The sequence below is a fragment of the Cottoperca gobio genome, chromosome 11 (genome assembly GCF_900634415.1).
Source record: "Cottoperca gobio chromosome 11, fCotGob3.1, whole genome shotgun sequence".
Lineage (NCBI taxonomy): Eukaryota > Metazoa > Chordata > Actinopteri > Perciformes > Bovichtidae > Cottoperca > Cottoperca gobio.
This window is the reverse complement of record NC_041365.1, coordinates 13,423,814-13,484,761: the sequence shown is the minus strand read 5'-3', so window position 1 is coordinate 13,484,761 and position 60,948 is coordinate 13,423,814. Positions and strand designations below refer to the sequence as shown.

The 60,948-nt window shown below is 38.9% G+C and overlaps 4 protein-coding genes across 4 annotated transcripts; 1 reads left to right on the top strand and 3 right to left on the bottom strand.

Annotated features, from left to right (window-relative positions):
- Window positions 1–1,678: 1,678 nt before the first annotated feature.
- On the top strand, window positions 1,679–24,513 carry LOC115015834 (gamma-enolase-like). The gene is given in 14 exon segments (XM_029443432.1): window positions 1,679–1,753; window positions 11,292–11,377; window positions 11,908–12,003; window positions 12,744–12,802; window positions 14,694–14,763; window positions 15,960–16,093; window positions 16,417–16,508; window positions 16,737–16,867; window positions 17,486–17,559; window positions 17,561–17,684; window positions 17,772–17,973; window positions 20,238–20,346; window positions 21,008–21,066; window positions 23,529–24,513. Coding segments are annotated over 13 exon segments (1,305 nt in total). The 5' UTR covers window positions 1,679–1,753; window position 11,292; the 3' UTR covers window positions 23,599–24,513.
- Window positions 24,514–25,399: 886 nt separating this feature from the next.
- tpi1a (triosephosphate isomerase 1a) lies at window positions 25,400–32,937 on the bottom strand. Its single transcript, XM_029443131.1, is given in 8 exon segments — window positions 25,400–25,872; window positions 26,727–26,814; window positions 29,633–29,718; window positions 31,116–31,233; window positions 31,453–31,552; window positions 31,780–31,903; window positions 32,690–32,729; window positions 32,732–32,937. Coding segments are annotated over 8 exon segments (747 nt in total). The 5' UTR covers window positions 32,804–32,937; the 3' UTR covers window positions 25,400–25,753.
- Window positions 32,938–34,839: 1,902 nt separating this feature from the next.
- gnb3b (guanine nucleotide binding protein (G protein), beta polypeptide 3b) lies at window positions 34,840–44,886 on the bottom strand. The gene is made up of 9 exons (XM_029443184.1): window positions 44,786–44,886; window positions 42,047–42,164; window positions 40,969–41,114; window positions 40,109–40,172; window positions 39,028–39,184; window positions 38,840–38,906; window positions 37,813–38,014; window positions 36,441–36,657; window positions 34,840–35,788 (listed from the first exon to the last, which is right to left on the bottom strand). Exons 2-9 carry the CDS (start codon window positions 42,113–42,115, stop codon window positions 35,682–35,684), a joined length of 1,029 nt encoding a protein of 342 aa, XP_029299044.1. The 5' UTR covers window positions 42,116–42,164; window positions 44,786–44,886; the 3' UTR covers window positions 34,840–35,681.
- Window positions 44,887–51,191: 6,305 nt separating this feature from the next.
- On the bottom strand, window positions 51,192–59,820 carry LOC115015307 (CD209 antigen-like protein E). The gene is made up of 6 exons (XM_029442476.1): window positions 59,611–59,820; window positions 57,332–57,460; window positions 56,072–56,290; window positions 55,731–55,906; window positions 55,398–55,513; window positions 51,192–52,305 (listed from the first exon to the last, which is right to left on the bottom strand). Exons 1-6 carry the CDS (start codon window positions 59,717–59,719, stop codon window positions 52,125–52,127), a joined length of 930 nt encoding a protein of 309 aa, XP_029298336.1. The 5' UTR covers window positions 59,720–59,820; the 3' UTR covers window positions 51,192–52,124.
- Between the last annotated feature and the right edge of the window lie 1,128 nt (window positions 59,821–60,948).

Sequence of the window (60,948 nt, the reverse complement as noted above, 5' to 3'; positions counted from 1 at the left end):
ACACACACACACACACACACACACACACACACACACACACACACACACATACACACACACACACACACACACAGGCCTACATGAATACATAAACCTGCACACAGGTGCACCTGCTTGTGCACAGACACCTATACAAATACAATGAAGTACAGAAACTGGTAGATGTGATAATACTCACCAGAAACATTTGTATCATACACAACGGTAACACACAAAGACATGAACACACACACACACACACACACACACACACACACACACACACACACACACACACACACACACACACATATTAACACACACTCGCACACGCCGAACACACACTGGCTTCACCATGTTGCCCTGTCACTGTGCATCAGTGTCACCCTCCAGTCGGCATTAACAGCTTTCCCAGTCTGTTTTTGGAGCAGGAAGGACGCAGTCCAACAGGATTTTGCAGTGAACAAAGGAAGTTTAACAAATAGCGACCACTGCAGAGAAGTCATTTGAAACACTGTAACTGTGCAGGAATCTTTTAGGCACAATGGCAAAAGTTTTAGTACACCTGATGTGCCGTTTAGTTTTTATGTTGTATTACTGTAGCATTTGAATATCCAAGCATCAAAATACGCTAGTTTGACCATAACACTGCAACAATTCTCTCTCAAAAAACATTCATTGTCACTCATAACACACTGACCTAAAGAAAAACTCTTAACAACAGGGAATATTACATAAATAATTAACTTTTAACTTTGTAGTTTGAATGATTTTTTCCATAAATCAGTATTTCATTATACAATAAGAATAACAGCCTTTTCACTTTTTTGATTGTAAAGTATGTGCAACAAAAACGTAGTAGTGTTAATTATTGAGCTTTAGATGCACATTATGCCTGGTCTGGACTGTCAATTACGTTTCAATGGAAATATATTTTCTTCTGGATTACGTTTATTTTTGACATATCACTAGTGAAATATCAGTAATGAGAATGTTTAATTGTATAGAAATGTCATTTTTTAGGAGACAGAGTTCTTCTTAACTCACTCGAATTTTCATTGTTCCTTTTGGAGTTTTTGGGGTTTTGTCAGCACATTAAGCATCGACGGACTAACCATGTAGCACGGCGTTTCAAAATTAATCGATTTGGCGTTATAGCACCTTTCCTGCTTTCAAAGAAATTTCTGCTGCTGCATTGTTTGTGTGCTTAAATGCTCACACACACACACACACACATACACACACACATACACACACACACACACACACACACACACACACACACACACACACACACACAAACACACACACACACACACACACACTAACAAAGCATCATCGTGTCTGAGTGTGGTGGAGAAGGAAGTGATTATGTAACTGTATAGCAACTGAACCCCACTGCAGCACCAGAGAGAGAGAGAGAGAGAGAGAGGGAGAGAGGTAGAGGTAGAGAGAGAGAGAGAGAGAGAGAGAGAGAGAGAGAGAAAGAGTCCTCCCTTTATCTATTTTTACCTTCTCTGTAGGGCGACGAGCCTCTGCACCCCGTCCTTATCCCTTCATCCCACCCCTCCGTCCATCTCCTCCTTTTTAATTAACCCTTTTTTACTCCTCCTCTTCCTCTCTACATCTCCCTCTGAGTCATCTCCCTCCCCTCCCCCCTCTGTCATCCCCCCCCCCCCCCTCCCGCTCCTGTTTTCCTCTCCCTCTCTCTTGCTCTGCCTCTCCAGTATTCTCTCGGTTGCCGTGAAAGGCAGAACACACACACAGGCGGCAGGTAAAGGAAGGAAATCCTCTCTTCCTCTTTTCATCCACTCATGAGGTTTTGTGTTTTTCCATCCATTGTTTTTCCATTTCTTTGATCTCATATTGACTGGCTACTGCTTAGTGCAGAGAGGATGCATAATGATGCTGCTTGTGTGTGTGAGAGAGAAATGCTTCAGTAGGTGTTACTGTATGTGTGTGTCGGTGGATGTGCTTCATGTTTTTTTTCTTATTGCATAGGAAATGGCTGTCATGTGTGTATATGTGTGTGAAAAGAGACATATCGTATATGTGTGTACGTGTCAGTTTTAGGTGTTACTGTGTGTGGGAATGGGATTTTGCTTCATGGCTGTCAAATATGTGTATGTATGTGTGTTTGTAAAGAGGAAGGAAGAGATTTGTGTGTGTTTTGGCAGCAGGAACATTATATGTGTGTACGAGTAGATCCTGCAGTCAAGTGTGTGTGTGTGTGTGTGTGTGTGTGTGTGTGTGTGTGTGTGTGTGTGTGTGTGTGTGTGTGTGTGTGTGTGGTGTGTGGTGTGTGTGTGTGTGTGTGTGTGTATGGGTGTGTGGGTGTGTGTGTGTTTTACATGGTTGCTGTATTTTACTGTAATATGGCAGGCACTGTGTTTGTGATTTTGTTTTATGCATTCTCTGTAAAAAGGAGTGTGTATTATTATGTATGTGTGTGTGTATTTCTTCTCTTTGGATAATGGCTGTCAAGTGTGCGTTTGTTCAGGTGTGTGTTTTGGCCGCAGGGATATTATGTGTGTGTCCTTGTGTGTGTTTGATGGGATCCTTCAGTCAATTATAGTCATCCTTGGTATATCAAGCGTGTTAGTATATTAGATGGTTGATGTGTTTATGGCAGGCACAGGAGTGTGTGTGTATGTGTGTGTTCTGGTTCAGGGAATTGTATATGATATGCTCATGCTGTCAATTATGGTCGAGTCCCTGGTTTATCAAATGTGTGTGTTTGATGATTAATATTTTTTTTATTATGGCACGTGTCGGTAAGTCTGTGTGGGTGAAACCTGAAAGGAAAGCATTCAGTACATGTGTGTATGTTTTGGCAGCAGGAACATTGTGTGTGTGTGAACTTGTAGTTAATTATGAGTCCTGTGTGAGAGATAGTTGAGATCTAACATGGAAGGCACAGACATGTGTGTATTTGACTTGTGTGTGTGTGTGTGTGTGTGTGTGTGTGTGTGTGTGTGTGTGTGTGTGTGTGTGTGTGTGTGTGTGTGTGTGTGTGTGTGTGTGTGTGTGTGCTTGCTATCTGCATATTTGGCACTCTGTGTGGGTGGATGTAATGTGTCTGTGTGTGTGTCAGAGTACTTGTCATAATTGCGAGTTGAAGATATATGTGTGTATATCGTGTGTGTGTGTGTGTGTGTGCGTGTGTGTGTGTGTGTGTGTGTGTGTGTGTGCGTGTGTGTGTATGCGTGTGTGTAAATGAGGACACATTATTAGCATTACGTGTGAGACTGCTCCACTTCCTGTGTGTGAGTGTGTGTGTGTACATGAGCCATACGTGCGAGCGAGAATCAGCCTTCTGTTCCCCCTCTTCCTCTTCATCCTCCTCCTCCTTCTCTTCATCCCCCCATTTCTCCTCTCTTCTCCAGCCAAACAGGGTCATTTAATAATTTATCTCTCTCTCCTCCTCTCTTTATCTCTCCTCCTCCTCCTCTCTCTCTCTCTTTCTCTCTCTCTCTCTCTCTCTCTCTCTCTCTCTCTCTCTCTCTCTCTCTCTCTCTCTCTCTCGCCCTGCCTCGTTTCATTCCATTTGGTCCTCCATCACTCCTTCTCTCACTCTCTCAATTTCAATTTCCGTATGGCTGTATTGGCACGAATATCAGGTGAACAATATTGTAAAAATGTCTCTCTCTCTCTCTCCTTCCTCTTGGCCATGTTTCTATCTCTTTGCATATATTTATATTTAAATCCATCTTTCATCACTCATTCCTTCTTTATGTTTTTTCTCTTTACTATTTTTACTTCATCTTCATTTGTCTCTCTCCTTCCATACCCTATCTATTTTATATGCCTCTCTTTCTCACCACATATGCTTTATGCTTTTTAAATCACAAAAAGGAACAACCTTAATTTTATAGATGTTTTATTTTTCATAGATCTACAGAAAGTTGCGATGAGTTATTGCAGACGTCCAGGGTTCTGGAAGTAAACTTTTCTTCAGAGGTAATGTTTGGGGAGACAGTTTAAACACTTGGATGAATGTAAAAGTTTCCAGGTTGAATCATCAGTGCAGAAGCTGAACAACTCTGTCATATGCCTGATGATACCTACAAGGCTTTCTGTTGAATTCTGGGACAATTTTGAAAGAATTGAGCAACTATTGTATCGCATTTTGTATCAAATGCTACAATGAACCCTTTTGAATTTGCTTTTCTACATAGAAACAGTGGCTGAGGCTCATGGGTATTGTAGTAAACCCATGCTGCCCTCATTTTCTTTGGTCCAAAAGGTCATAAACCTATTACCTAGAACAGGAGTGTCAAACAAATTTTAGTTCAGGGGCCACATGCAGCACAATTTCATCTCAAGTGGGCCGGACCAGTAACATCAACAACAACAACTCCAAATGTTCCCCTTTGTTTTAGTGCAAAAAAGTACACGTACATTCTGAAAATGTTCAAATTTGATCTTTTTACAAAACATTATGAACAACATGACATTTCTTAAGAAAAAAAGGTTCAATTTCAACAATAGTATTAGTTTATCATTTACACATGTGTGTTACAACTTACAGATCACAGTGTGTCTACAAAGGCATTTCGTCACAAATATCTGGAACAGTATTTGACTTTATGATCAAAACAACTAATTTTTACACTTTGTAAAGTCATCCCGTGGGCCGGATTGGACCCTCTGGCGGGCTGGTTTTGGCCCCCGGGCCGCATGTTTGACACCCCTGACCTATATGGTATATTGAACAATTTATTAGTGAAATGTGTTTACAATTCAACAGATGATTTGCATTTTTACTTGCAATTTTATATTCCAAAGAAAGCAATGGATTGCGTAGTTACCCAGAAATAATTCTGAGAAGCATTTTCATATGGATTTATCTGAAATAATTATACTGTAATTTAAAGGGGATCTGTAAGGATCCTGACTTATAAGTTGTTTTTCTCACATGAACTCCAGACAATATCTGGAGAATCAGGTTCACACATTGTCCAGAGTTTCCCTCTCACACATGTAGCACACAACAGGAAATTGTCCGTCAGAAGCTTTCTCACTTACTGGAAATACTTTGTTTGGTCTCGGCGAGAAGTGGCGCCTCTAGACTTTTCTTGCCGTTTTCGGCTTCTGCTCATGCAGACATAAATTCCTGAATCCCGTCGGCTCTCCAGTTAGACATTTTCATTGGTGGATTCTTGTAAATAACTATGCTTCTTCACCTATGGATGTTTATTTTCTTCCGGTTTCACGGCAGCCGTGATAGAAACGTCATCAACATGCACACTTGCTAGCAGTGAATTCTATTCACACAGTCTCAGTCGAACATTACATGGACTTAGTACTAGGGAGCTGGCAAGGTAAAGTCTGTTTAATGTCCGGTCCAAATGAATGAACATTTGTACAGCATACAGCTCCTCCGGGTAATAATAATAATAATTTCAGGGTTGCAGTGCATGTTTGAAAGGGGCTTTGGTCTGTAGTATTCAGGTTCCACTCACAGGGTCCTAAGCTTCCCCTAATGCAACTCGCTGCATCTCTTTGTAAGCCCTTTCTTTAAAACACTGCAGTTCCTCATTCCTTCTGCTATAAAGTCTCCTAGCCACGGCTACCATGATGACATCATCTGGGTTATTTTTTCCAAATTAGATTTAGATAGCTCCCTTCAGACCCACAGAACAGTCAATATAATACTCCTCATGATGAGGAAACTGATCGGCCTCTTAAATCTTCAAGAATCGAATTGAATTGAATCAAGAGATCAGAGATCCAGTGTTTCTATCCATCGTTTGTTCCATTCTGTCTTTTTCACTTGACTATTTTTCTTTCTTGTCTCATCCCTCTTTTTTCCTCTGTCTTTGCATATGATTTTGTAATCCTTATCCTCTTCCTCTTTCTTCATCTATCTGCATTTGCCTCTTTTACTCTGCCTTCCCTTCTCCATCCCCCTGCACAGATACTGTAGATATAATGATAATATTCATGTTCTCCTCCTTGGTCGCTCTCCTTGCGTGCCTTCATCCCTCTCTTCCTCATTCACTCTCTCCCTGGCTTGCACTCTCACGTGTTCTTTTTTCAGTGCTGATGTATTTTCTGCTGAGCACTGCAGTCTCTGGTAGGTGTGGTGTGGTGTGGTGCGTTCATGGGTGTCCTCCCTCTCTCTGCTGCTGCTGCTGCTGCTGCTGCTGTAGAGCTTACGTAACTCACAGCACAGGGTGAGAGACACAGACAGAGATGGAGGAAGAAAGAGAGGATAAGAGTTATAAGATGAACTCATTAAGGTGGTTACAGGAGGAACATATGTTTATGGATATGAGATGAGTGTGTGCAGCAAATATTGCATATAATATATACATGACGGAGGTTTTTTTTCATTTTCGAGAATAAAGTTGTTGTAAATTCAAACCACTACTTGTACAGCTTGTGCATATACTAAAGATTTTTGACCTTATTTCCGAAATGAAAAAAAATTAAAAAGTGTTCCTCTTATTCTCAAATACTTTTCTGTACAAAGCAGAGGTCCAAGCAAACAATATAATATTATGGAATGGTATATTATTAGCCACCCTAGCGGCATTGCTCGAGGGAGGGAAATGTCCGTCTGTTGGTTGGACCACCACTTTGGTACAAACGGATTTAGCCACACTAAAAACAATGGACAGACATTTAAGGTGCCAAATGTTAACACGCTAAAATAAGATGGTGAAAAATATTATTGTCACTACACCCACTTCAAATGTTATCGGCACATTAAATGGCCGTTATCAGTTGTCATCGGGAGCATAGATCTGAGGTAGTTTGGTCCTACTCTACCTCCTAAGTGGTTCAGTCAGCCCTTATCATCTATTACTAAGATTACTGCAGGGAGGCCGTAGTCATTATGACGGGAGCAAAGGAGGAAGTCAGGTGAGATAGTATAAAGAGCGACAAAATCTGCGTAGGAGGAGGTCGGGCTGGATAGATGGGTCAAACAAAGACAGGACCTTCACCCGGGAGACGGCTGCTCGTGTCCCATATGAAACCAAAATTCAACACTTTGACTTATTTTAACTTGCGTTACAAACGTTATGTACCTAACTTGCGTGACATGCGTAACGTACTTAACTTCTGCACTTAACTGTTTTGGAAACAAACATACTTATTTTAACCCAAGCCATGATCTCTTCCTTAACACAACCAATTAGTTTTGTTTCAAGTCACAATGTTAACCACGAGTTTAAAAGTGCGACCATTTCACAACGTGCATGTAGGTACAGTTGTCAACTGAAAACAACCATTTAATGGGCAAAACACCACTGTGCCGAGGTACAGAAGTACAGCTCATGCAGTAGCTTGCTTGTTTAAATGACATTGAATGTATCATAGATACAGATATTTAGGTCCAGGTGGTATTCTTGGACATTCCCGCGTGCTGACTAAAATTTAATTGGGGTAGGAATATGCAACATATTCACTTTCAAAATATCTGCTTTGATACTTTGAGGATGTAATCAGAACAAGAAGAAGTTGATGTAAAGCAGTTGGCAGGGATCCTGTATCCTGCTGCTCCACCCTCAAGAGGAACTTTGGACAACTGCAGTACTCTAGGGTGGGGCTTCAAACCAGCAACAAAAAAAAGAAGACCATCAAATGAATAGAGGCCAGGAGAGGAAATCACCCACGCATCAATCCCCTTGACTCTGTATGTGTGTAGTCAGACACCTTATCTGCACTTTCTTATGCTGAGCACCATTTATGCATTTTATACATTTTGCTGACGCTTTTATCCCCTGCGACTTACAGAGTGTAAGATCTGAATAAGCATAAATGGGTAGGCCGTCGACGTTATAATTGACCAACAGTGAGGGAAAAGTGGATGGAAATATTCCTGAGTCGCTCAGAGGATTGCTGAGCAAAGGAGTCAGAGAACATGATAAAAAGACAAGAGGAGTAAAGGGATTTTGCGGCAGGTTAAAAGCGACACACGGGGGAATTTTTGTCTCCAAGGAAGAGAAATAAGGTGACAGGGAGGCGAGCAAAATAAAGAAATGTGTAGCATTTAATGTCTTCTGGAAGGTTTTATATAAATAATGTGTTTGCATTCCAGCTGTGAGTCAGATAAACACCAGAGGGGAATTATAGAGAACATTTGACAACAAAAGAAGACAAATTATACAAAGAAAGAAAACCATTAAAAGATACTTATCATAAAAAAAATACATTTCAGTAGTTCGGATAGACTGAATGCTGTTTTAACCTGTGTTGTTGCTTAGTTCACAGTGTTGCATTGGCCACAAACATCCAAGAGACAGAAAAGAGATTACATAAGGGAAAGATTTTGTACAAGACTACTACACAAGATATTTACATAAGACCACTGTACATTCACTCAATACGGATTCCAGTTGGTTTAAAGCTTGCAGTAACAAAAGGAAATAAAGGATATTTAGAAGAAAAGACATTAAAAGAACATGAACATTTGTTTCCACAAAAAAGGGTCAAATGTGGCAAAATAATTGAAATGTCTGAAATTAAAGCACATTATTGTCACTGCTCAAGCATACATTTAGATGTCAAAATAGACACAGATACTTTTTACTTCACTACATTTACTCCACAACTTTAGTTACTAGTTAGTTTCCAAACTCAGATTAATGTATGAATATAAATAAAAATATAAATCATGATATTATAAGACTTCCCGAGGTGGAAATTCACAAGCCATTCATTTAAATATATATACACATATTTATAAAGTGATGATGTGAGCGAATAAATAACTAAATAAAAGGAGCTCCACATTTACCAGCTGCAATATTAAAGTGATTTATAAAGCAATGCGTCAATAAATATAATCCAATAATATAATGCAAAATGAGTACTTTTAGTTTTGGTACTTTAGGTATATTTCGATGCTTATACTTTTTACACTGTGGTACTGCTACTTCTACTTACTGGCACGCGTTAATGGAACAGAGCCATTATTAATGTCATTTGTAATACCCGCACTTCTGGCTGATAACTTAAAATGTCTGCCGTGAGGAAGCTATAAATCATTGTACCCTCTAAAATTTAATTTCCGCATAGATTTGGCTTCAAACTGTGCACTATCTGTCTCTCTGTTGGCAACACAGTGTAGTTTTGCATTGATGAATGCACACTTAAGAGGAAGAATGAGGAAAATATGTGTCTACGGGAGTTATCACACCCTCTCTGTCAGTGTCTTTGCAAGGAGAGCCTCAGTGCAGTGACAGGTTTCTGCAAGATAGCAGCGAGCCAGATTAAGCTCTTCACAGATCAATAAAGTATTCATATAGTACGGAGACGAAGAGAGCATAAAAGGCCTTTTTTTGACATATCGTTGCAGTGCTGCGTGCCTCGAATATCAAAGAGGAGAAACACCCACAGAGGAGATTAGCATGGATGATAGTGAAATGACGGTGAGGACGCAGATCCTTATGTTTTGGAGTTTAGGTTTGTGTGCGTTAATGATGTCACAGTTATACAGAAATTTCAAATGTAACTTCAAAAATAATTAATAATTTTTTTCAATTTGCAGAAGCCATACCATGCCATACCATTCATATATTCTTATCTGCTTATGCGATGCACTGTTTAATGTATTACTATACATATATATAATATATGGCTTTAAAGAACTATGAACTCAAATAGATGGGGAGGATAGGATGTTTAAATGGAGGTTTAAAAATCATTTGTAATGAACTGCAATCACATTTAGTGTGAATGTCTTGACTTGTGCGTAGCACAGCAATGAGATTATCTTGGGTTGTCCTGAGTTTTCATCTTTTTTGTATCATTCACACTAATTATTTTTGTAATTCATTCCATGTCACCATGTGACTGTACATGTACTGTATGTACATTTGTGATGCATTGGTGAGTGGATGTAGACTCGCTGTGCAAAGTCAGCACAACATTTCAGTTGCCTCATTTTTACATGTGCTGTTTTCTCCATGATGAATGTAAAAGGGGGATAAAAAGGTAAAACAATAAAAATGCATGAACACATTTTAATGTTGTGAGCAGTTCAGTGTCTCATAACGAGAAACTAAAGAGTTATTGTTACTGATTAGAAGTGAGAATGGATTGCAAAGTAAGATGAGTTTCTTTTGGATGTAAAGACCATTGCTCTTTAATTTAAATCCATGTCTGATATCTTGATGATATTTGATTTAAGAAAACGCTTGTGGGCTTGGTGCTGCCCTGCACTAACCTACTTAGGAGAATGCTCTTGTGAACCCAGAGATGCATCTTTCCTGCATTAGCGCTGCAGGATTTTCCGAGCTGTCTCTCCTGGGAGAGAAGAAGTGACAGCAGTGGTACAAAGAATGATTGTGAACACAGTACCAGGTTCAGACTGATACTTACGAACACCTGTCCTCTTTTATTTTCCTAAATGTCTATAGTTATATTCTATAGTTTGAAAGAGAGACTCAACCCCTTTTGTAGTGTGATTATTTTTGCATTGTGCAGGGATGGAAAGAGTACTGGATAATTGTACTCAAGCAGTACTGTTACTTTAAAGAAGTACTCAAGTAAAAGTAAAATTACTTGGCAGAAATGACCTTTAAGTAAAAAGTGTTTATTGTGCAGGTTTAGCATGAATACATGTTACATCTTTTCTTAGGTTTGCCTTTGTGTGTCTAAAGGATTGTTATTGTCTTATCAGTTGATAAACCTTTTCCCAATTTAAAAACTCCAAAAATCTTATACACCCTTTACTTTGCTTTCATGCTATAATATGCCACACCACCTTTAATAGCGCACAGCGGACTTGAATAGATCGTGAAATTAGCACCCCTAAGTACATACATTTAATCGAGAATCAATTTAGAATCGAATTGTGGCCGAAAGATTCATAACCCTAATATATTCCAGTCTGGATGTAAGCAAACAAGCGCATACTTTACTCTGTTGCTGAAAGAAATAACTGAACCTGCTCCCAAGTAACTGTGTGTGTGTGTGTGTGTGTGTGTGTGTGTGTGTGTGTGTGTGTGTGTGCGTGTGTGTGTGTGTGCGTGTGTGTGTGTGTGTGTGTGTGTGTCTGCGTGAGACAACCCAGTACTCTGTGGTTAGCTTTGATTTTCACAGTGAATCTGCAGTGATGTTGTTTCTGGTCTCCCCTGACAGGTTGTTCTCTGTGTGTGTGTGTGTGTGCAATGTAAAAATAGATCTTTTTACCCATCAGATCTCTCTCTTTATTCTCTCTCTCACTTCACAATTCAATGGGAAGCTGCCATAAACAATATAACCGTTAAAAATGTAACCATATTTCCAACAGCATGCACAATACATATTACAAGGGAAAGCATAACGTCGCCTCTCTTCCTCTCTGTGTTTCTCAGGATGTCGATCGTCAGCATCGTTGCCAGGGAGATCTTGGACTCCCGGGGAAACCCCACTGTGGAAGTGGACCTTAGCACAGAGAAAGGTGACCGCCGATGAGCCTGTCTGCAAATATCAGAGGCAAAAAACAAAAAATAGCATAATGTTATGGATGTCTGCTCAGATTCATCATGTCAGAAATTTGCCAGAAAGCGTTACGAAAGCTTGGCAGCTCAAAGGCGACTCTGCTGTGATCATAAATTGTTTCTGACATCAAACAACCTTCCTTTGACCTCTGTCCAGATCAATCAGTTCTCAGTTCAGGGAAGATTGGGGCTTGTAGACCAAAGATATACAGTATAAGCATGCTTTCTTAACCCCACTGAGGTAAAACACGTCAAACAACATTTTGCTTTACATTTTATACAAGATAGATATATAGATATATAGATATATAGATGTATAGATGTATAGATATATATATATATAGAGAGAGATATATGGATAGATAGATAGATAGATGATAGATATATAGATAGATAGATAGAGAGAGAGATAGATGGATAGATAGATATACTCCTCTGTCCATTCCATGCATTTATAAACTTATTCTTTCTATGTCTGTCTGACTTTCAGGTCTGTTCAGGGCTGCCGTGCCCAGCGGAGCCTCCACAGGGATCTACGAGGCTCTAGAACTCCGAGATGGAGACAAAAGCCGCTACAAGGGCAAAGGTACGGAGACAGATCGACTGTGTTTGCATGTACGGTATATTACATTCTTCAAAAAGTTAAAGCTGCATTATGTGATCTTTTACCACAGGGGGGGATCGATTCTAGCTAGCTAGCCTCTGTTTCACTAACTTCTGTAACTCATTTTATTTTCTTATAGTGGGTTTTCTTTAAGCTAAAACATTTCACTTGAACAAAAATCTAACAGTGTTTAACGACTACTACTCCCTTAATGCTTCCATAGTGTTCTTCTACAAAGCTGCTTACTTGCTGTTTGGTGCTGGGCAGATAGTGTACAGTGGGTTTAAAGCAACAGTTTGACCAATTTGAAACTTTGGACAGAGCCAGGATAGCTGTTCTCCTCTGCTTTTACTTTTACACTGAGATAATTACCTGATAGTCCTAGGTATCGATCTTCTCTAAGTCTAGGAAAAAAACAAATAAGTGGATTTCAAGAAGTGTCCAACAAATAAATTCAAGATGCCTTGTTTGCTGAAAATGACTCTGTGAGGTTTAATATTAGAGGTTTGGTGATAAATCAAAACAGCAAGCTAAAAAAAAGAAAAGCCTAATATGTGCTTTGAGCTGTATAGCTTGTGTTCGTTCTTTGTGGGATTACGCAATAGAAACAGAAATGTCCAGCTTTACTGCAATCCCACTTCAGTTTTCTTTCTCCTCCAGTTGCTGTAGAATTCATATTGCCCTTTTCGTGCTGACTGACCTTCATTCGTCCTCTCTTCTAGGTGTTTTGAAGGCAGTCGGGCACATCAACGATTCTCTGGGTCCCGCCCTTATAGCCTCTGTAAGTCACCACAACGTTCATACTGTATATTCATAACCACATTCAAAGATACAACGTCAGGTATCCTCTGACTGTATTTTTTATTTATTTTTTACTACTTATTTATTCACTTATTTTGTCCAAACATGTACTTTGTTCAAAATACAAACTCATCAGTCTTCATACAGTATAAATAAAACGAAACAAAGAAAACGCCTTAACGTATGCCTTAAATCCAAAAGCAAGTTTTTGTAAGTGAGGAAAAAAGCAGGGAAAAAACAAACAGACACAATAATGACTACACTAATAAGTGGAAAATAAATTAAAGTTCATATAAATAACATAATATAATAGTGTCAGCTGTATTTCTGTAGAGAACTAAACCTAAAAAGATTCAATAAGGAACTTAAAAATTCAACCTTTCTAACATGTTTGGGCTCATTGATGACACTGAGTTCGGGTGGTTGCTTGTCCCATGTCAGCCCCATTCAGCTTTGCTCAAATGTGGATCGTCTGGCCCCAGTAAATGACATGGCAGTGAGTTTGGACCTTAAATGTGAACAAGACAAACTAGTGCAGCAGGTGATACAAAGTCCAGGTTCAGTTGATTGATGTGCAGATGACGATCACATCTGGATGGGCAGACAGGAAGCTGTGAGAAGTCTTTTCAGCTGTCAGTAACAGAGAAGAAGAGTGAGTGTGAGCTGTAGAGATACTGTGAATGAAAGATGACAATAATGTGTCTGTGCGAGAAAATGTGAGAGTGAGTGAGTGAGTGAGCGGAACAGCGAATGAGGTGTGTGTGTGTTTGTGCGTAAGGTAGTGTACGAGTGTGTGTGAGTGTAATAGTATGATTCAGCTATCTGCAGCAGTGCAGTATGGGTAATTCCAGAGTCCTGCAGCAGATGTTTAATGCAGGGAAATTAATGTTGGTGATCAGTCAGGCGGGAAAAAATGGCTCGGAGCTCCTGAACGCCACATCAGAGAGACGGATCGGTCAGGCTGTACTGGTGTGTGTGTGTGTGTGTGTGTGTGTGTGTGTGTGTGTGTGTGTGTGTGTGTGTGTGTGTGTGTTGTCATAATAGAGACAATACCATAAGAATATTATTTATAAAGCACTTTTATCCAGTGAAAAACCAAATAGAAAAGTGCTTTACAGGTACAGAAACAATATAAAACAACCAGACATTTAAATAATCTGTTAAAACAATAATAAAACGTAAAAGAATACAAAATTATTTTTTCCCTGATTTTTATTTTACTTTTGCTGAAGTTATTGATTTTCGAATATGCCGGAAGCTTTAGGTCTGGATTCTAAATGTATTGGTAGAAATAATAGTGATCACATAGCAAGAGCACATACATTTGTCTGAAAAAACAACAACAGTTACAACTCCAAACTAATCACAGCTCTACGGGAGAGTTACCTGTGTAACTATGGCTCTATGAATGATGTGTGACCATTGTAGACGATGATGTGCGATACCTGGATTGCTACCATCAGTGGTGGCTAGGAGGAATGACATAAACTTCTCCACACTGACAATAGTAGATTTTTTGTTTTTATCCGTCCTAATAGACACATGAAGACTTGGAGCGGATCAGAGTGAAAGTGACATTGACTTTTACTTTAGGGCCGTTTTCCCTTTTTATTTTGGCCTAGAGGACAGAATACCTCGACCTTCTGTGGACAAAAAAGAAGGTCGAGTGTCGCTGCAATGAACACTATTGACTAGGACCAGAATTAAATGATTGCATAAATAGTGACCGGATATAATTACCAAACTCAAAATATTCCAAAGCATGATTGATTGATGGAATGTAACAATTAATGGAATGATAAATGTTAAACTAACATTGGTTGGCTTGGTCAATTATAAAGATGTGTCTCTGTATTTGCTCGTGTCTGCAGGGCATCAGCGTGGTTGAGCAGGAGCAGTTGGACAACATGATGATCGAGATGGACGGCACAGAAAATAAATGTGAGTCAAAACAAGACGTGATGACTTAATGCTGTGTCATCAGAGTCTGACCGCCGGCTGGAAATCCTCCTCCTCCTCCTCCTCCTCCTCCTCCTCATTCCAGCAGCTCATGTGAAGTCAACACATTTTGAATAAAGATTTATTTTTTACCAAAGGCACGTTTGTCGACAAGTGTCAACAAGAGGCATAAATACAGACGGGAACAAGGCAGAGCAAATAGATTGCTGTTCCAAACTGGCTTTGGCATGCAAACACCCTTAATAAATAAATTCTCCGTTCATTCACTTTAATCTACAATCATGCCAACTAATGATTTCAGGAAAGGTAAACAGCAGTGAAAGTATTGATGTTTGGAGGAATTAATTTCAGCCAGGTGCAGACTAAACTAGAGCTGAATGTGTTGTGAAGTATTTTAATTAACTTTCTGTCCGTGGAGAAATATACACAATTATATGCAGGTTTACACGGACAAATGAGTTTGATATCATGTTCAAGTCGCAGAGAAGGAATTCCTTCTCTTGACCTATTGCACATAATTCCAACTAGAGAAGACACTTTTCATCTTTTTACAGTCACACGCACTGATTTTAACAAATAATTTGAAATAAGAATGAGAAAATTGCACAATAAAAACTAAAATCAGCTACAATTTAGTGGGTAAGTAGTTGTCATTTAGGGGACTAAAATGTATGGATGGCTGAAGAATTTAAATGCATCACTTATATTGGGAAATGTGTGTCCTTTATTACAAATTAAAGAAGGATTACAAAATGTAAAATCAAAATAGAGCTAAAAACTGTATTGTCTGGTCATAACGATAAAACAAATATAACTTTTTTATATTTCATAAAAATATATATTTTATATGAATCAGAATAAATACTGAACGTTGGAAGCAAAACTTTTGTTTGTTTATTAATATTTTCTTTCTTGAATAAAAAAATCACTTCTTCCGAGAACTATGTTCACTGTCTGATTACACAAACAAGCAAAGACATAATATGACTGTTCTGATCGTCAACTCCCACAACAAACGCTGAAACTCAACCTGACAGTAAAGCTATTCTAAACTTTCCAACCTACGTTGTAGGAAAGTGAAATCAACTGTAATTGAGAAAGCATAAATTTATCTGATTCTTATACAAGAATATATTAAAATACACAATTCATTTTCTGTCTTCTGTCCCGTCAAACAGCTCAGTTTGGAGCCAACGCCATCCTGGGAGTGTCTCTAGCCATCTGTAAGGCTGGTGCAGCGGAGAAAGACGTCCCCCTGTACCGCCACATAGCCGACCTGGCTGGAAACACAGAGCTGGTGCTGCCGGTTCCTGTAAGACACTTGTTTTAATAAAATGTAGTTTATTCATATGCATTATACTCTTTTCTCACCTAAAAATATGTGGTTATATCATGGCTTTGCACTGTAATATAATCTGGAGTAATTCATTTTAGAGTTAGTTTGTGATGAACCCCAAGTTTACAATTTTCTGAACATATGGACAAGTGTTTTTATAGGCTTCTTAAGATGATAACACTATTATTAAATTCTCATGTCCTCTGCTCGCCTCCTTGTTTTCTCCTCTCCCCTTTCTTCTTCTGTCCTTATTTCCCCTCCCCCTTCTCCTTGTTTTTCCAATCTCCTGCCCTCTTCAGGCCTTTAATGTGATAAATGGAGGTTCCCATGCTGGGAACAAACTGGCCATGCAGGAGTTCATGGTTCTTCCTGTTGGAGCTGAGTCTTTCAAGTAAGAATTCACCTCCCTAAAATTTGTGTTTTGACATTTGTTTCTTCTCATTCAATATCTAAGATTTTCTGTCTTTTCTGTTTCTTAAAAACCCCCCCAAAAAACTCCTTTCCTATGTTCCCTCATACTTTCTCTTTTAATCTTTCCCTCCTGGTAATGTTGGTCTTTACTGCCGTGTCTTTCCACTCTCTAATCTCGCACTTCTTCCCTCCCCCATCTGTCTCTCAGGGAGGCGTTGAGGATAGGATCGGAGCTGTACCACACACTGAAGGGGGTGATCCAGGAGAAATACGGCCAGGATGCCACCAATGTGGGAGATGAGGGAGGATTTGCTCCCAACATCCTGGAGAACAGTGAGGGTGAGGATCCTCTGTCACTGTTTAATATCACCACTGATGCTTTGTAGTGTGATGAAGCTTCATTTACATTTTAGTCGAACCCATTTAACCTCAACCAATCCTCCTCGTCTTCTTCACTTCCTCCATTAAACATGCTAGTAGTATGTGGAGAAAATGAGTGCATGGCTGCGGAAAAGAAGCTTTGATTTTGACATTTATTTCTGAACTGAAACAAAATAGTTTTTATTAAGAAATCAGTCATTGCAAAGATTTTAAGACTGAAATATCATTTCAGTCATCAAAAAACACGGTCCTTTGCTGCCGTAGCTTTGATTGATGTTCAATTGTAGCAACGTTTTGCAAGAATAATAAAATCACGCTTTGTCATCTTTAAGTAAAAATACAAACTAAATGTATTATTCCCACAATTAAACATGTAGAGGAGGTTGCATCAGTTTTTTAGTCCTCAGTAGTGTCTGCAGATCCGTCTCTCAGGCTGCACTGAGAGGGTCAGGAAACCATGGCAAAAAAAGTGAAAAGGTTTATCATTATTTCCGATAACTTCTTGCCTTACATTTCCGTGTATCCCCATCTCTACTCTCTACTCCCTCCTCTCCCCCTCTTCCTTTCACTCCTCAGCTCTAGATCTGCTGCAGACAGCCATAGAGAAGGCCGGCTTCACGGACAAGGTGGTGGTCGGGATGGACGTGGCCTGCCTCAGAGTTTTACCGCGAGGGGAAATACGACCTGGACTTCAAATCCCCACCAGATCCAGAGAGACACATCTCAGGAGAGGAGCTGGCTGACATCTACCAGGGCTTCGTCAACAACTACCCAGGTGGGCTATGTTTGTTGTTTTTGTTGATCTTCAGTCGGAGACAACAAATCTTTTTCTCACTCTTAAACTCTCCTCCATCCTTCCCAGTGGTGTCCATCGAGGACCCGTTCGACCAGGACGACTGGGAAGCCTGGTCCCGTCTGACGGCCCAGGTGGGGATCCAGGTGGTGGGGGACGACCTGACTGTGACCAACCCTAAGAGGATAGAGAAAGCCGCTGAAGAACGAGCCTGCAACTGCCTGCTGCTCAAAGTCAACCAGATCGGCTCCGTCACTGAGGCCATACAGGCGTACGTTTGCTTTATTGCAATGTTTCAATTATTACGATTTAAGAGTGTGCAACTGTCTACCAAGCCAATGGAAAAGATTTAGCATCGATTCACAAAAAATCCTCCATTGGAATTTTAAATATTGTAGTGGTTTATTAAAAAAATGTTTTATTGAAGATAACTTACGGACAGAACAAAACAAGTAGCTGCAATGTGAGCATACCCACATTCCTTTACCTTTCCTGGTGTTTGTCCAGGTTTTCTGTCTCTGAGATTTATGTCTACACTCCGATACAATGGAGGGGAAAATAACCTATTTGTGGTTCTCACAGAATTGAAAACTAATGATGTCCAGAACACTTTCAGCAGTTTCCTAGAGACTATTTGCTCTGTAGAAAGAAATACCAAACTAAAATAAGTCTTGAGATAATGCAAAGGTTTTCTCCTGCCTTTCCATCTACTGCCAACATACAAATATTAGGTTTTGTTTCATAGAGATAAACAAGTGGAGGAGCTCATTTTTCATTCCATTGTAGAGGAAGAGGACACACAGAGATGAGGTCATTAAAAGAGCTCCAGTCAACGCTCAAATGGACAAAAACGACGTAGAGAACATGATGGAAATATGACATTTCTGTTAGTTCCATGTATTAATGTGAGGAAGGTCACAGTCTCCTCTCGCTCCACACAGACTTTTCCCCTTCAGCCAAAAAAATGTTTTGCGCAAATGCACAAATTGAAAATGCGCTTCTGGATGGAAACTCACTCAGTGGCTGCTATCATGTTTAAGACACATAGTCATTTGTTTTTCCGTGGACTGATTTAAAGCCACTTAATGTAGAAACAGGTCAAATACATTATTCAAATGATAAATCTTCACAGATCTACAAACACACTCATTGCTGTCAGTGCAATACATAGTGAACACACACTCTCTTCTCAGAAGGAAAAATAAACAAATATGGCCGCCTCAGGCAGCCCCGTGAACTTGGACTGGCCAGAGAAGGTCATCCATCTTGGCTGAAACGACAGAGGGGCCTATAGGGGAGATACATAGAGAGCCAACTGCTCTGCTATCAGTCACACACACAACATGTGTCAGTCACATTACCCATTACCTGTCAGCCATGTTGACCTTGTGACGAGGAGCGTCAAACTGACCTTTACAGGAGATAAACATAGGACAGGAAGTGACAGGAGGTTTTTAGTATGGAGATTGGCTGTCAATCAAATGTGTTAAAGCAGCTATCGTGTTTACTGCACTGTTGATATCTTTGTGGAGCGAGTGTGTACTCCAGTCTTAAACGTGTGTGTCATCAATCTCAAAATGTCACTCAGGGTTATGAAGCTATCAGTCATGACAGTGAAGCTGGATTAAATCAGAAGGGGAGGAAATGATAGAAACGGTGCTGAGGACAGTAAAGGTGATATATTGTGTCCCTCACATAAAAAAGCTTCTCCATTTATCTGATGTACCTTCAATATATCAGCAGGATGAGGGGGAAACCGTGCGAGAGCTTATTCATTTCTTAAAATCTAAAATTTGACCCCAGGCATCCGTCGTTAGGAGGTTAACGTGTCAGATGAGCTGTAGTCAATAATAAATCCCAATCCAATTAATTAATTCTAAGATTTATGAGAAGGAGTCGTACACAGTCTGCAAACCCTCAGTGTGCCCTTAGTTCTGATGTGCAGTGGTGGAAGAAGTATTCAGACCTTTTACTTTTAAAAGTAACAATACTACAGTGAATAAATACTATGTCGCAAATAGGGCTGGGTGTCGGTACCCAAAATAAACTAGTACCAAGTAGTATCAAAACTTCTCCAGTCAAACAATTGCTGCAATCGATCCTTTTTGAACTCAGATCTAGAAAAAAGTAACTAAAGTAATCAAATGAATGTAATGAAATAAAATATACAAAATTTCCCTATGACATGTAATGGAGTAGCAATATAAAGTAGAAGAAAATGGAAATACTCAAGTAGAGTACCTTAAAAAGTGTGCTTAGGTCCACTATATGACTAAATGTTTCCACCCGTGCTGGTGTGGACATTAAGAAAGGGAATGAGACATGTTCTCAGTAAATCTAACAGTGGACTCAACTGATGCGAAAGTCCCTCGGTTATGTTGCCAATAAAAGTGCTTTTAGGGTTACAGTCACAGGTTTGTAACTTACTATTTGACATTTTTCTGTCTTTACACTCCTGCACATCCAGAGGTTGTATTTGTTCTATGTGTGTTTTGTGAAAGTTAAGATAATTTTCTCTGTGTGTCTGTCTCTCAGGTGTAAACTGGCTCAGGCGAATGGCTGGGGTGTGATGGTCAGCCATCGTTCAGGAGAGACAGAGGACACCTTCATCGCTGACCTGGTGGTGGGACTCTGCACTGGACAGGTACACACACACACACACACACACACACACACACACACACACACAGACCTACGTTTTTTACCTGGAAGCGTAGCCTAACTGTAACCACTACATGCAATATATAATACTGAAGACACTTTTTCACTTACCATCATGCATCATGGCCACATCCAAACTCACTCAAACCACCAAAACACTTCACACATGTCTCACATTGAACTTGTTTGACCAGAACGCTGCAACAATTCTCACTCAGGAAGCATACATCATACATTGTCACTAATAACACATTGACCTAAAAATACTAACAACAGGGAGCACTGCTTAAATGAAGAACTTTTATCTTTGAAATTTGAATGATTTTTAGTAACGAAAGTATTTCATTATAGAATAAGAAGGATTATTACAGTATTTAATTTTCTATATATTTCAATTTGGTTACTACAGAATGTGTTTTTAACAGCACATGTACAGCGTTTTAGAGGTTGTGGAGTATGAATGAGAAAAGAGAGATTTTGAAAATGTGGTCATCGAATGTCTTTTCTGTAAAAGCAATGAAAGATGATTCAGTTTGGTCTTCACTGTGTGAGGAGTTTTTTTTTTACAATGTGACTATAGTTTTGACCAATGCATGTTAGCAATTAGAGACAACTGTATAATCTTGGCTGTCTCTGTGTTGCAGATTAAAACTGGAGCCCCCTGCAGATCTGAGAGACTGGCAAAGTACAACCAACTCATGAGGTCAGTGTGCCGCAGACATAATCTCGCAGTCTCTCTCCTGTAACACGTATTGATGTTCAATTCTGTTCTTTGAATCTTTCTTAGGATGTCGTTTGATATGTAATGTATACATCAACGAGTAGTGGGACACAGTACTGTACATACTGTATAGTGCATGTGGCTGCATCAAATCCTGTTTTACACAATTTTCTAAAATGTGGTATCTTTGAAAACCTTTCTGCTCTCCATTACAATTAAAAAATAAATTATGTAGGTTTGAACAATGCTTGGCTTCACATCATGAGTTTGTAATGAGGGGTTTGATAAAAAGAGAAATGTTATCTAAAATAAAAATAGAAAATGCTTCCCTGACCAACAGTTTATTGTAGTCTGTTAGAAGAGAGGGGAGGACTGGAGGTTTTGGGAACATGGAGAAAATGTAATTACTTTTTTAATAGTGGGCATTAATTAACTCTTTCACTTTGCACACAGTTCAATCTAATTGAACTGTGCAAAATTGCAAAGCGCTCCAATGTCCAGTCGTTTTAAGAGAGGGGAATGGCCTCTCTTTTTCACGCTGCCACACCACACAAATACATTTCACCCTTATTAAACGAGGGCAGCTGGCCTTACTGTATATACTTACTTTATTTAAAAAATAAAAAATAAATATTATATATTATATAAAAATATTATCTTTATCACCTGTTGGATGATTCTTTTTGCCCTCATAAAAAGACTTATTAACTATATATATATATATATATATATATATATATATATATATATATATATATATATATATATATATATAAACTGTAGCCCAGGTTGTAAAAAGTGTCTTTACAGCATTTACATTACAGGGCACATTAGAAAATTGTTAAACTTTTGAAATTTAAAAAAAGAAAAATCATACACATAATGATAATTATACTTGCTTGAATCCTGCATATCCTTAGCATTTCTTTGAAATGCACAATCGCTGCTAAATTAAATATGGAATTATCTGTATCTTCCTTTGGCTCCCAATCTGGCAGCAGCCTTGCTACTGTACAACACGGCTCTGCTTTGTTTGAGCGCTTAGCATCACAGAGCTAATTGACGTGACAGGCGACAGCAGCGCCGGTGTCACACCAAGTGTCCGATCCAGTCAGCAGCAGGGGGAGGGGGAGGAAGAGGGAGGAGGAGGAGGAGGAGGTGGAGGAGGTGGAGATCGGCTCAGTGTTGTAATCCCATCTGACTGCTGAGGAGACGCAGGAGAGGTGGAGGGTGCAGAGATTTACAGAGGCATTAACCAGCAATAAACGCTAATCAGTGCAGCGAAGCATGCACACGCACACACACACACACACACACACACACACACGTGTGTCGACACACCAGAAACATTCATTCATACAACATTCATTCATACTGTGGGAAGTTGTCACACATTTGCAGCTATGGAGACATGTTGTTTAAAATGAGTAATCCAATGATTTAGTATTGAAAGTCAAAAGTGAAAATGAGGAGGGGCCGACATGTCCTGACTTTTAGTTCCTCGTGAGCGAAAAAACACAACTGGATCCTGCATTTTCCATAATGCAACTTTTGACATGCTTCCGCTGGAGCCACAGATGACATTATACAACTGTTTTCACAGGCTGAATAGTATTAACCATGATAAGTAAACTGATCTTTTTGTTTAAAATGGAATTGTAGAATGTGCCAAAAAGAAAACTAAACTAGAGAAAAGAGTTTTAGAAAACATGAAATAAATCGAGCTTTAGTGTAAGCCATGCTATTCTACGGATCATTGGTTGAATAGCAAAAACACATTTTTATTATTTTATTATTGGCATTTTAAGAAATGATTTGGTTACAGAGCATACACAACAGAATAAAATAAAGATGAAATAATAATCAACAAAGCACAGGAGGAAACTTAGAAAATGAACAGACAAATGAATTACATTATTTGTTAATTATATCGTATAAATTATGTTTATCATAACAATTCTTTAAATGATCAAAAAGAGAAGGCTAAATAGTTGTAATTTTAAATGTTTTTCCTTTAATTGTGACATAGTAAATACAGAGAACAAATACAAACAAACTGTAATGTGTTTTCAACTGGGCATTTAAATGTTCTTTAACATATAACATCATGCACCAAATGTGGATTAATCCGCCGCTGAAAATAATTCCAAACAAGCAGAATATTTCTTTCTGTTTCTTTGATAAAAACTACAGTGACGAAGCTGTGGTCCAATGGACTCCAGAAAGTACTGAGAGATAAAATAACATGTTTGGTCATTTCAAAGAAATAGTTGACAATAAGAAAGAAGTTTTGAATGTGTCACTTTTTGTAGCAGAGAGCTGACCAACTGACACCACTGAGCCGAGGATGATGAACTCTTCTCTGATACAAACATAAATGTTTTCATATAAAACTTTTTTTTACGGCTTTAAGTAATGTCTCTCTGCTCTTCTCTACCCTGCAGGATCGAGGAAGAGTTGGGCGACCAGGCTCGTTTTGCAGGCCATAACTTCAGGAACCCCAGCGCCCTGTGAAGCTGACAGACAGACGAATGACACACACACACACACGCACACGCACGCACACACACACACACACACACACACACACACACACACACACACACTCACGACAAACATGGAACGAGCCATGTACAGTGAAATAACACACGAGCAAAAGAGCCAAGCAAAAATAAATAAAATAAAATAAATTATGCACTGGACTTATAGGTAGGGAGGTGATGCTGTATGCACATAGAGTACGCAGATGCAACAAGCACTCACGCACATGCAGGGGAAAACCATAAAAATATAAAATTTATAAGCCAGACATGCACTGTTACTGTAGTTTTAAAGGAATAGTTCATGTACAGCCAGAGGATAGACCTGCAAAAATAAAGATTATTGTTGTAAAAACAGAGAGATAAATAAGTAGAAATATAATAGAATTATAGACTGACGCACGCTACTGAAAGAGATGAAAAAAAAATACAACTTTCAGCACCAAAAGAGGACGATGCACCCGCAGAAAGAAACACTTAACAGTGATTTCAGGAACTGAGTGAAAAAACAAGAAAACTACACAAACACGTGAACACTTACACATTCAGCTGGACACTGAAGTACCTGCACTCCACCCACTACTGTCCTCCTCCCCTCTTTTTGTCTCTGTTTTCTTCTTGCCGTGTCTGTTTTCTCAGTTTCTAAAACCCTCTTTTTCTTCCTGATGTGATTCTGATTATTTCTCCTTTTCTGCTTGAAATCCCACCTTTGTCCTAAAGAAAAAGAAAAAGATCTAAACCCTGAATCCCTTCGTTCCTTCTGTTCCTCCTGAATGTCCATAGAATAGATGTGTTGAGAAAGAAGAAATATCATTTAAAAAAGCAAAAAAAAAAAGAACGCTTGCCATTGAAAATAATGTGAAAATATGTGAAATAAAAAGATGGTAATTTACAATTTCAATCACAGTTTAAAGGTTTTGGTCTTTTTTTGTGTCTGTGTTTCTCGTTCAGCTCATTTTTTATCACAAACCTCATAACAATTTTAGTTTAGTTTTTTGTATGAAAACTGTTTTAATATTTTTAAAATTGCATCTGCTGAGAAAACCTGCTGATAACCACAACAAGTAATTTGATAAGTGTCAGTGGGAGCGATTGTTTTTTGCGTCTCATCGTGGTCGTGAGCACTTCACCACGTCATGAAAACATTACGGGAATTGTGGGATACTGAGGGGCAACGATCTAAAAGGAAGGAGGACAGGATGAGAAATACATGCACGAGGACTTCATAAATCTTAAAAGTACGATAAACAAGATTTGGAATAAACATTGACATTTTAAACTCCAGTGTAACTTTGACTTGAGAGTTTCTGAACACACCTGTCAGGTCTTCTCTAACGTCTGTGTTTATGTCTCTTTTCAAGCAATCTTTGTGATGCATCACTAAACACGCTGCAGGTTAATTGATTATGACGTATTATGTATGTTATGTATAGAGAACATCAAGGCAGCCGGCGTTTCAACCGTCAATGTAAATTTAGTTTTAAAGACAATCCCCCACATGGATCCAGACACTCTGACATGAACACACATACTTAAGCAATAGCCAAAGCAACAACAGTTAAATATATCTTTATTCATTCATGTCTTACATTGTCACATGCTCCTTATTAGTGCAATGAACACGGGACACACAGAGTGTCACATACAGCAGCAGTGTGCAGTGTTAACGACATCAATCTTTGGTGCCTATTAGTGACAACTTCACAATAAAAGTCCCAGACTCCTCAAAGCAGAAAGATATATATATATATATATATATATATATGTATATATAATTACATTCTGTCCAGAGCTTTTGTTGTCAAGGGCCCTGAAGTAACATTAAGTGCATTTGGGTGAGAGAGTGCATCATGAATACAACATTACAACAGTGTTATTGAGACCACTTCAAAACAACTCTATACTGTAGAGAAGTAAATTAAAGAGCCACATTCCCACAAATGACAGCAAAACACACAAAAAACAAACAGATATTTACTTATTAATTCTACCACCTTATATTTACCTCATTCAACAAAATGAGCAAAAATAAAACGTTCTCTAATTCGACACGCGTCTGTGGATCAGTCAGCTCAGGTTGAGGACACATCTAAAGGGCCTGGTGTTTTTCACGGGTCAAGACGAAGCCGTTACGCACGTGCGTTGATGATGTCGACAAACTCTGGTTTCAGAGAGGCTCCGCCCACCAGGAAGCCGTCCACGTCGCCCTGAGATGCCAGCTCTCTGCAGTTAGCTGCTGTTACTGAGCCTGGTGGACGGAGAGAGAGCAACAAAAGGGTACATTTGTGGGAAGTTAAATCTGATGTCAAGAAAACACAACAGGAAGTAAAAGTCCCATTTATATTACTTAATTCTTTACCGTTTCAGTTTGATGTATACGCACTAAAATCTCTATAACAGTGAGCTCTTAGTCTGAAAAACTAGGAGCAGCAGCGAGTGTATTTTGGACTTATTTCGCCCTGGGTTGTTTTGGCAAGCTACATACAAACTGCCCTAACCTTGTGATTGGTGGAGCTCATGAGGGCCATACACAGTCTGAAGATCTACACTAATTACTCACAGATAAAAAGATGTAAATACTGTGACCTGCAAAAAAAACATTTAATCTATATTTGATTTACAGTTGACAGCATAACTATAATATTCTTCTAAAAAGACACTAGAATAAAATCCGTCAATATAAGGCATTGAAGATCCGTTATAATATTATTTATCGTCAAGTAAGCTGAGCTGAGTAATCAATGAAACTAGAAGTGTTATTAATTGGGGTTAAGAAAACATGATTGTTAATGTGTCATCTGTTAGAATAATATGAGTTGATAAAAGCAGGAAGTATCACACAGTTACATTTACTTGTGTTCCTCCACCTTAAACCAAACCTCCATCCTTGAACAAAACTAAAATGCAGAACAAAAGCTTGTTGTGAAATGTGTTAATACCTTAGCAGAGTAGGGATATACTACTGGTATGTGTGGCAAAGAAAATTAACCGGCTTCCCAAGTACACACAGGATACGACCACTACGAGTCGCCAAGTAGGAAATGTTTAAATCCTGCACACAGGGGCTTTAAAAAGGTAAAACTGCCAAAAATCATCACTGACCTCCGTAGATGATGCGCACAGAGTCGGCCACATCGTCTGAGACGTTGGCTCGGAGCCACGCCCTCAACTTCTCATGGACCTCCTGAGCCTGGACACACACACACACACACACAACAAAAAAAAAGGGCATTCACGTCTCATGCTCCTTCTTGTGTGGAAAGGGGTTAACGCTATACAGATATTTTTAAATATTGTTTCCAAATCGGCCCAAAACTCCCTTTCATACTTTACAATGTAATATACCGGGCACTAAGACCCTGGGGGAGGGGAGAGATGGCTCAGAGTAAATCAAGGGCGCTAGGACCCTGGGGAAAAGGGTGCCGCCATAGACTGTACGGGTGTAGCTTTGATATCATGATAGATATCTGTAACTTCTGACGAGTCATGCAGGAGACGAGAGGTTGATATTTTGGACGATGCACTGTGTGAAATTGTAAGAAGTTATTAATATGTGTTAGCTCCTTAACTTTTAATAACTCTAGGAAAGTGAAAAGTGTAGTAACATTAGGTCTTCTATGTTTGTTGGTGTACTGTCAGTAGTCAACAGTAACTGGCTAGCTACAGAACAGCTAACGTTTGTTCACTATGGAAAACAATCGTAAGCAGGAAAGGGTGGATAGCTATTCTAACTATCATAATCTGCCAATGTTCATTGATCAGATGGATATAAGAAGAGTCCTAAGGAAAGGTGCAGCTCTGCCACAGGCAAGCAGCAGCAAAGAACAAGTGATCGTGGAGCCAACAGTGTGATGGTTAGTTCAGGTCGAGGAGTAAATGAGCAATGTTTGGATTAAATTCCTGTAATAAGCCAAAGTACTAGCTAAATAAATCATTAACGAAAACACATAGCCCGAAGTTCCAGAGAATAATGCATCTGTTTAACACACGACAGTGAACACACTTACACCAGACATGTCACCAGTTTGCATTTTGAACATGACGTTTGGATGTCATGAAATTTACTTTAGTGTCTCGATCAGTTAATAAATCATTGTTTAAACTTATTTCAAAGGGTCGTGCAGAAGGAGAGGCAGATATAGTTTTCATATTAGTGTTGAGAGTTGTGCCCCCTCCCCTTACCAAGACCACAAAGTTCTATTAGATCTAGCATCTTCATTTTGCTCTCAAAGTGCACCAGATGCATACAATTCACTTTAAAATGAGAAATGTCGACACGACTAAGGCCAGGTAACATGGACCTGGTTAACATGACTAATATATTGACGACGCAACCAGCACACAACCCTATGGGTGTGTAGTGGCTTTGCTCAGTGCAAAACTCCCAGACTTACTTCTCCATCATCATGTCATCTGAGTTCCTTTAATGCATATTTATTAAAAGCAGAGTCGGGCAAACTTGTGCTTTTTGTAAAGTGTGCCATTCAGATGTTAGCAACCCACATGGCGGAAAAAGCAATGTTCGCCAGCATGAACAATCGTCCAAGCACAAGCACAAGCACGCCAAGATGCACAAAGACATACACTGTCAATGACTTCATGTGTGACAAGAATTGTTTCGGAGGCAAACGAAGTGATCAAAGCTGAGGGAAAGATGTCGATGCTTTGCGTTAAAAATAATGTCGCCTTCAGCTTCTGCGATGATTTCAGTCGCAGTGTAGCGGACACGTTTCCCGACTGACATCGCAAGGAAGTCCTCGTCGGGGAAACAAAAGCCACACAACTCATCACTCATCAAATAAATTGATGATAATAAAAATAAATAATAAATAAATAAAATACATAAATCTTATAAACATGTCTGTACAAGTAATACATACTTTACATAAACATGTATTTCCTGAATGTATATACCCGTCCTTTATGTGTTGACATTTACATTACATGGGTATTGGCTGGGTGGCTGAGAGCTGTTAAAATATGGACGTAGTCCGCCAGAAAATGTCCCTTATTTTGAAATTCCGATGTTGACAGGTATGCTTTAATGGTACACAGCTCCACCTCACCTCTGGGCTAAGCCCACCCAAACTTGAAAACCTAGCTACGCTCCTGGTTTTCAGCTCAGTTTGTTGTTGGTTTGTGTGTTAGTTGGTCTGTCAGCAGGATTACATAGAAACTACTGGCCCGATGTTTATGAAACTTGGTGAATGGGTGTATCATGAGCCAAGGGAGAACCTGTTACATTTTGGAGATGATTTGAACATGCATTATTTTTTCACTTTCGTTAAGATTGTGATTTAGGGCAGTTGTGCTGCATTCATGTAGTGTCGAAATAATAAAAAAATAGTTTCCGACTTGCAAAATTCACGTGAACACCCTCTCAAGTCGGAACAACAATTCGGAAACAGATATTAACGTGTGGTTTAAAAGCTCTAAGCAATAAAATACAACACATCTTCCATGTTGTTTCCTCATTACAACTTACAGCTCATCAACACACGACTTCCCAACTCAGGAAATAGGAGCAACCGAGGAGCATGTGAATGCACCATTGGCGGAGGTCTGTGCTGTCCAAGTGCCATTCTAGTTTATTCATTTTAGGGACTGATGCAATATACATAGACAGTGTTTATAGCGGATGCTAGTTTGCAACACTCGTCCCTTGAAGGGCGTTAACTGTGAATTTGTAAAGTTTTCCATAAAGGAGCCTAATCCTTTATTTTAAAGTAAGAAATAACGAAAATAGTTTTGAGCTGAAACCAACTAAATGTCAGGTGTGAGTATATTGTGGGTTGTGGTGGAGAAAATACTGTTTATACTGGAGAAACTGGATCTGCAGGAGTACACTGAACACACCCACTGTAACAGTAAACACACTGATACTGTATTGTCCTGTACAGTCTGTTACTATAAATAGAACACAATAAAGGTTTTGATCATTTAAAGGTCAGACATAACAAGCAAACAATAAAATAACCTGGTGTTAAATCATTCTGAGTCAGTGTTACCTGTTCAGGTGAAGCTGTCTTGCCTGTGCCGATGGCCCACACAGGTTCATATGCCAGCACCACTTTCCCCCAGTCCTTCACATTCTCTGGAACACAAAAAACAATATTTCTAAACTAAAAAGTATTTCCTAATATTTAACCTGATGGTGCAGCCATTCAAACATTGATACTGAGGTAAAACACCCCTGAGAAGGTCTTTATAAAAACACCAGCAGAATAACATTTGTACTGAGCAGCTGAATATATTGAAGTCTAGTCTGAGTTGTTTTTCAGTCCTTTCCCCTTTAACCAGTTTCAGAAAGGAAAAAAACAAATTAAATGGTTGTACGCTAACAGACGAGGTCTATCTATTTCAGACTGAGAAACATCCTGAAGGCAGAGCAGCGAGCGCAGATCCATCAATTCTATAACTTGTTTTCTGTGAGAGAAAATCCTCTCAAGACATTCCTCTAACAGCAGAGACCACTGACCTGTTTGCATTTTAAATCAGTGTGTAGCCTACTTTGAGTGCAGTAGGCTGCATGAGGCAAAGATGTAACCAGGGAAAATATCATCAATAAAATATCATAAAGCGGTTGTTACTACCTACTGATACACAAGGACTGAAGGACAGGCCACACAAGTGAGAGTATTATTGTTGATGTTCAGCAATAACATGGTAATGAAAAAAGTCACCTCATCTCTCAATCATTTCGAATAAGTTTAAACTAAAAAAAGGAGAAAATTACAGCTGGATTTATGTGTGAGACCTTCGTCAGTGTGTAAATAAATAAATCAGTGAATTCTCTTCACAAAAGGAAAATCTGCAGGAAAACAGGAAAAAGAGAAGAGAAGATCCACAGGACCTAGAAAGTAATATTACTGATGGGAAAATACAGGAACTACTAAGTGTTAAACACAGCAGGGGACAGGAAGTGAACTGCTCAATCAAAGAACAGTCCTCGGTCGATTGATTAGCACGTCTGCTACCTCATTTGAATTGGTTCATTTGATCTCTGCATATAAATACTGAGGCTGGGAGAGTTGCTTCTCTGAGCAACACATGGCAGCCTTACAATCTGTATGTGTGTGAGTTAATCATCCTTTGTATGTATAAACTCAGCTCCTTCTTGCAAGAATATTGATTAAACCCTTTTATTTTATTTGGATCCTGACTTCGTGGTGTTATTAGGAATATTTTTCTAACAATTACAAAAACACAATATACAGTAGAACAATTGAAAAAAATAGTAAGGTAAAAAAAAAAAACATAAAACAAAGATATATAAATTAATAAAATTAAATTGTAATTAAAAAAACAAAACAATTTTGTTATTTGTAATGGTCGTTGGACTATATAAAATATGTCTTTCTCCTTTTCGGACATTTCATTAATGTTGCTTGTATAAAGTCTGGTGTATATGTTAATTGTAGATTAGTAAAAAGAAATATATTAATGTTTGAAATAAAGTTTATTCAATTCAATTCAGTTTCCTTTGTCTACCTGCAATGACCTGCGTCTGAGTGTAGACGACTTCTTCGGTGGTGCCTGCCTCCCGCTCCTCCAGCTTCTCCCCGATGCAGGCGATCACACTCAGATCACTTTCCAGAGCGTGAGCCACCTGAGAATCAAGCACAGCCTCAAGTCTTTAACGGGCTCTGCAGAGCTGAGTGTGTGCAACATATTACAGACAGACAGGCTTTAATTCACGGAATGGATTCACACATTCCTTATTTATTTTCCAAAGCTAATATCATTAAATATTAGATGATTGTTTTGGGACTGAACAACATCCACCTCCACACAGGCTCCAAACACAAACAGGAAGGAAGTGTCTCACCTTCTGACCAATCAGCTCGTCACTTTCCCCAAAGACGTGGCGGCGCTCAGAGTGTCCCAGTATCACCCAGTCTGCCCCGCAGTCCTTAATCATGGCCGGACTGGAGGATGAGGAAACATGCTACAGTGGTTTAAAATGATACATATACTGTCTTTGCATTATTTTTGTGAATGTGAGGTTTTCCTTCAAAACCCTAAAATAAAAATCTTCTTCCGTATCCTCAATGACAAAAAAGTTATTTGAATATGCATCAGCCTGCAAAATTATTGATAAATAGGATTACATTATGAATAATTCACGAATGCATTCATTCAGTGGGTGAGATACCTGATCTCCCCTGTAAACGCTCCCTTGGCCACCTTGTAACAGTTCTGGGCCGCGACACCGATCCTGAGATCCAGACTGGAGCGAGCGAAGTCCAGGTAGATGGAGGGAGCTCCGCACACCACCTCTGAAAAAGGAGTTCATCGTGATTTTAATGTCACGTTTGTCTTTCTCTATGCACTAGTTTGCACTTTCAACTAGTCCCACGTTGATACCAACATGTGCCTTTTGGCCCTGGACTGAAAAGGTTCATTACATTAAATTAAATTGGGTTACATTTACTTCCAGGGGAGTTCCATCACTAATAGCTGCAGTGTGGCTGCACTACACAAGCCTACCTCACTTTAAAGCACTGGAACAGATTGTTTAGGTTCCTGTGTTCATTTTAAGAAAGTTACAAAAACACTTGGGTTGTTGTCACTTTGGTTTTCAACTCTGAATGCTTCTTCCACCACTATTGGTTATGGAAGCCCATATCCGTCAGTAAAATAACAAAATAAGATGAAAACTTAGCCTTGTGATGAACAAAAAAGAGGTGGAACTGTCAAGTGGCAAACTGTATTTTAAATGCCAATAACTGAAGCTGTTAAATTAATGCAGCGGAGCAAAACATACAATATTTCCCTCTGAACTGTAGTATGATACAAGTACAACGTGGCAGAGATACTCCAAGTACCTTAAAATGACACTTAAGGACAGTACAGCCTGAGGATAAGACGTCAGAGGCCTTTATGCAACTCATCCTGATCACATGACTCCCAATGTCAGTGTGTCATCCGAGCAGCAGCATCTCCTCTCTGCCTCATTCTTTACCGATTACTTTATTTTCTCTGCAACCCCCTAAACCTGCAGACAGTTAATCTGCAGCACACAGTGTATAAAGTCCCAGACACATTACTTATCACTTAGTTACCGGTCTGGTCGTGCAGGCTGGCGGTGTTCAGGGTGGCTGATCAGCCTCCTCCAGACTCTCCTTGTTCCCGTTCATCTTCCAGTTTCCTCCCACGAAGAAGTTTCGGAGCGCCATGGCCGGCTGAAGGTGTCAGAGTCTCGGTGATGAAAGACGGTGGAGGTCCGGAGGATCACTTCAACTGCAGGATGACTCCAGCTGGTGGGTATGTCAGGTGCTGTCGGAAATATCAGAACCCAACGCCGGCAAAAACATCCCTCTTCTTCTTGTTTGGGTTCATAAAGAGAGTCAAACAGCTTTATGGTGAATTACCGCCACCTGTTGTTACAATGAAGTATGACATCCTCTCTGAACTTTCCTTTTCTACTTTCTTCTCCCACTTCACCATATTTCTAAAGGGGAAATAATACTTTTTACTCCACTAGATTTATATGGTGCGATTACTAGTTACTTATGTGAATCTTGTTCCACCATCCAGGACAAAGCTAATGGAAAATGTGTTGATTATTATTATTATTTATTATTATTACTATAAAATATAATATTAATAGTTATAGTATTATGCATTTCAATCACAAACACAATTGTTTTCCCAACTAACTAGTAAAATGCTGAAGTAAAATGCTGAAAAAAGTGAAATAAAACACAAGTATGTCTTTACACATCTCTTTTTATGGACAAAAGCAATATGTAAAACCAAAGATTAAACTATTTACATAGGCTATAGCACAAACATAGTTTTTTTGAAAGATGAATCAGTGAAATAAAATGTATGTACATTTTATATTCCCTTTGTGCATTGGTCTTCTGTAAAGGCAATGGTTGTTTTGGTCTGAGAGTTTGCACTTGGGAGTCTGTTGTACCTCTGTGTTGAATTAGGCCATTGTCTTATTTGCTTAATTTGTAAAGGATCTGCTGTTAAAGACTTATGCTCTAAAAACGGAAGAAAGTCAGGCTTTTAATAAAACATGGAGCTTCACAGACATTGACATACATACATAGATGAATAAATAAATACATCTCTTTTTCTCCTGCTCAAGAAAGGTGTGTCCAGACACCAAAAATAAAGTCTCTAAAAGACTTAATTTGAAATATTTTATTCATTCAGTTAAATAGTTTAAGTCTCGTTTATTATTGTAATTATAAAATTCATATTATTGCATTTCAGGGTATTCTTTGTTTGCATTTAACTGCATTATTTCTTATTAATGCTTCTCATCTGTGTTTCATGGTGCCAGTCATGGCAAAGGGTCGGAAAACCAATGCCAATGTCATATTTCAGTTTTTTCTTTTAAATACATTTGTAAACATTTCTAAAATCCTGTTTTTACTCTGTCATGAGAAGGCATTAGGTGTAGATTGGTAGGGGGAGGGGTCATTTAAACAATTTTAGCATAAGGCTGCAACATAACAAAATGTGAAAATGATGGGGTCTAAATACTTTCTAAACACAGAAAGTTGCAGAAAGTGAGAGTGGGGCTGCAGTTTGCAGTTTGGTACTGTGACATTGTAGAGCTCTAAAATGATCATATGTCTATTTCCAAACACAGAGCAACCATTTTTTCTGCTGGTCAACTGTGCAAAGTGTTGCACAAAAGTGAACTCGCTGCCTTTACACACCAAAATCAGCCAATAATATCAGATCAGAGGGTTTAGGGCTTTTTTCTGTTTGTGACAGTTTCGCTTGAATTTACTGAACAAATCTAGCAGATTTTAGAACACAATTAAAAAGGTGATGAGCTTATTTTGGCAAATTATTTTATTGGAACCAACATGTGCATGTCCTCCCTGCTGTTGTGTGCAGGTGTGAGTCATGCTGCTGCTGTGCATTGACCTTGCAAATGAAACTGCCCTCCAGACTAATTTGTCCACCAGAGCTCAAGAGCTGCACCCGCAGGGGTTGATATAACTACTGTTTCTTATATGTACTGATATTTTTTTTTATCAGTGTAATTCTTTCACATCATATTAAAGATCATCCCATATCCATTAGCACACACAAACACACAGACTCGGACATGGTGTTAATGCAGAATTCTATGTTTATTGGAAAGATTTTCAACAAACATTTCGTCTTTTGTGTAAAAGTACTACAAAATGCAGCTGAATCCAGGGGAGTAAAATGAAATTTACAGGTCTTTACAGAATGTTTTCACAGGTCAGACCGCCAACCGGCAGCCTGGCTCCACCTTCAACCCATCATCTCTTTGGGTACGTCATCGTATTATCAAGGTAACAGCGGCCCTGTTGGATCAAAGTCTGCTGGTTGTTAGCAGAGGAAGATGGCAGCTCTACCATACACATATACTCTGGATATGTGCAGCCCAAAACAAAAATAAAATGAAGAAAAAATAAAGACACTGTACAACGACTCTCCATCCTAATGTGTTAACCTATAAAATACAAATAAATGTACATATAAATCTTTTATCTAAATAAGTGCAGGGCTCTTTTACAGGTCACAGACAATAATAAAAATTAATCTGTAATCCTAGTCTTATTTTCAATATTCAAGTGTTCTTTCTTTTTTTATTGTCAAAAATCTATATGTGTTTAATTGACTTTCTCAATAAGAGCTTATTTTCTGCTCTGTAATCATTTTGAATAATGTGCTTTTTTAAAATGTATTTAATTTTTTCAGTGTTTGAATAGTCCCGACAGCAATAAAACTCTCTTGTACATGCAGCAGGATGCATCGTGCACTGTTTACCTGATGCCATTTATACAATGTGACTCATTCACAACCTCTCATATTTTGCATACATGAATAAGGAAGAAGTAGAGCGGGAGAGAGAACGAGAGGACGGAATCTGTGCTTCTCAAACATCTGCACCAAATATCATCCAACCTTACTTTGTCTTCTAGTTTATTTTCCTCTCTTCTTTTCTTCCCTATCTTCACCCTTTTCCTCTCCATTTCCTGTCCTTTTCCTGTCCTTTTCCTCCTCTTCCTCTCCTCCTCTCCCTCATCCGGTGTTTCCCTCTGCCGGGATAACTCAGTTCCACAGTTTGAGGAAGCTGTCCCAGGATCCTGTGCAGACACCCATACCGTCAACGGGGACGCCGGTGCAGCTCACCCTGTTGTCATGGCCGGACAGCACACCTAGAGGAGGAGAGCAGAGGAAGAGAGGAGAGAAGTAATGGAAGAGGTAATGAGGGGGAGAGGGAAAAAAAGGGTGAGGAGAAGAGAGGAGAGGAGGGAAGAGGAGGAGAGGGTATAGAAAAGAAAGAAAGACAGGGAAAGAAGAGGAGGGGAGACAGTATACAAAAGTAGTAAATGAAAGTGAAGGAAAAAAAAAAATGACAGAAAAAGAAAATGAAAGGAGAGAAGATTAAGGAAAGGCCAAAAGCAGGAATGGAAAGGAAAGATAGGAAAGGAGACAAGAGGAGAGGAAAGGAAGTATACGAGAGGGAGTGGAAATGAAAAGAGAAGATAGGAGAGGAGAGACTTTTATTCACCCGATCACACACCACTGAGTCGCATCTCAACTGATATTTGTACTTATTTGTATGTAAATCACATTTTTTTACCACTAGATCTTTGAAAAAATGTAGATGGTGTTTTTATCTTATTTTTTTACAGGTGTTAAACTATGTGTTGCACATTCCACTCTGAAACCTCTTCAAGACTGGAATTAGATCTCTAACTGGTGATTCTGAGTGTAAATATAGGATACATGACTCTAGGCTTTTAACAGACTTTGATTCTTTGTTTATTTATCTCTGAAATCCTGAAAGAAATCAACCCCACTCACCAACTTTCTCTCCCTTCAGTGTGTCCCAGATGTGGCAGTTGAAGTCATCATAGCCGGCAAAGATAAGGCGGCCTGAGTTGGAGAGGGTCAAAGACGTGACGCCGGCGTTCAGGCTGGAGTCCTGGTAGCCAATCACCTCCTGATCGGAGCGGATGTCGTACAACTTGCAGGTGCAGTCGTCAGAGCCTGTGACAAAAGCATTACCATTGGGGAGGAACTGCAGGCGGGGAGAGAAGAAGAAACGTTTTTTTAATATATATATATATATATGGGGTGATGATTTAAGCAAACATTTAGATCAGGGTTCTTCAACGTTTTTTAGGCCAAGGACTGATTATCTGAAAGAGAGAGGGAGCAGGGACCCCTTCTACATATGTATAAGATTTAATTGCATATTAAATTAGGCCTACAATAACATCGAGGGCAGCCTAAAGATACATACCTTTTATAGTGTTTTATGGTTATACAATACTAAGCTATTAGAATAATAAAACATAGCCATAGCTAAGTTTGCTGTGATGGATAGGTGCCGCACAGAGGTTTAGTACAGGTTAGGATTCATGGGTTACAGCAGGGTTTGAAATGAGCACCGGCCAAATGCTGGAAAAATGGCTTCTAGATTTGCTCACAAGCCCAAAAACACATTAGTAATCTATTGAGGGCAGGTAGATTTTGGAATCCCAAAAAATATATTTCCAACCCTGGTAACAGCTAGTGTATCATCATAGGCCTATTTATCTTTGCTAATAATATGTTGGATTCGTGTTACTGCAATGTGGAAACAAATGTAACAGTAACTCTGAGGACCCACTAGGGGTCACAGATCCCCTGTTGAACACCCATGGTTTAAATCATAATAAAGGACATTCCATTAAACTTTGTTATCCTGGGAGGTTTTGCAAAGAGCAATGCCACTCACACAGTCACTCAGCTGCTCCAACTTCAACAAGTGTCTTGCTCAAGAGCACCTCAGTGGTGGTAATGATGCAAATGCTGCTCTCTCACATCCCCCCTACCCAGATGTATTCTGTCTGGGGAACAAACCCGCAGCCATTATAATCATCAAAGTCCTGAAAACGTATAATTTTTAGCCATTGCCTTTTAAAAGGTGGTTCTCCATGGCCACCATATTAGGCTACACTACACAAAAAGCTAGCACCTAAGCTTCTGGAAAACGTGCATCATTTTAATGAAAAATGACTTTGCTGAAAAAACAAAGGTTGATGAGGGTCAGTCATCCCAACACATCCAAAACACAATGCAAAAATACAGCTAACATTCACAGAAGCATTGATAGAAACTAATACATAGAATAATACAGCTATAAAAGTGATGTTATTCGTGATGTGCGATGTGATGCTTCGCTCCTCACATTGATGGCGTTGATGTCGCTGGTGTGTCCGGAGAAGGTCTGCTTGCAGGTCCCTTCCCTCAGGTCCCACAGCTTGGCCAGAGAGTCACAGGCTCCTGAGATGAAGGTGTTCATGTCGGTGGAGAGAGCCAGCGACATGCAGTCTCCAATGTGGTTGGTGAAGATGATCTTCTGCTTGCCAGTCTCCAGGTCCCACAGACAGCTGGAGAGGAGAGTGTTATGAGTGCAAGGAAATAATGAAAGGAAAATGTGTCAGATCATTCTTGGGTCTCTCTTCTTTGGATCAGGTTTTACTTTCTGTGAAATTTAATTCATAAATGCCAGATTTGGAAAGGTTTTTCCTCATATTTTAAATGTTAAGAAAACTGTAAGAAGGGAGCAAATCATGGTGCATCCTCATGAAACAGTAAACTGCAGTTTCAATGAAATCTTGAAGTAGATAATAAAACTTGACAATCAGGTAATGTGAGACATGAGAACTCAGTGAGTTAAAAGTTGACATCGCCTTGCTGGGTTTTCAACACGGTGTGTGATTGTTGATGTTATATGCGTGTTGGTGTCATGTTAGTAACAAGAAAAGAGTCAAAAACAAATATGATCACAAAAAAACAATAAAACTCTGTTGCTGGTAGTTAACGCACACTTTCTCGTTTTGTATTTTTACATGTGTTAAATACACACATACAATGTCGGCTCTGCTTATGATAGAACGCTGAGGTTACCTCTTTATACAAGATTGATCGGCTGTATCAAAAATAAGTAATCTACGTAGACAGATACTGGAATGTTATTACCTCTAGTTAATGCAAAACTAGGGGGCCAAAAGATTATAACATATACTGTACGTTTCCCCCTAACTTACAGAACATATATGTAATGCTGCAACTGTGGTAGACTTTAATGAGTGTGTTTCATTTTCATTTTTCTCTAAAAACACGACATGTTGCAGATGTTTCCAATGGCATTACAGTTCATTTAGATAACCACATATTGCAGCTGATGGGCCAAACGATCACGATAAACTTACCAGGTGGTGTCACCGGAGGCTGTCAGGATCTCAGTGTCGCTAAGGAAACGGCTGCAAGACAGGTAACCTGTGTGGGAAATCAACATCTCAGTCTGACCCGACATCATTCATTCCTTTGTATGCTTTTTTTGTAACGTAAACTTAATTTTGATGTTTCCCTCAAAATGAGTACCTCTTCAGATCCTCACCTGTGTGTGCATCCAGCTCCCTGATGGTCTTGGGGCTGGCAGCCTTGATGTTGTACACTGTGCACATGTTATCCAGACCACCGCTGGCCACCATGTTACCAGAAGGGGCGAAGGCGACGCTCATCACCCAAGCTGACTTTAGTGGGACAGCAACCAACTGGGAAGAGGAAATTTAGTTGAGTTGATTTACAGCCTCCTTTACATATTAGTGTGTACCCTACATGGGCGGAAGGAAGTCATTGTTCATAAGACACAATTTAAACTCAAATATAGTATTAGGGACAGGTATAAGGATTTTCTTTTTTTTTGCAAATTTTGCATTTCAAGAATATTGTCAAATTGTCGAAGAATAAAGTCAAACTTTCAGTTGTTAGATTTATTCTCAAACGTTCAACTTCCTTTTTTTCTCATGCCTGGCATTAATTCTTCAAATTAGTCCTGATTTAATTCCTGACAAAGTGGAAACAGAAGTTAAACCATCACTAAACACTTAACTCACCACTGAAATCCAGACTAATCAAATTATTTGAGGATTAGAAGCTCCGCAACCAATCACAGACTCGGTTTATTTCCTTTATCTTAAACACTGATTTTAAAAAACATGATCAAAAGAACAAATTCCCTTTAAATTAGTTATTTAGTATTTATAGTAGTAAATTAGTAAAGACAGTCACATTTCCTGTACTGTGTGTTAGCTGCATTGCTAATACTAATACATGATAAAAAAAGATTGTTTTGCACCCAAAACTAAATATTAAAGTGAAGTGCAGCTGAAACGATTAATCAATGTCATGGCTCCGGCTTCTCAAATGTGAAGATTTGATGCTTTTTATTTTAGATATTTAAAAGAAATTCACTGGATTAATTAAATGTTACTTTTAAAACTACAAGTACGTTTTCCTGGTTATACTTACTTATACTTAAGTAACATTTTCAAGGCAGGATTTTGTACTTGTACCATAGTATTTTTACAGTGTTGTATTTTAAGTAAATGATCTGAGCACTTCCTTCACCACTGGATGTCAATATGTCTGCAGATAAGAATTTTGAAATACAGACTTAATATAGTTTGTGATCTTACCTTGTTCCCTGTGAAGGAGTCCCAGACGAGAAGCTTTCCATCCTGTGATGCACTGACCATTGACCTGTGAGAGAGACAAGTTGGACACTTTAAGAAAAACATTCTTCCCCTGATACTGAACCTTTTAGATCATTTTGCTTCAAATAAATATTGTATAATGGGCCTTTTGACATGTCAAAGCAGGAAAATGACACGTGTCGATAATATAAATGACAGTTAGCTGCTTCAGTTTCAGGGTCCTGGTGTTATGCATGCTGTCACACTCTCATGCAGAGCCATTAACAAAGTTATGTACTTATCCTACGAGTTGGCAAAGTCTAAACGTATTTTAAAACATTCAAGGAAAACACCACCTAAGATAAGAATTCCAATATGTTATTTCTATGGCATAGTAGAGTTTTTGTGAATATGAAATCTCTCTCAAAGCCAGAAACCAGAGATGTTAAACGTGTGATGTCATCAAGTATAAAGTCCGGAGCTGCTCCATTGACAATGAATGGGAGCCTGAGTTTGTGGACCCACAGACTGTTTTTTTGCCTTTTTTATACCAGAATTAGCTTCTGTCAATGTCCCAATATACTCAGAACATTCCCCTGGGTGCTATCAGTGTCATCTGTAACATCGTTCCCAATTCATTGTCTATGGAGCCGTTCAGAATTCATACATTCGAGTTTAAGCACTCTATCTCCGCTTAAAATCTCTTTTTGGATTTGCTAGAGATTTGTTTGTGTTTACTTATATTCTTGGACTGTAGGAATAACATGTATGGATTTTGAAAATGGGCGTTGATCCCTTTTAATATGCAGTGTGTGTGGGGGTGGGGGGGGGGGGGGGGAGTCCTGACACCTCCTCATCCTCACCTGGAGTCAGTGGCCCAGTGCATGGCATAGATTTTAGCCAGGTGACCCTTGAGTGTCTTCCTGAGCTTCAGCTGGACTCGGCCCACCTCAGACGCCCCTCCTGCTGCTGCCGACATGCTGCCGTCATTCACAGCCTTACGGGCCGCCTGGTGGTCACACAGGGAATTGCATGAAACAACAGTTTTACTGTAACAAACAATTCAATGATAATCAATAATATTTATACATTATAAGTAAACTATAATTTATGTTATTTTATCATTACTTTGTGTAATTTGAAATATTTGTATTGTATCATAGCTGATAAGGGATGATGACAATTTCATTCTGATTTCTACTGTTTATTAATAGTTTATTGTTGCACACATTATAACATTTTATATAGGCCTACATTATTCAATGTTTCTTTATGATTGTCAAAAGATTTGGAAAAATCTATAAATATTATATTGATAGATACCAATCTATACCAGAAACCAATTATTAACTATTGACAAAGTATTAACTATCTTTCTAAATATTGTTTATCGATGCTTAACAAAATGTTTACTAACTGTTTAATGTGATATTATAATCACAATAATCAGTTGCAACTTTATAATAGCCATCCGAATAATGTTTTGTAGACGGTTTATGAAAACAATTATTAGTCGGTAACAACATAGTGTTACAAATATCTGCTCCGTCTATCTATATAATGTTAATCGATGTTTTACAAAGGATTTATTAAAGATGAACTCATCATTTAGTTCTTAATATAGTATATCAAATGTTTTAATGTGTGCAACAATAAACTTTCAAAACATTATTAATAATTAATTAACTATTAATTTAGCTTTCATTAATGATGGTTATTATGAGTGTCACCGGCAGTAATGGTATTAACTAACAAGATGACGATTATTTTAACTATTGTCACCGTCCATGTGTTTCCAATTTTGATGTTGTTTAATTTTTTATGCATACCTAAAGATGAACTGTTTCTTTATGTTTTGTGTAATCGGGCGACACAATCCATCCACATATTTTAGCATCTTTCAATCCTTCAGTACTGTGTGTTTTCCAGGAAGCTGCTCACCTCAATCTGTACACGGAGGCCATCGCACTCCTTTTTCAGTGCATCAATTTCAGCTTTCTCAGCTGCCATGGCGACGGTTGCTCGGGGATGTTACTGACGGAGAAAAAAAACTGTCACTCTGAAACAGGAAAGAGAGACAAAAAGAGAGCATGGGAATAAAGAGGAAGAAGACAATAAAACGACAAATCAGCACGACAGCTCCTGAAGGAATGGACATAAGACTTTTGTCAAAGTGCTGCAGCACATTACGGGACAGATACACAGAGATGTACTGCCCAGACTGTGCTCCACTCAGTGACCCTGATGCTTCGATCTGGAGCACTTGAATTGCTGTTACACCATCAAGTCTAGAGCAAAGATTAGACACATACCTGACGGGTTTAATCCCCCTCTAAACCAAAGTTGTAATGCTGTTAGCTCTCATAGTAGTCCTGCTAGGATGTACAGAGTGTGAAGGGAGGGAGAGATGAAGGAGAAAAAGATATGGGGAGAAATAAGGACAACATGAGGGGAAAAAAACATTCATGGTAGGAAAGAAATAAAAGAAAGATTGCACAAAGAAAACCAAAGTATAAATGTAAGAGAGACAGGGTTGGAAAGAAAAGAAAGAAGCAAAGGAGGGCAGGAAGTGAAGAGGGGAGATTAAACCTAATAGAGACTTTTACAATGTATGCAGCATGTGATGTAAAATCATTCCCCGGAACTGTAACAGTGAAATTCTGGCTTAAATCGTTTTAATGTTCAAGTTGAGATCAATCAAAAATCACTAGAATATCCAAATAATAAATCTCCTCTTTGATGTTTACTCACTGACTCTGACATTACTCTATACATTCTTTAACTGAAGGAGTTTATGACCAGCTCATTTTTTGGTGGTGCTTTGGGATTCATTTTCTAAAGAGATCTAAAGCATTTTGTGTCCATCATTTTCCAGATTAAATTAAACTTTTATGACCTTGTTGGGTCCTTACTTGTTAACTACCATCAGCTATGTAAGGTCAACTCTTTTGGGGGGGTGGGGGGCAGAGCTTGGACCCAGAGAAATGTACATGGGGTTCAATAATACTATCATTTTCAATAAACAATATCACAATTAAGGAACAGCCAAGCGAGAAGGGTCGAATGGCCGTGTTTGTGTAAACCTTTTACCTCTAACCCTTTAACTGACTGCTTCCTTGACTTCTACATCATTTTTCGTTTCAAGCCCTGCGTGCTTTAGTGTATGTGTCTAATACTCTGTAATAGGATACTGACGCCTCACTAATTTAACCCTAAACGTGTGTTATCTAATGATCTATAACAGTTTCCACCCTTTCTCACATTAGTATTACACTCATATATTACACATTTTAGATTTGAAAATGAACCATCACTTGCCCATTAGTTGTCAAATTAATTTGTCAAGCAGAAATGTCAAATATTCCCGGCTTCCAGCATCTTAAATGTGAGGATTTGTATTTTTGTTTTGTTTTATATTCTCATATAATTGATATCTTAAAAAAGAAAGTGGACAAACCTAGCATCTTTAAACTTTTTTCTGACTATTCATAGACTTAACAATTATTGGTGAATAAAATAAATCAATTAAAATAATAACTGACAGTAGAAAGTTGCAGCCCTATACATACTGTATGTGTCTTTCTCTATAAAATCAAGAAATCAATTTAAAAGTAGAGTTGAATGCTGAGGTCTACGTGCAGGTAGGAGCTTGACAGGATGCAGGATGGAGGGTGGAGGATATGGGAGGGGCAGTGGTGGTGGGCGGAGTTGGGGTTGGTGGCTACAGGGCTTTAAATCCCAGGCAGGAGATCTTAAGGGAAAGCTTTACCGGTGAAATCTCCTGTCATCCGATTACTGACTGCTCTTTACCTCGGGATCAGAGAGAGAAGGAGGGAGGGTGATGTGGACGGTGGGAGACGTGGAGGGTCTGTTATAGTCAAACATCAGCAGCTCCTCCTCTACTGTCCCCTTCTCTTATTTAACGGAAATGATGGCACATGTGTGCACTCACAATCTCAAGTGAAACCAATTTGTAAAGCTAAAAACAACTGAAAACTATTGAAAAAGTGTATCAGTAAAAAAGAAAACCCTGTTTGCAATAGCAACCCAAGCAATATCAAAGCTGCAGCATCGAAATCTGCCAACTAAGTGAGCTGGATGACGTTTGGCCTTGTGTGATAGATCAGGCTGCAGCTTACTGCTGCCACACCTGAGGCACCAATCCTCTTTCGCAGCGTCCCTACAATCCAAAGATCACCTTCAAAGGGTTTAAGGAATCATTACTTTGGATGCAATTGTACACAGGACTGATTCTATGACACAAAACCGAGGCTTCAACATGCCTTTAAAAAAAATATTAGGAAAGAGTGTAATAGCCGTGGCCACTGAATTTGATAAAAGAAGAGTGAGCATTGCATTGCTCATGCTTCTCCAAACTCACTGCAAATACACAAACAGCTGAAGCTACATTTCATGGTTTGCGGGCAGCCATGTGCAGGAAAAAAATACCAATAACAATACAAGTTTCCCATAACTTCTGTGTTGCACAGTGAAACTAAAGTCCACTTCCTGTTTGTCAAATTTCACAAAAACAAAAATCCACTTCCTTTTTAACAAAAAATCCCACAAATTAAGATGATGCAGCTTCAAAGTGTTTCTTCACAGCTCCAAACCTTCTCCAACAGCAGAGGAAGCACCTGAAGAGAGTGCAACTGCAGAAGCAGAGAAGAAGAAACTCACCTTTTCTACACACAACGTGCTCCCTTCTCTTCTTCTGCACCTGTGCAGCTCCTGGTCCCAGACACCTCCGGCTCTGCGTTCCCCTTTGAGCTCTTTTAGATTCCACAATCCCAGGGTGCACAACCTGCTCGCTGGCTCCTCCGACACTCTCCCCCGGCAGACTGATAGCAGCTTATGCTTGTGAGAAACTCTCTCTTTCTCTCTCCCTTCCTCCACAGTGAAGAACAGATGAGGATTGGAGGGGATGAAGGAGATAAGGGATGAAGGGATAAAGCTCAAAGATGGAAATAGAGAGGGAAGGAGAGGGAGAGAGAGAGACAGGGAGAGGGAGCGTGGCGAGAGGAGGTAGGTAAACCGATTGGAGGGAGAAAATCAAGTTATGAGGTCAAAAGACAGGAGCAGGTGAAGAAATAAAAGAAGAAGGCAGGAAGAGAAGGGGAACAGGTTAAGATGAAATGAGAGAAGAAGAAAAGATTGTGGAGGTTTGCAAAAAAAAACAAGGCACTCAGGGAAGAAAATATGCTGCTAATGCTGTTTTTTTATACAACGAGCAACACGTTTTAAGTTTTAGGTGCAGTGGCAGCAAACTAAAAGACAGAACAAAGTTAAAATGCAAAATTCCAACAACTTTTAATCATTTTAAGGAAGCATGTAAAATCATTTGCGGCCTCTTATTCATAAATGTGAGAAATTATTTTATTTTCTTCGGTTCATTTGATTTCAGGATACGTCCCCAGTGTCTTGTGATAACAGATGGGTGATATTGTACTCCACTGCAGTGCATGTTTTCTGTCAGGGTACAGGAGTGGGGATGGATAGCCTGGGGCGGAGGTTGACATGGGTGAATTGGTTTGTCAGAGCTAATGAGCTAAACCCGGTTAATCAGGGTCTAATGGGATATCCGGGGACGGGCAATCTCGTTAGGGAATTAGAGCAGGTCAGGCTAAACGTGCGTCACACCTGACACACAGCGAAGGCAAGTGGATCAAGAGTCAAACACAGAGTTTTGCCCTCAAAATGGCACAAGAACTGTTTGAGAGATGTGACAGCTGCTCTTCTAACTATAGTTGAAAATCGAGAGAGATAGTGGGACCTCGTAAACCAAGTAAATCATGTTCACTTTGAAAATCATTTCTTCTCCAGTATGGATCTATGAAATGGTCAAATGCAGCAGGTCAGATATATTTTTTGAATGACGACAGCGAGGCAGGATAGGAGGGAGGTTTTGTGTCGAGCCATGACAGGAAGGAGAGCAGGTATTGGTCTCCAATAAGAGATGATCTCGTTGGGTCCGCCCCCCCGACATCCTGTAATCAGACTTTTGGGCTTGAGGGGAGATAAGGTGGGCGGTCAGGAACTCCATGGAATTAATAATCAGTGTGACATTATTGATATCTCCACAGAAATAGTTAATTTGCCCTCATCTGTATTCCACTGAGGAGGTCAGAGGTCGGGATCAGCTACACATCCTGGAGCTGGTAGAGATCCAGTGTCTTTCTCAAGGACACTACAGCAGGTTAAAAGATGAAGGTTTGGATAAAGTCTTCCTACTAATGGAGCCTGCTAATCTGGCATCAGTTTAACCATCATAAAATCATAATATATAATGTAATATCATCAATATGTTACTACTATACACTATAAAACATCATACAGGAGTTTAGTGGAATCAATATTTTGTTTCATTTCAGTTTAGTTCCAATTCTAGTTAATATTTTGAGAACACTTATAAACTCCTGATTTTAAGTATTGTGACACCGATCTTTGAACTCGACCTTCATTTCGATCTCAACTACACATCTGTAAAGTGTTGTGACTGTATCTTGCACAGGTGCGATGCTATTAGCGGTGACAAAATCTGTCCACAGATGGACCGAAATATAAACATCTGTCCAAACTCAAAACAGCTCCTGTGGTAGTTCCTGCTACAGTATGTGTCTCCAGAAGCACATGTTGCCATGATGACACACACACAGACCCATAAACTGAAAACAATAACAGCGTAACTATATACCGTTACTTATATACTAATACTTCTACACATATAGAGAGACTTCAGTTTATAGTGGGAGACGTGACACCTGCCAAGTTCTCAGCTTGTGACGCTGCTGGTAATAATTTCAGTTTGTGAGTGTGTGTGTGTGTGTGTGTGTGGGTCATCATGGCGAAATATAAAACTCACTTAACGCCCTTGGCCAGATTTAGCATCGTGGCTGGTGTAATCCTATCGCAAGATGGTGTTTAGTTTTGAGTTTCCTGAGGGAAATATCTGTCAGCAGCTTTGTCTGTCTGCTGTCTTCTGCTGAGCAGGGACTTTTTGCTGCTCGATGCTTCTGAAAACAGGGTTGAACCATCAAAACAAAAAGCTGAACGACACTAAAATGCTCTTTGGAATTGGGGGGGGGGGGTGATGATTGTCTGTGGTCTTGTTCAGCTCTAATGATAGCACAGACACAACACTAGCATATCCAGAGGGAGAGGTTGTTTTTTCTGCACGAGTTCAGTCAAAGATCTTTGCGTCACAGGTTGGTGAAGAGCTCACATGACGGTTGTTACTTCAGTGGTTTGGCAGAGGATTATGAAACATGCTCAGTAAGCATTTCATCGAGAGCGAGCAGCAGACACATGAAACAGAATTGTTAAATATAAATGTATTTTGAAACGTAATACAAATGTTATCAGAAATATATTAAAGCTTTGATTTAAATTCTACATCAAAATGTTTGCTGTGACTTATTACAAAAACACAATATGTTTTTACACACACATATGAAGACGAATGCTTTTTCAATGACACCCGTGTGTTTTTTTAATGGTACAACATGATTTTTAAGACAGATTGGAGGCCTCGGGTGCGATGACATTTTCTGAACAAGTCACTGACAATGTCATGGTCAAGTGATACAATGAATGAGTTCTGCAGTTGTGTGTTTGTGCTCATCAGGACTCTAAAACCTCCAAAGTGATCTTTAGCCAACAAGAGCTTTCAAAGAGAAATATGTCAACGTGCCAGTTGGCGGTTTGTCTGCTTAAGAAGTGAAAACACTTGGGAAATGTTGACCTCTCTGCTCAGCTTCAGGTAATTTAGCCTAATAAGTATGCTACAGCTCTAAACCACAAGTCTCTTCCTCATTGGTTGAATATCCTGCTAATCCCTCATTTGCCCTCATGCATCATGCTGAGATCATCAGTGAAGTTAGGTGGCCTCCTCTAATGGGGACTTTTACAATAAGCCTCATCTTGCGCCGTGTCTTTTTTTAGTAATTGATGCAATAGGTTTTTGGTTCAGGCCTGGTGACACCATACAGCGACATCACCGTTACGCTCCCCTGGTTGGCTCTGTGGTTCATCCATAAATTAGACACACAGGTTTAATGCCGTCAAGGTCCATTATGAATCATGTGTTTGTGTCAAAGTGTCATTAAGCAAATCACTGAAGTCTTACCTGCTGCTCCAGTTTATTTAACTTTCAGGCATTGAATATTGATGTTGAGTAAAATGTATTAAATATGTAGAATATACTCTTTATATGTATTTAGAATCAGTATACTAATAAAACCATATAGATTGTCATTTTAGGCTGTTTCAGCCACAAGAATAGTAAACTACTTTTTAGGTTTCATATCTGTGCTTCTTTGAGTTCACATATGTGTGTGAATGTAAAGACACACGCTCCATCCTCCACTTCTTCTATGACATGTCAAGCACTGGTACTATAACTTAGCACAATACATAAGACAGAAGAGTAATATTTTATGCATAAGTCACAGTTTGTCTTTTGTGTTTACATGCCTGCAGTTTATTTATGTTTTTTGATCATTATTTTATTTTATTTGACCAAAACCAGTTCTTTAATTTATATAAAATGGATGTTTTATTAATCATACCCATTTTTAATTAACCAATTATTATTTTTAATTCTACGCCACTGCTCTCTCTCCACATCTCCACATTCTTCCCCTGGGTGCTTTCTCACTTCACCTTTTTTAATAATCTTTTGTCACTAAAAAGAATTCAGAGGATGTTGCAGTCTTATCTGAACTCCATATTATTACATACATATCCTTATTCTCTGTGTGAGAGCTGCTGCAGACTGAAATCTCAGCTGTTTAAGAAACAGATTTGGCAACACAGAAGTTTTAACAGTTTTCACATTAAAGAGCAATACAGCATTTAACTCATCATGTTGTCCTCCATCTATTTCATTTAGGAAGGGATCTTTTCAAAGGCCAGTGAACAGGAGGAATGAATGCAGCGTGCAGAAACCTTTTTATTGTACATATTGTTTAAAGACAGACTCTGTTATTTTCTTCTGACTGTTTTTGAATGTAAACAAACTTTCTCAAATCATGGATCTTAAAAGGAAGACTGCACCTGTTTTGCATTTTACATGATTGTAAAACATTATTTCAGAAAAGGGATATCTACTGGAGACAGTATGGCTGATTTTAGGCTCTCTACTAAATCATTTGAGCACGAGTTCATTAGTGATCACTTGAGGTTTTCATCAATTTTCTTGCATTTTCTCTTGTTTAAACTTATGATGGAGACGTTTTCTTTCAGGGTTACTGAAACAGAACATTGGTCCTTTGTTTGATTTGTTGATGGGACATATTACACAGTGTTAGCAGAGAGCCTGAGTGTTTCTCCTTCCCCTCTCTCTCACTAAGTGTCGGCCTGTAATCCGGGCTAATGAACTGTGACAGAAGAGGGCCAGCTGACTTCCCGATAACTCCCTGTGGTAACGAGCTCAGGAGGGAAGGAGTACAACAAACACTCTACATATTTGGCTTCTTCATTTAGGGACACTCTTAGCCACTTTAACAAGATAGGAAGTGGACGAGATGACATGGAAGACAGAATGTACGTCTGTCAGCAAAGACCAGATGAAACCTCAGGGGGGGTTTGAGACTTGCTTTGTGTTAGTGCATTAAAGAGAAAAACTTTATGAAGCTAGTCTAATCAATAAAGGCGAAACACACCAAATAAACATTATTTGAGAATAAAACCAGAAATCTACGAGAAAAGCCAAAGTTGAAAAGTTAATGTTTTAATTCTTTCATTGATTTTCTCAGTTGTTTTACTTTGTGTATTTTTGTACTGCTTCGTGTATTTTGTTGTAACCACATCAAAATACATGTCTTTCTTTGAAAAACAAAGTTGCCTTTGATTAGATTTTTTGAAATCATATCATTCTTATGGACTATGCTGCTTGCCAAATGTAGAATAGCTCAAAGTGTTCTCATAAATGTTGTTTTCTGAGACGTTCTTGTTATTATGTCATGCTGATTAATTGTTTTGTTCAGTAGCTGGAAGAGAGTTAATCAGAAGGTTAACTTAAGTTTTTATTTTTAGGGAAATACTTTCAAAATGTGTCAAAAATGTGTCTTATTTTATTCAGAAAAAATGTAATTCAATATTTTCTGAAGTCTGTTGAACCTGGACATGTCTGTGTGATTCAAAATGTATAAATAAAAACTTCTCTTACTACTTTTAATGGACCAAAACTCAAACTTTCCCATCTAAAAATGCAGCAGGACATGAATTCATCATGGAGAATATAAACATCTAATTTAGTTGCTCTTCCGTTCTGCTATCTGTAAAGGTGTCCTGCAGACTCCCATACAGTCAAACTGTGTTAGTGGTGCCACCTGCTGCTGGGCAACAACAAGGATGAGTGGAGATATTACAGACAACAAAGTACAGCTACAAGTCACATTTTATTTACTGTATTACTATCATGCTCATCGGTTGTTGGTGTCTCCGGATAACTCAGTACAAACTCACCTGCATGCAATTCATCAAACCCGAAGTTAGTATTTTAACAGGACTGTCAGAATCCTTCCTCTGACTGAAGGGTAATGTAGGTTTAGGTTTTTATATGTCCTTCATTTGTGTAGAACTAGAATGTGTGACAGACTGCAGACTAAATTTAAATGTCAGTTTAATACCAAAACAAAAAAAACTGTAGAAGAACAGGAGAGAGAGATAGGAATAAATACTCAAACTCTATTGATCAAATAATGGGCGAAGAAAACACAAAACAATAAATTAAATAAAAAGATGGAACATGAACTCTACATATATACAGTACAGTGCAAAATAAAATACAAATTATACTGTAAAAAAAGCACCAACTAAGATCTAATGACTAAAAATCTGGTGTGACATTAAACTCATTAGATATTTTGTCCACTAGGGGAAAGAACAACCTGGACTCACAACATTGACTTATAATCAAGTGCAACTATATCTACTATATATAGTAGATATGGTGTACCAGTTTGCAAACAGTTGCTTATTTACGCGTCTGGTTGACACAGAGCAACATTAACATATCTTTCAATAAGTATAAAGAATGGGACAAGTAAGGAGAGACCTTACACAGTCTATGGATGAGACATAATGATACAAAACAATTATCTTTATTATTAATTTACAAGATCCACAGGACAAATTTCTGAATAATTTCAAATATTTGATTCATGTTGCATTTAAAAAAACTTTTAAATTATCTAAAAGTGCATCAAATTAAAATAGATCATTCTTACTGAAGTGAACACATTTCATCACACAATCACACTCATGCACAAATAAGTAAGGACACTTGTGTTATGTACACTTAATATAAATCTATTATAAACACTATTCATTGTTAAAAAAAAACTTTTCACATGCAAAAAAATTACTGAAAACATTAAACGCTATCTTGAATCCCTGATCTATTGAACAAAAACATAAAACAATCATATAAGAAATACGATATTATTTATGTGGTATAAGGCACAGATACATGTGTAACACGTAGAAACACCACAGTCCTCCTCCAAGGCTTCAGAAACAGCCACTGACCTCCAGCTTAGCATTTCTACTGTCTGTACAGTAATACATTCTATTACAGGTGATTCATAATCTGATACTCCTGATTCTTGATTACCATTTCAGCGGCTTTTGAGTAAAATATTAACAATATGATATAATATGATATTCATCGTAAGGTGAGTGAGAAGAATAAGCAATATGTTAAGGTTAAAAACAGTATGAAAATGTCATAAAAGTATAGAAACTGCTGCGAAGTACAGCTACCTTTAGTTTTCTTCGTACTACTGCTAACCCATTTGAAGGATTTTTCACCAGTGTTGTGGACAGATCGGAGCATCTTTGTTGCATATGAGAAAGAATACCATTTGTTAATTTCATTTCATTTATCTTGTGTTCATCCTGTAAACCTGTGAACCTAAATATCTGACTGAATTGTGTCAGATCCAAATAAGGTTTTAAGCTGCTGACAAACTACTGACTGGTTTGCTTGTTTTCCTCCGACGATCGGAGGGGCGTGTCAATGTGGTGTGGCGGTGCTGGCACCAGCGACCATCTCTTTCTCGCAGATGAAGGGCCAGTACATGGTGCAGGGAGCGTCGTACCAGCTCCGAATCGGCACTCGCTCCAACACTTGTGTTTTCACAATGTAGCCACAGTCCTCGTTGATGTGGTTGTTGGGCTCGCCGACCTCCCAAAAACTAGTTAGTAGAGAGAAAGCAAGATATTTAAAGTCATCCATAAACATACAACACTTAGGTGTTATTACGTTCATACGGGATCATTATGCAGCTCATGATTTACATCCGTATGCAAGTAGTGTTTCTATTATATGGCAACGTGGAAAGCAAAGATGTGGAGGTCGGGGTGGTGGATAGGTGTGTAGTGCGTCGACTTTAACGCTGGAGACTAGACTTCCTGTCAGGCAGCGATAATGAGGGCAAAAACACAGTAATTCCACTAAATTTAACATTAATCTGTCCAGAAAAGCTGTCTGGAGATAAACATAAAAGATGCAAACGGCGTAAAAAGTGGTTCAAGGTTCAATGATAAAGGTTATTTATTACAATGAATGTCAGAACCCAGCAACATCTGGGCAGAGCTGAGTCGGAACAACATAAAAAACATCTCAGCAGGAACAGAGAAAGGGAAGGAATGTAGGGGGCAAAAGAGGAAAGCTTAGTCATTTTCAAAATGAGGAAGAGAAATCAGATGATTATTAGAAAATCTGTTGAGTTGGCAGAAGATAGGAAAGAAAAAAGTGATAAAAAAAGGTACTGAGGATAAAATATTAACCGCAGCCGACGAGAGACTAGGAGATAAAGATTGCGTTGCGTTTTAAAGCAAAATGTTTCTTTCCACAGTTCCCTCTTTGGCTCTGACACATTTGTTTTTCATCACAGTTCAGAGGTCAGGGGCACCTGCAGTGAAGTGCCCCGCAGCAGTTTAACAGCAGTTACATAACGCTGCTCAGAGCTGCTGTTTGCAGCAAGAGCAGGCAGACATGATCCTGGCCTCCCTCCAGCTGTTACCTCACATCTGGAACATTAACTCTGTAGTGACTGTCCTTTTCATTGTTTCTGCACTTATTTAAATGTTTTTGTCAGTCCAAACCCTTCAAATATTCAATTTTCAATGAATGTAACAGAAAAAAGTAGCAGGTCGGTCATTGAGAGAGGGGGAGATGTAATATGTAATATGCTCAAAGGCACAATAACTAACTTTTGCTTGTAAACACAACATTTAAAGTTGGCCCCTCCTCCCCAGCCCAGGGTTCGGTGCCCACCAGAAGGTAAAAGCTGACCCGTCATTCTCGTTTTGGAATGAGCTTTGTCCCCCATTTTTGTAGCTTCCTCTTGGATGTGTGCGGACGATCTGTCACCTGGTCGCTATGTTTTTATATTTAAAAAAAGAGAAATAGAGGGCAGCAGGGTCTCTGTAGATACACCATCATATCTTTTATTTAAATTTTTTGCAAAATCCTACTCAATGTGCCTTTAAACATGGGGATACAGTGCACATTATCAGACACTTTATCCTGGAAGATATTCATAGTGTTGCACTCGGTTGTTCACATGAAAAGTGACAGAAATAGTTAATAAAAGAGAGCTGAGAGAGAAGTGGAAACACTGTTCAACAAGAGCCAATCACGGAGGGAAGTTGGTGTGAACGCTGGATCGTCGGTTTCAGAAAGTGTAGACGAGTATACTGACCCCTGAATATTGGCATCTCTTGATCCATGCTGCTAATGTGGCTAAAAGTAAATATCACATTGGTTTCAAACCAACAATAGTTTTATAAAAGTATACTTTTCCAGGGAAACCAGAAATCTTTTTTGGAGTTCAGGAACTAACTTCCTTTTTTTTTTCCTCCAGAAATGTTCTGTCCCCCCCACAGGGATGACTTTCCAGTGAAACAGGAAGCATTGGATTAAAGTTCCCACTTAACAGTGTCCACTCGCCTCGTCTACTTCCCCCTTTCAGTCCGCTGGCTGCATCTTCCCTCCAGACACCTGATTCTCTTAGCCAGGCCAATAACTACAGTCAATTTGCAGCTCACAGGCCAGAACCTGTGCCAAAGTCAGTGTTTGATAGAGGTCCAATGGTCAGTCAATCTGCTTATGGGTGTTTATCACACAGTCTGGAGCCAGAGGACTGAACTCACAGGTTGGGCAGAAATAAGCTGTTTATCGTACCTCCATTAATAAAAACAACATATTAACACAATACAACTTATTTTTAACAAAGTCTCAGTCCTCCATATCTTTTAAGGCTACATCTCATGTCCTGTATTATCTTTTTTAATACCCAGTCAAGTCCCTCATAATAAATGATTGTACACTTTTGTATGTTTTGCAGGCTTAGGTGGTTTTGGGGTATTATTTTTACGACTTGCTTTTCCTCATCCTTATGTTCCCCTTGTTGTTGTGAATATTAGCATTGAACTATTTTTATAATATCCAGACAGTTTGGGTGATATTTGTATTACTGAATGAAACTTGACTTTGATTTATATATATTTATAAAATCCTCTTCTGTTGGTCCCCAGTTCAGCCCGAGGAAAAGCACTGAGCCTAACACTGCATGCTTTGCTCTGTGTGCATAAGAAAACAGAAATTGACCAAAGTGAATATGTGGTCGCGTTGACTATTCAATGCATAGTGATGTTTCCAAATCCTGAAAAACTATCTCAATCTTGTGAGAGCTTTTAGTATAGAGTTCAAAACCAAATTCTTCCTGAATTAGATCAAATTTTCATCTACAAGTGGCCTGATGTCTTGTATGTCTTTTTCTAAAAATGTAAACTTACTGTTCCAAAAGTAAGAAAACATGTGTTAATATGCCAGTAACTCAAAAGCTCAACAGTGTGTTGTGTGGTTCGCTTCATAGGTTAAGATAAGGACGGAAGTGCTTTGAAACTCTTTGTTCATATAATATTAATTTTATTTAAGCGGTCTTAACGAATACCATTCCCCATGTGTCCTTCGAGAGCTAAACATCAGAGCTCCACAGAAAAGGCGAGTACATGAGGGAGTCGAGGCGCTGCAGTTAGTTCACATATGCCTGTAATAACAGCAGGAGAGAAAGGACTGAACGCTGACGTTGTTAGACAGCTGAGATTACAATTAGAAAGCTCAAAAACAGATTTTAGAAGAGAGCTTTGGGGAATTTTTGGAATATGGACGAGTACCTGTGCTGAAGCCTTGGTACACTTTCATTCTTGTTCTGTGCTCACAAAGCAATTGTTGATTAACTTTAATAGACCAATGAAAGAAATTCTGAAGTGGACCTACCCTCCGACCAGCGGGGTGCCATCCACCCATTTCCACTGATCCTCCGTGTGCTCGTCACTGATCCCAAACCAGAAGGCGTTCCAGTGCCCTCTGGGAAGATTATCCCAGAGAAAAGTCTGAGAGGAAAACACACACAAAAGGTAAGTAAATATATTCAAGGTATAAAATACTAGACAAGTAACGCGGTTGAGGTGGTCTAGTAAGGATGCCACCTGGGCGCCTCCCTAGGGAGGTGTCCAGGCACGTCCAGCTGGGAGGAGACCCCGGGGAAGAACCAGGACCGCATGGCCGCATTGTGATTGTCATGTCGTCATGCAGCTTGTTGTACTGTACCTGCTCCTCTGCTGTGTGGATAATGGCCAGGTGAGCTCCTTTGCTCTGGCAGTAAGACTGGCTCTCGAACCAATCCCTTGTGGTTCTGGAGATGAAGTAACAGCTGTGGTTGAAGAGATGCCAGTCCACGGAGCAGACGATAGGGGCATTTGTCATTGGATTAATCACCTCAGGAGCTGATGACACACAGAAAGAGAGAGATTCGGCATCCAGGAAGCGGAACAGTATGGTCTCGACTGCGTACTTCACTCTCATACAGTAACAGTAACACAGCAGTAGGTGCAAAAAGTTGACATGTGTGTCACCAAAAGACACCCATATACAAATATAGAGCTGTGTACCTTTAGTGGCCATCTGGCCAGCCAGTTTGGCCAGCAGCTCGTCCTTCTCTTTCTGCAGCTCGTCCTTCTCTTTCTGCAGCTCGTCCTTCTCTTTCTGCAGCTGGTTCTTCTCCTGCTGCAGTTTGCTGATGGAGGCGGTCAGAGCCGTTACGTCTGCGTCCTGCGTCTGCTTCTGCATCTCTGACGTCGCTTCACCACCGCCCTGCGGTTTGTTCTTATCTGAGGAGCATATGGAATGATGGACAGCTAAGTTAATAGATACAGTTAATGTTATTGATTAACTTAAAAAATATTTAAGATTTGAAGTAGAAAAGTTCAGTCTGACATCAAACAAGACTAAGGTGCAACACACGGATGTGTTCTCATAAATTGGTGCTTTAGGCTAAAAGCTGATCCAGGCCAGCTATTAGGAATTATTGACAAGGGGACAGTATTTTCCTAAATAAGGCCCCTCATTCAAGGTTGCAGACTATGTTTCTCCACCACCGTCCGGAGAAATAAGTTCTACCATAATAAAGTCAGTGTATAACGTCAAAAATCCTAAATGTTATTCTTTTACCTTGTTATTGTCCTCTTGGTTATTTTCACAAAAACACACACAATTCAAATGATTAGAAAAATAAATGATTGTATTTATATTTACACAGTCTCTTTAGTTGAATTTTTTTTGGCATTAGTAGTTTAGATTATACATTACAAGCTGCTTAGAGCTAATGTAAGGAAGTTTTATGTTGCTGTTAAAACATCTCCTTCAAAACAACTGTATTCATTTAAGTTTCTTGACACAAACTTAATTTTACAAGATCATTTAAACACATAATGATACATTTATAATACTAATTTTTACTAAATATAGCTTGAATGCATCATAATGTAACTCACTCAAATGCAACCTCCGTTAACATTAGCTTTTAGCTCCTTTATTTAGCCAAGCAGGACTGTGCTGCCCACCGGCTGCTGACAGCTAACGTTAACTAGCTGTCCTCCTGTTCACAATGTAGCATTATCACGTGACCATCACAGACCTTTGCATGGGCCCTATATATATATTTATAATATATTTTCTTCTACTGTTTAATTGGCAAAGTTCTACCTTTTACGGGACATTACTGCCTCCTAGTGTCTAGGTGTACCTTGGTAGTCAGCAAAAAAGTGTCTAATGTCACCCCAGTGCTCGTCCACATGTTTGTGCTGATTGAACACGAGATGCAAACATTGGTCAACTGCACCACTAGTGTTCAAAAAACTCTTTATACGTACAGTGTGCGGTGACGGCTATAATGGAGATCAGCAGGACGGCACTCAGCGTAGCCAGGCAGATGGTGGCGAGGCGGTAGGGCCCGGGACCGCTAGGCCTGGGGATCAGTCTGACGGGGGAGACTGGCTGAGCTGGAGGTGGTAAGGGGGAAATATTGTTAATTAATATAACTAGGGATGTAACGATGAAAATTTATTATTTGACACCAATACCAGTGAAATTCCATTAAATTCTCAATAACAATTCAATACCACGGTAAAAAACTAAATAACAAATCCCATGTACTTCAACATACACTCTATAATCGTTTGCATGCTGTTTTTTGTTAGGAAGATAAACAGGTCATAATTTCCTCTCTAATAACTATTTTATATTTTGGTGAAAACATCTCTATCAAATAACTGTATTCAAGTTTCTCGGTAGAAAACTAAATTTAACCAGATTGATTGACTCCATGATCCAGTTATAATTTACCTTCTCCCAATATACATTTTTACTGGAAAAGGCATGAACACACCATAGTGCAACTCTTTGGAACCTCGGTTCACTGACAGCTAACAGCAACAGCTAACATCTAACAGCTAACAGCTAACAGCTAACAGCTAACAGCTAACAGCTAACAGCTAACAGCTAACAGCTAACACGGATGTGTTGTTCACAATGTAGCATTATCGGGGGAAGAATAGGGTGTGTCGATAAAGAATTTACCATGTCCAAGACTTGTTTTTTTATCATTCCTGGCACGCCGTTAATCTCGAGCCCTGACGGCACTACGGTATCTGCAGTACTGTAGAAAAACGAGTAGGCTACCGCCAAGTTTTCAGAGTTTTGGTACTGAAGCATCGGTTCTTGTGACAGTCTGCCTTTGATTCTTTCCAATTGTCACGTCTTAATCGAGTAGATGTTACTCTCCAAATCCACCACGGTCTTTGACCCTCCTGCCATCAAAACTTTAAATGGTACCCACATCACCTTTGCTAAATTCATACAAGTACTTAATACTTTCTATACTGTCTATTCAACATTTGACACAACAATTTAAAATCAAACCAGGCTCCCTGTAGGAGGTATCATGTTCACCATGTTCACTTTCATCTTTTCTTAGCACGTTATAATGCTAGCATCTGTTAGTAAGCAATGAAAGACTGAACATAATGACCTGTTGGTGGTGCTAGAGGAAAGGTCAGAGGATTGTCAAAGGATTCATCCTCCAGGGACCATGACTGTGAGGAAGAATGAGGATTCTGTGACATTCGGTCGACTGAACCATCATGTTTTAAGTTATGTTATATTCTGGTTTCATTCTGTATTTTGTTATGATTTTATGTTGACATTTTGTAATTGTTGCAACTTATTTCGTTAAGCACTTTTCAACTTTTGTTTTGAAAAATATTGTACATATTTTAAACATGTCTTCACAGTAGTTAAAAAAACCAAACTGAAATCAGTTCTTCTAACCAAACAACAGACTTTTTATTTTCTGTTAACTCTAAAAGCCATATCACAAGTGTATGCTTTCAGTTTGTTAATGATGTTAATTGTGTATGCTCACATGTAGTATGAATGAGTTTTCTTGATGTGTGTGTGTGTGTGTGTGTGTGTGTGTGTGTGTATATTTGTGTAACAGATATTTTTATGAGATGCATTGTGGTCAAGTACTTAGCTAAACTATGTATATGTTACTACTGTATGTCTGCAATTGATAAATACAAATGAATTGTGCATTACACAGGTTATTACTTTAATTATTTCCTGTGATATGCTGCCTGGAGAATGCCACTTTTCAAGCCCCTTTGTTGTTGGGCAATTGTCCTTCACATTCCCTTGCAAAGTATAGATTGTATCTTCATGATGTTTTTTATATTTCTAAATGAACAAACAATCTTCAGATTAATCGAGAATGAAAATAATCATTACTGGCAGTAGTAATTCTGATCATAATAACCAATTATTAAATAATACTAAATATTATTAATTGCATCCTAAATATTTATTCTATTCTACTACAGGATGATACAAACAGTGTTCAAACAGGAGCATTGGAGAGACACAACATGTGTGAAAAACTGACAATATGGTTACATAATGTAGTTTGAGTACTGGGTTTAGATTTGTGAATTTGTGTATTTCTTAGATTGCCTAAGTGCCCAAAAGCAGACACAAGAACTAAAAAGAAAATGTTGAAAAGTCAATAAGAGACTAAGGTACAATTAGACTGCAAGACCTCCATCATGACGGGTTAGATTAAATAATTGAAGTTATACTCTGTGGTAGTCCTTACCGCCGAGTCCCACATCTGGTCTGCTGTTTACATCGTCGTATGCGCCCTCGTCGTCTATCAGTTTGGAGTACATCCCCTCACAGGCCAGGGAGCTGCCGGTGCTCGACATCACAGCAAAGTATTGAAATTAAAAGAGTGTGGCGTGAAAGGAGAAACAAACTCAAACTCTGAGTCAGTGCCCTCCTCTCGCTGTTTCAACTGTTTTTAAACCTTCCCTGGTGCGGCACTGGAGTCAAGACCCGCAAATCAGATGCGTTCCGGTCATATGTTTCAAAATAAAAGCTCTAATAATGCACAGGCGCTGCACACGATTTTGTTTACTAAAGTAAAAGTAGGACAATCACGATGGCAAACCTTTCCGTTCAAAGTCCTGCATTCAAAAAAAATCGTAAGTACAAGACGTATTTACAAAAAATGTTGATTAAAAGTAAAATTTCCCCTTTCAGTTAAATATTATTAGCCCATATTTAATTATATATAATTATATTGGATTATTACTGGACTAATGTCAAAGATGCATTAATGCTAATTTCAATAATTTTACATACTGTTGAGGAGATAACAGTCCATCATATTTTATAAGGTGATGATACAGTTTGTGTGTACATTATTTATATAAGTAACTTGTAATTCTAGTATGTAAAAATACATGTAGTGAAGAGGCACAATGTGGGAGTGCTCAATTACAATGAAATATAGCATTGGATTACTGAGCTTCTACTCTCAAACGATGTGGTTTTAGTCAGCATGTTTAAAAAACGAATCCATCGATTTTAAAATTTACTTTAGGCAACATAGGGTTGTTTAATTTAAAACAATTGTTACCATAATGTAATTGTTTTTCTTTTGTTGTTCACACAAATACTTTATTACATATTTTCACTTACTCTAAGATTAGATTCAGACAGACATGTTTTTATCACCCTCCATTGTACAAGGATGTATGGCAAAAAACAGCAAGTCTCTACTTTAAGTAGTGCTATTATTTTGAAAACAAACACATGTTTCCCAGTCTTGTGGTGGTGTGCTTTACCCCTGGTGTAGTTCTGCGGGGATTTACAGCAACATGTGTAACAATTTCCAGTATGTGTGTGTCAGAAGCATGTTGTTGTGTTTCTGTTTGTCAGGGCTTGTCCAGAAATAGTCATAGTGCCTCCTGGATGGATCAATTATGATCAGATGATCACACTGTGTCAGTACCATCTCCATAATCTGATGGTTGTGGGGAAAATGCAAATATTCATGTCCCCATCAGGATAAATAGAGATGGCAGGGGCTGTATGAGAATAAGGAGAACAAAGATGATGAAGATGCTTGAGAATAGGAACACTGATGAAC

Bases quoted from the DNA above. Each gene is read 5' to 3' on its own strand.
- gnb3b (XM_029443184.1), bottom strand. From the start codon at position 42,115: ATGGCAGCTGAGAAAGCTGAAATTGATGCACTGAAAAAGGAGTGCGAT. The intron at 40,173-40,968 runs GTGAGGATGAGG...TCTCTCTCACAG, and splicing joins CACTGGGCCACTGACTCCAG to GTCAATGGTCAGTGCATCAC. The intron at 38,015-38,839 runs GTAAGTTTATCG...TCTCCTCTCCAG, and splicing joins GCCTCCGGTGACACCACCTG to CTGTCTGTGGGACCTGGAGA.
- LOC115015307 (XM_029442476.1), bottom strand. From the start codon at position 59,719: ATGTCGAGCACCGGCAGCTCCCTGGCCTGTGAGGGGATGTACTCCAAA. The intron at 55,907-56,071 runs GTACACAGCTCT...GTGTGTCATCAG, and splicing joins TGGCCAGATGGCCACTAAAG to CTCCTGAGGTGATTAATCCA. The intron at 55,514-55,730 runs GTACAGTACAAC...TTTTCCTCTCAG, and splicing joins TCCACACAGCAGAGGAGCAG to ACTTTTCTCTGGGATAATCT.